Raw genomic sequence first — 72,089 nt, 5'->3', positions numbered from 1 at the left:
GAATCCGCTCCAAAAGGGCCATGTTACCATTGTCGTAAAATGGGCTATTGGAGAAGAAACTATCATATTTATCTTGAGTCCATGAAGAAAAGAAAGACATTTGATGCCCCCATCTCCTTCAGATATCTTCTTTATTGAATGTCATAATATTTCTTCAAACATTTGGGTATTGAATACCGAGCGTGCCTCACATATATGTAATGAAATAAGTGGGCTAAAGAATAGTAGATGATTAGTTAAGGGAGTTTCAAATTTATGAGTTGGCAATGTAACAAAAGTTACAGCAACAATCATAAGAACTTATTTGTTGAAACTCCCTTGGACTAGTCTTAGAAATGCATAATTTTTATTATGTTCATTTTTTAATAAAGAACATTATTTCTATTTCTTACTTAAATAGAAAAGGTTTTTATCTACTCAGGGAGATCATATGTAGAAATTATAGGATCGATGAGCATGTGAGAAGGGGGGGGGGGAGTGAACCACGTGTTTTAAAAGCTTTTTATTTTTAGAAACTTAAAAGAGAGTGTAAAGTGCGTAGCAGAAAAATAGAAATGAAAGAACACAAAGAACAAGGTCGGTTTACTTGGTTCAGAGCCTCAAACGACTCATACTCCAAAACCCACGATCCCTTGGATCGTATCTGATCTGGTGATAAGGATAGGGGGGCCCACATTAGTAAAGGTCAACGACACGTGGGCAGGGAAGTCAAAGTCCAGGGGTTCCGCCAATGGCTCCTACCGATAGGAGACAAGACTTGGCCTAGTAGCCGAGATAGCAGCCGAACCAGTACGCAGCCGAACCGAACCGTAGGTCGGGTTGCCAACGCTCAGAAGAGGAGTTGGTCTACCGAGCGGTTTGTCCGCTCGGCTGAACGCCTAGCCGAACAGTGTTGCTCGTCCGAGTGTTCGATCGAGTGGCCTTCCTGCTCAGCCCAACACGCTCCCTTGATCGGACGCTGGGAGGCCTAAGCGGCCGTCCCGTTCGGCCCAGTGACAGACAAACAACGCAGAAGAGGACAAAAGGGGCAGTGGGTGACATCGACCTCGAGACAGCTGCCGCCGACGGACAGCATGGTCGGCGGTCGGGTCATACAGAGAATCGTACGGTGGAAGTTTCCACTGTCTTGTCAGGGTTTTGCTTAGATAGTTGCGTATGACGTCAGACACGCTTTTCTGACACGACCACTCCAGGTATGCTTTGAGGAGCGTGCACACTTTGGGATGCGTGCACGCATCCCCCTGGGGGCCCTATATAAGGACCCCCAGGCTTTGACAGAGGTATGCATTCAGAATCACTATAGCTACAGTTTTCATTCTCGTCATTCTTTCTTTCCGCCGGAGTTGACTTGAGCGTCGGAGGGTCGTTGCCGGGAACCCCCTCCCGGCTCGATTTTATTCTTGCAGGTTCTCGTCGGAGGTTCACAGCAGTCGAAGGTCTATATGTCATCACCGGGAGTGCCACTACCCAGCATTCATCAACTCAGCACTTGGACAAGATCAAATTGGCGCCGTCTGTGGGAATGCACCTGAATCCAAGCCGAGAAGATGGAAGAAGTTGGACGCCAACTCATGGTGACGCTCTCTCCCGATGAGCTCGACACACTCATCCAAGCGCGAGATGCGAAGATGGTCGAGCAACAACAGAAGGCCCAAGCCGAGCGGATAGCGCAGCATGCCACCTCGGTTTCTGGTGGCCGAGTGGTGATGGAGGACCGACCAGAGCAATACTCTACTTGGGCGCAAAACAAGGGGCAGACTGGCACACCAGGAGACGCGCCGCCCACCCCTATTCCGTTTCATCGGGCACTGTTCCAGACTCCGTCAGATCTGGCCCTAGCCAACCAAGGATCGTCCGATGAAGCGTTCGTACAGGACGCCAGGAAGGAGAAGGCGCCGCGTGCTGAGTCATCCCTCGAGTGGGTAAATCGTTAATTCTCCGAGGTGATCTTACAAGACCCTCTCCCAAAGCATTACGCTCTCATATCGATCGGAGAGTATAACGGTACAACCCATCCGGACGACCACCTCGGTAAGTTTGATAATGCTGCTACTCTCCATCGATACACCGACGGAGTCAAATGTAGAGTCTTCCTCACTACATTGTCCTGTTCGGCACAACGCTGGTTCCAGAGGTTGCCGGACGGATCAATTCAGAGCTTTAGAGACTTCCGAACGACATTCCTTCATCACTTTGCCAGCAGTCGACGCTACTAGAAGACCAGCGTTAGCCTCTTTTCCATGAAGAAAGGGCCAAGAGAAACTCTCCGAGTCTACATCCAACGCTTCAACCAAGCAGCTATGGACATCCCCGCGGTCTCGTCTGAGACAATGATGCATGCTTTCACACAAGGCTTAGTCGACGGGGACTTCTTTCGCTCGCTCATCAGAAAGCTGCCTCGCGACTACGACCACATGCTGAAAAAAGCAAGTGAGTATATTAACGTGGAGGAAGCGCAGGCGACCCGAAAGAAGGAAGCACCAAGCGAGCCTTCGGCCCCGACCGAACGGAGACCACACACCAGCCAACAACCGCCGAGAGGACCACGTGCTGAGGGGATGAGGCCACATCAAGATTCCAGGTCGCCCGCTGTTCAGCACATTGCGGCCGAGCGGCCTAGGAAAAAAGGCAAGGTATGGACGCTCATGTTTTGCAGAATCCATCAATCAGCCACTCACAACACTCGAGACTGCCGGAGTCTCCCACCGGTCAGCCAACCTGAGCCAAAGAACTATCGCCGCTGATCACCTTCACTGGACAGGCGAGCTCATCATCAGAACACCGAACGACGAATGGCCAGGCGTTCACCCGAGCAGCATCACCATTAGCAGCATCATCACCAGCCAAGGGCCAACCCCTGAGCCTCACAGGAGCGAGCGAGACTATCTGCTCGGGAGGAGGAAAATAGAAGTAATGCCACTCAGGGCGAGATCAACATCATCGCCGGTGGACCGATGGGCGGTGACTCGAATCGAGCCAGAAAGTCACACGCCCGGCAACTCAGGATCCACGCGGTTGGCTGCAGTCAAGAACGGTCGTCCGGACCCGAGATCAGCTTTGGTCCCAGGGACCTTGAGGGAGTTGAAGTACCCCACGATGACGCCCTCATCATCCGAACGGTAATAGCTAACTACACTATTCACCGCATATTTATTGATACAGGTAGCTCGGTCAACATTATCTTCAAAAAGACGTTTGACCAGCTTCAAATTGACCGAGCTGAGCGATTGCCAATGACGACCCCGTTATATAGGTTCACTGGCAATGAAGTCCTTCCGATTGGGCAGACCAGGTTGGCTATCTCGCTAGGAGAAGAGCCGCTATGGAGGACGCAGACCACTAACTTCATCGTTGTCGATGCCCCCTCTGCCTACAATGTAATATTGGGACGACCGGCCCTCAATGAGTTCCGGGCAGTCGTCTCAACCTTTTGCCAAAAAATTAAATTCCCCGTAGAAGATCGAGTGGGAGAAGTTCGGGGAGATCAGTTGGCGGCCCGGTGATGCTATGTGGAGATGGTCCAAGCTGAAGCAAAATCCGCTCTGAAAACACCGCGCCTTGAGGTAAACGCTATAACCGAAAAGCCGCCTACTTTGGTTTATGAAGAAAAGGAGGAAGTACAGATTCGGGAAGGCCGACCGGAGGCCACCACATTCATTGCACCCGATCTGGAAGAAGAACGGAAGGAAGAGTTGGTCAGATGCCTCCAGCAGAATCACGACGTCTTCGCGTGGTCAATGCATGAGCTGCCAGGAATCTCGTCAAGCGTCGCGCAGCACGAGCTACACGTCCGGCCGGGTGCTCGTCCCATCAAGCAAAGGAAGTGGGACTATAGTGCCGAGCAGAACGTCATCATACGGGCGGAAGTCGAGAAGCTCCTGGAGGTCGGCCACATACGCAAGGTACAGTTCCCAAGTTGGTTAGTGAATGTGGTACTGGTCTCCAAGCCTTGCAACAAATGGTGGGTCTGCATCGATTTTTGTGATCTAAACAAGGCATGCCCAAAGGACTTCTACCCTCTACCCCGGATTGACCAAATGGTGGGCTCGACCGCTGGATGCGAGCTGATATGCATGCTGGATGCTTATCAGGGGTACCACCAAGTGCCGCTCGCCCAGGAAGACCAAGAGAAAGTAAGCTTCATTACGGCGGACAACACCTATTGCTACAACTTAATGTCGTTCGGACTGAAGAACGTCGGTGCTACGTACCAGCGACTCATGAACAAGGTGTTCCGAAAGCAGATCGAGCGAAACCTAGAGGTATATGTTGATGATATACTTATTAAATCACTCCGAACGGCCGACCTCTGTGCAGATATAGAAGAAACCTTCCCGACATTGCGGACGTACGGGGTCAAGTTGAACCCGCAAAAGTGTTTGTTCGGAGCAAAAGGGGGTCATTTCCTAGGCTACATAGTCACCGAGTGAGGCATTGAAGCCAACCCTAGCAAGGTCAAAGCGCTACAGGATATGTCGCCGCCCAGAAATTTGAAGGAAGTCCAACGCCTTACGGGTTGCATAACAGCACTATCCCGGTTCATCTCTAGGACGACCGATTGGAGCATGCCCTTCTTCAGGATCCTGCGCCGAGCAACCAAATTCAAATGGAATGAGGAATGTGACCGAGCATTCGAAGAATTGAAGGCCTACCTAAACTCATTACCTATATTAGCTAAGTCATTTGTCGGCGAGCCTCTCCGCATTTATTTGTCTTCAACCAAGCACGCAGTTGGTTCGACGCTAGTCCGGCAGAACGGCGAAGAACAGCCAGTGAATTTCCTTAGCCACATTCTAAAGGACATTGAGTCTCATTACACTGGTCTTGAGAAGCTGACCTTCGCACTTGTTCTCATCGCTCGGAGGCTCCGACCCTATTTCCTGGGGCATACGATCATTGTCATGACAAATAGTTCCTGAGGTCGAGTTCTGCTGAACCCTGAGGCGTCCGGACGACTGATCAAATGGACCACGGAACTTAGCGAGTTCGACATACAGTATCATCCCCAGATGGCTATCAAGGCGCAGTCATTGACAGACTTTGTCACTGAGGTACAAAATCCCGAGCCCGAAGCCACCTGGAAGGTGTACGTAGACGGATTGTCCACTCGGCAGGGAAGTGGGGTTGACGTGCTGATGCCCCCCCCCCCCCCCCCACGGAGAATGGATGCAGCTGTCCGTACGGCTGGACTATCGAGCAACCAACAATGAATCAGAGTATGAGGCGCTAATAGCAGGGTTGCAGGCCGCTCGACATGTGGGAGCTAGCAATGTTTTGATTCATTCAGATTCATAGTTGGCTGCTCAGCAACTTTCGGGAGCATTTAAGATAAGCAACGTCAGACTCAAGCTTTATGCGGAAGCCTTCGCAAAACTGAAAGTCGATTTTCGAGAGGTGCTGATACAGAAGATCCCCTAAGCGGAGAATTAGGCTGCAGATGAGCTGGCTAAGCTAGCCAGCTTGAAATCACCGATCGTCATCGAGCAGCCAGTCGAGCAGGTGTCTCTGGTCTCCCACATCAACCGGACGGAGGGACTCATATTTCCAAATGACTGCGGACGACTATAATAGAGTTTCTAAAGTCAAGATCAACGTCGTTCGATTGGTCGGAAGCGCATCTGCTCAGAAGGAGAGTTGGTCGGTTCGTCCTCATTGGCGACCAGCTCTACAAAAAAGGGTTCTCCAGGCCTCTGTTTAAATGCGTTGGCCCGGAGGATGTGGATTATATTCTACAAGAGGTACACCAAGGCTCATGCGGTGGGCACCTGGGCGGTCACTCGTTGGCGAGGAAGATTTTTTTGGCCGGCTACTTTTGGCCAACTTTACAGGAGGATGCCGCCCGGACAGTCGCCAAGTGCTTATCCTGCCAAAGGTACCACAATTTCTCACATCGTCCCGCGGAAGAATTAAAGACATCCACAGTGTCCTGCCCGTTCAATCAATGAGGTATGGACATTGTGGGACCATTTCCAATGGCGATCGGACAGCGGAAGTTCTTACTAGTGACGGTCGACTATTTCTCTAAGTGGATCAAAGCCGAACCAATGGCTAAAATAATCGAGCAGATGGTCAAAAAATTCATCTGACAGCACATCATTTGTCGGTTCGGCATCCCGCGGTGACTCATCTCGGATAACGGAAGACAGTTCTCGGGCTAGCAACTCAAGGAGTGGTGTGAGGGGTACGACATCTAGCAGGCTTTTACCTCCGTGGCGTATCCCCAAAGCAATGGGTAAGCTGAAGTCGCTAATCGGGAGATCTTGCAAGTTCTGCGGGCTCGGCTCGACCATGAAGGTGGGAGTTGGGTAGACGTGCTGCCCGGGGTATTATGAGCACTCCGAACGACGCCCAAGGAAGGAGCAGGAGCGATCCCCTTCCACCTGGTGTATGGGGGAGAGGTCATCGTCCCGGTAGAAGCTGGAGTAGAATCCGATCGAATCCGAGTCTACGACGAGAACAATGCTAAGCGGAGGCATTTGGAGCTGGACCTGGTGGACGAGGCGCGGGCCAAGGCCGCCGTCCGGTTGATGGCGTACCGGCAGAGGATGAAGCAAAACTACAACAGGCGAATAATGCACAGATCTTTTCAGGTCGGCGACCTCGTCTGGAAGAAAGTCAAATCGGTCGGCGATGTGACCAAGCTGGGAGCTCCTTGGGCTGGATCGTTCAAGATTGTAGAAAAGCTCCATTCGGGCGCCTATTACCTAGAAGATGAAGACGAACGGAAGCTAGAGCGACCCTGGAGTGCGAGCCACCTCCAGCCGTACCGAGCTGGATAAAAAGTGTGCCAATGTAATACACGACATATATTTGCCACCCTTTGTCTCTTTCAATCGCAGGAAGTAAAAACAGAAGGGTTTTCGCAAAATCACGGCCGAGCGGCTAGTCTTCCCAAACCGTCGAGTGGCGACGTTAAATCCCAGAGTCGGACCGGCGACTATAAACCCTCCGACCCGAAGACCGTCGAGCGGCGACGTTAAATCCCAGAGTCGGACCGGCGACTATAAACCCTCCGGCCCGAAGACCGTCGAGTGCCGCTCGGAAAGAATTGTAGGTGCAGCGGGGACCGGCAAGAGGGGGGTGAATTGCCTGCAAGTAAAAACTAAACCCTCCTCAACCAATTTAAACTAAAATAGATGCAATAGCTACAAGATTAAACAAAACTAAAGTATGAACAAAAAAGAAAGACTCAGCTATTTTAACCTGGTTACAACCAAGAAAGTTGTTAATCTAGGGCGATGAAAGCGCACTAAGAAACTCCTTCTCTGAAGGCGGAGAAGCCTTTTACACTTTGAAGAGCACAGAACTATTGCTTAACTAGACAGTACAATAGTTGAATTTCGTTCGTATTCGTTGTTACTTAAAGTTGCCCGAGACCCTCCTTTATATAGGGGTTCTAGAGCATATCGGATGACCTGATCTTCGGGATTAGGTTTTGACTCGAGAGGGATCGGTCGACCGATCCCTAGGTTTGGTCGACCGAACCTGCTGTACCTGCCCAGCTTTCCGTCCAGGTGCAGTCTCTGTGGATCGAGCTCAGGTTCGGTCGACCGATCCTTGTGTTCGGTCGACCGATCCTTGTGTTCGGTCGACCGATTGGCCAACGGTCTTCCTCTGCGCTGGCCCGATGAAAACGCTCGACTCAGTCTCTGGATAAACTTGGGTTCGGTCGACCGATCATGAGGTTCGGTCGACCGATCGCTTCACCACTGGCAGATGTGTTGCTGACATGGCATTCGACGTGTCTGCTGTGGTTGGCTTCGGTTGATGAAGGGTTCAGTCGACTGATCAATAGGTTCGGTCGACCGAACCGTTGACAAGTCAACTCCAGTTGACTTGCTCTGGTTCGGCTCCTTGGGTGATTGCGGTCATCCGAAATAGGGCTCACCCGAACCCAGTTCCCAGCCTTCTCCTCGAGCAGGCTTCCATCCGACTTCTCGTCCCTCGAACGCCGCGCACGTTCTTCTCGCTCCACCGGAGTACTCTTCCGTAGCTCTCTCATCCTTCGGACGCACCTAGCCCATCGGCTCCCTTCCCGTGTCGTCCTTCTCGCTAGCTGCGTCTTCCGCTCGACTTCCTGCGTTCCTAAGTTCTTGCACACTCAGACACAAGGTTCAGACACAACGCAGGACCTAACTAACTTGGTTGATCACATCAAAACTACCACAGGGTCCAACAAGAATGTGTTTTGAGAAGTAAAAGAGAACAAAATTGAAAGGTTATATTGACTCGTCGCATGGCCGGTACATAGACAAAAGTCGGATAATATTAACTCGCCAAGCGGCGAGTATACAGATGAAACTTCAAAATTTAAAAGCAGTCCTCACTCCAGAACATCGAAGATTGGCTCGGAGATGGTTTCCAACAGTCCGGCCAGGTCTCTGGGAGGATAGACGCCGTCTCCGGAAGATGGCCCTTGGCCTTCAGATAGGCAGTCGTAGCATGGATGGCTTCCTCAAAGGCTAGGACAAGCTGATCGCTGAGCTTATTGCCAAATTCTTCCGAATGGACATAGTTTTGCCTCATCACCGCGAAGCGACCTGATTCGCTATCTTGGTATTCTTTGAGAGCGGCTCGAGCAGCTTTGAGGGCGTCCTGAAGATCCTTCTTATCTCCTTGAAATTTAGCCTAGTATGCCGATCGGCTTTCCCGCTCGGTGGATAGCAGGCCAGTCAATTCTTGGACATGTTGCTCCAGCGCTCGGGCCTGCGCATTCTTCGCCTCTAGATCAGAAATAGCCCTATTCTTCCTGTTGGTTGCCAGCTTGATCTCCTGGTCGTGAGACTTAACCTGGGCTTCGAGTCCAACTATCCTGGTTTCCAGGCCAGAAGATTTGTGTCGCTAGACCTCCAATAGTTTTTCTATTTTGTTCAGCTCGATCCGAAGCACGGCGTACGAGGGCCCCTGAGCTGGAGCCCCCCTAAAAATCTGAAGTTTCTTCAACTCTTCCTCCAGCGCCGCCAGGTGGTTGCTGACCGCAATGTTCTCAACCCAATTATGCGCGCATATGAAATAGCATCAGGAACCAAGCAAAATAATCATATAGGAGTTTGAGGGGCATACCCCGAAAGCCTGCTGCAAGTGGTTGTCACCGAGCTGACCGAGAGTCATTAGGGCAACACGGGCCCTCGCATCCTCCCATATTTTGTCAAGTGGTTTGCGGATGGTGATCTGATGTTCAGGGGCAGTTGGTCGATCAGTCGCCAGAAGAATTATTTTGTTAGGAGATGTAGGACAGCCTTTATAACTCGACGACCGCTCGGATCAGACTGGGCTGAAGTTGAGCGACCGGACATCTTGCTGAGCAGAGCGGAGATTATGCCCGAGCGCCTAAGCTGACGAGAGGCTCGGGGCGGAGAACTGACGAGTTGCGCTTTGAGGGAAGCCACTGGTAGATCGAGTTGTGAGGGAGTTCGATCCGAGGAAATTGCCTCGACCGAAATGGGGGTTGGGTCAACTGCTGCAGAAGGAGCGCCTACCTGCTCTGACGCTGGTTCCACAGATGTAGCTGAATGGGCAGGAGGATCCGTCCGGCGCCGCTTGTGTGTCACCAGCGGAGCGTCGTCGACCGAGTGCCCAACGTCCTTCGACGTAGGATGTCCAGCAGACGAGGTAGCATCGCCGACCGCTTCGGTTGCAAGCTCCCGAACGGCCGACTCTCCGACGACGGGTGGATCTTCTTCGCTCTCACCCTCGTGTGAGCCGACCGGTGCAATGCCCCGATCGGCCATCTCCTTAGCTGTCGCCGCCTCTATCTCGGCGGCCCTCAACCTCATCCACTCAGTGGCCTTGGCGCGCAACATGATGTCAGCTGCATAAAAGAAGAATAAATCAGTTAGACCAAAAGGAAAGGGGGCGAGAAAAACTCTTACCCATGTTGCTCGGAAGCTTCGTTCGGATCGGACTCAATCCGAATATGTACAACACACCCTCACAAAGCATCTTATGGATGTTGAATTTCTGCCCGGCCAATTGGTTGGCTGCATGGAGGTAGGTCGGCTGGCTCTTGTATTTACCAAGGTCTGGCGGGGTCGGTACGACGGTCTGCCATTTGGTTCGGAAAGCGGGCAGCTCGGCAAGACGAAGGTAAAAGTAGTACTCCTTCCAATGTTTATTCGAGGTCGGCATTTTGTCCAAGAAAACAAGGCCAATCCGCGATTGGAAGAGGAAGGTGCCCCACTCGGACTATTTGAGATAGTAGAAATAATGGAAAATCTTGGGGACTAAGGGAATGTCGTGCAGCCTAAAGAGGACAACTACTCAGCACAACAACCTAAAGGAGTTTGGGACAAGTTGGCCAAGCGGGAGGCGGAAATGGTTACACACTTCAAGGATAAACGGATGTAAAGGAAAACGCAGACCAGCTATAAACTGGTCTCGGAAGAAACAAATAGCGTCGGGCGGCGGATCGTGTGGTCGATCGGATGAGGTAGCTAATATTAATCTATGGGTAGAAGGGAGTTTGAAGTCGCGGACGAAGTTCATCGCGTCATCCTCATCGAACCGGCTCTCCATGGTCGTATACCATAGGCCGGGAGAGGGATTAGACGGTTGTGAGGTGCTCGCCATCGTCGGAATAGTAGAAAAAGCGAAAACCAGAGAAAAACAAAAAGATGGACGAAAGAGAGGGTCGGAATAGTACCGAACGAGCACAGATATTGCTAGAATAATAGAGAAAACACAAAGGAGAAGGAAAAGGGCAGAGAGTCCTTACAGGAAAGGATGGTTGTGAGAGGTGGTGAGAGATTGTCGGGATGCTGAGAAACTGGTTCGCCGGAGCACGAAGCATGAACGAAAGCCTCTGAACGCACGAGCGCAAAAGTGCGGCAGGGGATAGCGATGAAGGCTTTACAAGGATGGGCCCAATACTGCCTAGCCGTCGGATTCAGGTCACAGGACCCAAGGCCTGTATCTGGCCGTTCATTTCAAACAGCCGAGGGTCCCATCGGAAGTGACGCCACCGTTGCGTGATGATGGCAACAGCGCCACGTGGCACCCAGTCATAGGATCGCATTTAATGAGCGCCATCACGTGTTTAGGGACGCATGCTCAGCCTTAATGGTGAGGATTTGCACGAATCCTGAGGGGATTCTAAAAATGTCAGCATGGACCGACTTACAACCGGCCCGGGGGTTAGCAGAAAGAAATGAAACAAGTTCTATCAGGTAATCTGCCGAACGACCGTGGGGCACTTTCGTTAGGCCCGTGCAGAAAAACATTTATATCAGTGGCCGAGCGGCCATCAACCACTGAGCTAATAGTCCAGTCAGTCGGACCTACAGCCTCCTTCGACTAGACTTGAGGGGAAGGCAAGTGATCGGGTGATAAGGATAGGGGGGCCCACATTGGTAGAGGTCAACGACACGTGAGCAGGGAAGTCAAAGTCCAAGGGTCCCGCCAATGGTTCCTGCCGATAGGAGACAAGACTTGGCCTAGTAGCCGAGATAGCAGCCGAACTGGTACGCAACCGAACTGAATAGCAGGTCGGGTTGCCGATGCTCAGAAGAGGAGTTGGTCTGCCAAGCGGTCTGTCCGCCCAGCTGAACGCCTAGTCGAACAGTGTTGCTCGTCCGAGTGTTCGACCGAGCGGCCTTCCCTCTCGGCCTGGCATGCTCCCTTGACCGGACGCTGGGAGGCCTAAGCGGTCGTCCCGTTCAGCCCGGTGACAGACAAACAACGCAGAAGAGGACAAAAGGGGCAGTGGGTGACATCGACCTCGAGACAGCTGCCGCCGATGGGCAGCATGGTCGGCGGTCGGGTCGTACAGAGAATCGTACGGTGGAAGTTTCCACTGTCTTGTCAGGGATTTGCTCTTACAGTTGTGGTATGGCGTCAGGCACGCTTTTCTGACACGACCACTCTAGGTATGATTTGAGGAGTGTGCATGCTTTGGGATGCGTGCACGAATCCCCCTGGGAGCCCTATATAAGGGCCCCTAGGCTTCGACGGAGGTATGCATTCTGCATCACTGTAGCTACAGTTTCCATTCTCGTCATTCTTTCTTTCCGCCGGAGTTGACTTGAGCGTCGGAGGGCCATTGCCGGGAACCCCCTCCCGGCTCGATTTTGTGCTTGTAGGTTCTCGCCGGAGGTTCACAGTAGTCGAAGGTCTATACGTCATCACTGAGAGCGCCACGTACCCAACGTTCATCAACTCAGTACCCGGACAGGATCAGTATCAATGATCAATCCACTATAAATCTCTTCCGAAACTGCTGGAAGAGGGAATTAAATACAAATATGAAAAATGGAAAAGTGTAATAGCCTATACTTTCCATTTACAAGTATAAAAGATATACAAGAATAATAAAGCATTACCAACATGAAGAAGTGTAGATTCTAAATGGGCTAGTGTATCGGTATTGGTCTGCTAATAGTGGTCGGATGTCTCAGAGTAGTAGTGCAACAACGGTAGGGCGTAGTTGAAGCAATAGAAGAGTTATCATAGCTCATATTCAAGTTTTCTTCAAGTTCTAGTCGAATAGCTCTCTTAAAGAGTGTTAGAGGCGTCTCCAAGCTTATTTGAGGTGCCTCTAGCCTCAAAAATGATCCCTAAAGTCTCAGACTTGATCACTTCTACTAACTGCGAGGGCACCTCCAAGTTCTCTAAGGCGCCTCTAATGTACCTCCGAGGTGACTCTAATGTCTCCAAGGCACCGCCGCACCACGAAGTTTTATTCGGCACTCTTATCTCTTTGAGAGCACTCTGACTAGTCCAAGGCACCTTCAAGTGCTGATCCAAGGTGCCTCTGAGCACCTTTGAGTTGCCTTAGTCACCGTTTATTCGAGACTGATTTTTACTACTTCAACCCTACAAAATGTGTTAGTCTAAAATTAAAGTATAACCTAAAAAATAAAGTTAGCACAATATAGAAAAGAATTATTAATTAGATCATGTCTTTCCAAGACCAGGATCTTGTCATGGTCTCAGCTTAAACTTCTAAAATGGATTTAAGCTGGACCAATGCCTAAAGTCCCTAATCAGGCCTCGTTCTCACTAGATCACTCTCCTTTAGTGCTTACCTTTACTTACCTACCAAACATCTGGTTCTGTAGACCTGTTTGAACTTTCTTTGGTTCCACTTAGTGTCTGATCAATCTAATCTACTAAAACTTACTTGCAATACTGAGTTAACACAATAAATATAAAATAGTAAGGTAAAATAATATTAGCAGTATTAAGAATTTGATGGTCTGGTCAATTACGCGCGGTCGATCAGAAACCAGTCGATCACACATGCTTGAACTTTACTCCTCTAAAATTTCTTATTACCTAGGGTTGCCTCCCCCTAAGGTTACCTAACTTTGCTCACTAGGACTTTTATTGCATGACTTCACTCACTAGGACTTCCACCACCTAGCTTTACGTATTAGGGCCTAGCTTCACTCACTAGGACTTCTATTGTCTGGCTTCACTCACTAGAACTTTCACTACCTAGCTTCACTCACTAGGGTCTGACCTGACTCACCAGGACTTTCACCATCTAGCTTCACTTACTAGGGTCTGGTTTCACTCGCTAGGATTTTCACCACCTAACTTCACTCACTAGGGTCTGATTTCACTCACCAGGACTTCAACTTACCTAACCTCCAATCAGGACTAGTCATTTAGTAGACTTCTCACTTGCCTAACCTTCGGTTAGGACTTACCCTTGTTAGTCATCTAGTCCTAACTAGACTTATCTCTTCCAAACATCAAGTCTTATTTGGATTAACTCTTATTCAACCTAACTATACTTGGGTACATTGTCAAACATCAAAACTCTAAGGGTCAATTACACAAATAGAAATGAAATAAAAATTGAGAAAATTTCCACTAAAGGAAACTAGTAGATAATTTGATAAAACCTCTATCTCCAAATAAGTTTGAGAGTCATATAGAGGCCTATGGTATTATATACCATGGAGATTGCCATTAAGCCAAATGGGAGTCTGCTATATTTGAGAGATGTCTTAATGCAATCACCTTAGATAATGTACTATCTATTAGATAAATAAAATCACTATTTTAGTGTACATTCTTTATTAGGGATGGCAATTTCACCCGAACCTGATGGAGGATTCGACATCTTACCCAAATGGAGGAGGGTATGGAGGGACTATCAAAACCCGATACCTGACCCGAATACCCGATTAAATAATATATATACATATATTAAAGAAAATTTTCTTTTTTCAAAATCAACTTACTATTTTTGTTAATATTAGGAGGAGATTATATAGATGTTTAATCTATTTTTTTTAATTATATATATTTTTTAATAGGCTGTTAATTTTAATATATTTTTGTTGAATGATAATAGTTGGATAGAAAGAAGAAAAATTATAACTATAGAAAATATCTGATCATTTAATGGGTATGAGTATACCCATTGGAGGTCCTATACTCGATGGGTATAGGGACGGAGGATATAGAATCTGACCCGAACCCGACCCATTGACATCCCTATTCTTTATGTACTTGATTGAATCTTAAACCCAATTAATGAATTCCAGATTTAATTAATGAAGTCTATAATATAATGCATAGAATTAGAGAAATTATGATTGGATTATAATTAGTGATGTTGGAGCGTAGAAGTCGGTAGGGGGGTGAATAACGATCGAAAATTCGTTATCAAATTAGAGTAAGCAGCGAAAAAAGCACAAAACACAATGATAACACGAACAAATTTTACTTGGTTCGGAGCCTTCGTCGACTCCTACTCTAAGGGTCACACTCATCAAGTGCTTTCGTTGGGCAATTCACTAGCAGTTCGAAAAGTGTTTACAAATGAAAGTACAAGAACCCGTTTAAAAAGAAAAAACATACCGACAACAATTAAAAGTAACTTGAGCCGCAAGTTGTCGGAGAAGCGTCGTCGCGTTACAGAAGCATAGCGTAATAGAGCAGTCATAGGAAGCAGTTGTATCTTCAGCTCTAGAGGTAGGCTCCTTATATAAGAGTGCTTCGGGTGCCTGGATCCCTTCCAGATGCCTGGACCGTGACGTCGGCCAGGCCAATCAGCGCGCTCCACGTTGCGACGAGATAAGTTTTTTGCCTTCCGGGCGCCCGGACCACCATTTTCCAGAAATTCCTTTTCCTGCAAGAAAATATTAGTCCGAGGTAAAATAAAAGTTAAACTATCCTGCAAAACAAAAGTTATCACAAATATAGTAGAACAGAGTAATAATTAGATTCTGACTCACCGAGACCGAAATTTAGTCACGATCTCAACTTAGATTCTCGAAATGGTTCTAAGTTTGATCAACGCCTAAGTTCCCTAACTGGGAATACGTCCTCACTAAGTTATTCCCCTCTAGTGACTTACCTAACTTATCTGCCGGACATCATGTCAGCCCGTCGATCTATTTAGACTTCATACCAGCTATCCGGTCAGCCCGTCGACCTAGTTGGACTTCGTGCCAAACATCCGATTAGCTCGTCAACCTATCTGGGCTTCATGCTAGCTATCCTGTTAGCCCGTTGACCTAGCTGGACTTCATGCCAGCTATCAAGTCGGCCCGTTGACCTACCTGGACTCCGTGCCAGCTATCCGGTCGGTCCGTCAACCTAGCTGGGCTTCTCCTGCACACTTAGTCAAAATGTTAGATCACAATAAAACTAACTTAACCTACTTTGTCATTCATCAAAACCTGAGTTAGACCGTTAGTGCTAACTGCACCAACAATCTCTCCCTTTTGATGCAATGACAATTTAGGTTAAGTTAGTGAAAAAATATGCAAAATGTAAGCAATTATAATCAACGACATGATTTTTAAGTTAGTCTTATTTTATGTTTGGTATTTTGTTGCTAACTAACTTAAACCACATAACCCTCCCCCTTTGACATTCATAAAAAAAAACATAGAATAGATAAGAATAAGCGGTTAAGTAAAAAAAAATGCAATAGAGAATGCTAACTGAAGTCAGAGTTACTTGGTGGAGTTTAATGTAGAAAACAAATTAAAGGAAAATTTTGAAAAAGTCGTTTAAGGAAAAAATATAAGCATTGAGATCAGAAATAATTTTCAACATCCTTTAACTTTTTCAAAATAGTTAAGTTTTTGAAAAATAGTTAACTTTTTATCAGAAATATTAAGACAAAAACCTACTAACTTTGTAAGTTTAAATAAGTTTACAAATTTAAAGTAATTTTCAGAGTACTTTTCAAAAACAAGTTTTGCAAAATTAAACTAATTTTCAAACATAAGCTTGCAAAATTAAGGAAATTTTTTAAAAATAATTTTCAAACCTAAGTTTATAAAAGCCAATTTTCAAAAATAAGTTTATGAAAGCCAATTTTCAAAAATAAGTTTATGAAAGCCATTTTCAAAAATAAGTTTGTGAAAACCAATTTTCAAAAATAAGTTTGTGACAACCAATTTTCAAAAATAAAATTAAAGCAGATTTAAAGTACTTTTAAGGAAATGACAAACACTTTTTAAAAATATTTTCAAAAGAGAAAATAATTTTGTTACAAATAGTTTTACTAAGTATAAAAATAATTTGAATTAATCCTCCCCCTGAACCTAACATTAAAAAAAACTCAACTGTCTAACCATTAGTTACTTACTAACTATCAGATGATAACAACTTTTACTTGGTTAGTTAGGTTAAGTTAATTGTATTCAGTTAGTGTTTGATTAAGCTGAAATACTTAACCTGATTAATATTTGTTTAGTTTTTAACGCCCAGACTTATGTCGATGCACTGATATAAGCATCTTAAGTCTAGACAATCTGCCTATACATCTCACCCCTTTCTAAGTTTAGCAATTCACAAACAAGGTAGTCCAAGCGTGTTGGTGAGATGCTCAAGTTTTAGACCTATAGGAGCATGCTTTCTAAGGAATTGAGCTAGTCTAAGGCTAAAACTGATTTTAGAATTCTAAAAATAGGGAATTTTGAGAAATATAAAAAATTTTACCATAGAATTTTAAAGATAATTTTTGAAAATAATTTTGCAATTTAAGAATCCTAGTCTATTCATGACAAGACAATATATGAAGTAAAAGTCAATAACTTAAGATATACTACAGTCAGTATACTATAGTCATGATGAAAATACAATAACGCCTAGTCTACTAGGATGATGAAGGAGGTGGTCCGGAGCCCAAGGAGCGTAACAACGCTATCAACTCAGAGTAACGAGTTCGGTCATCCTCTCGAGAGCTGGATAGGTCACGTCAAAGGTCAGAGATATCCTATCGCATATCCCATCGCAAGTCGGAGACCTCCTGTCGCATATCCTGTCGTAAGTCGAAGACCTCTTGACGCATACCTCGGTGAAAATTGGAGACCTCCTGGCGGAGACTCGTCATAGATCGCTCTAGTCTGGCAACTCAGTCGCCTAGAGTGCAAGGAGCGAGACATGGTGCTCGAACTAGAGGCGGAGCAAGGGCTGGATGGCCTCACCGAATAGTGTGATCATAAACTCATCCTGCCCTGCCTCCTCCTCCTGGGCATCTGGGTCAGGCTGGTGTTGTGCCCCCCTCCGCCAGGACAGGACACCCTCATCATCGATATAGATACTACCTAAAGAGAAGTTCCTAGATCCTACAACGTCAAACTTAGTCAGAACTCGGATATCACATCTAGTGACGTCAATATCTAAGGAGGCAATATATGCTGTCAACAGTTACATCTACTTCCTTTATAATCCTACTATCATCGCTGAAGCATGTACTATTAGAAGTTTGCAGTAAGAACAATAGTAATATTGGTTGAAGATGTATCAATGATCCTATCAGTGTTTGGAGTATCATCAAATACATTATCACCATGCAAAGTAGTAGAGGAGTCCTGTAGAGCTGCAACATCATGATCGTAGTCATCTTTGTTGGAAGATCGGTGGCCGACTTGAAAGGGGGGGGGGAGTTGGATAGCTAGGCCACCCCCAAATCGATTTCTTCTCTACAAAAGGTTAGTGCGTAGCGGAAATACAAAAACTAAAGCAATTAGAAACAAATAAGAATACAAACGCTAACACTCTCGATGTAACGTGGTTCGGATATGATGCTCCTACTCCACAACGTGTCCTTGAGGTGGACGAGCCCTTGATCCTTTGGTGGATCAGTCCCCGACAATCTCCGACTAGAGCTTCTCCTTTTCGGTGGAGCAAACCTCTCACAAAGGTTCTCTTCCTCTTTACAAGACGGAGTTTAGATTGGGAGGAAGAGAATTGACTTAGGAGCTTTGGGCACAGAATAGGAGTTAATCTATAAGCATCAGTAACCTCCTTAATGCCCCAAAGCTCCCCTTAAATAAGAGGAGAGAGTTGATCACAAATTAACTCAAACCCCGACACCAGTCGACTGGTCCAAGCACCAGTCGACTGGTGTGCCATTGGACCCAGCCAATGGCTCTCTGCAAAAAGTCAATTTCTGCCAATGGCTATGTACCAGTCGACTGGTCTCAGGACCAGTCGACTGGTCCCCGTAGCCGACAAGCACAGAATGCTTCTATGCATTTTGTGAAGCTGGATCAGTCGACTGGTCCCATTACCAGTCGACTGGTCCCAGTACATTCACTTCTCTCATCCTTTCCGGAGTCGCCTTTGAAGTCCTCTTCCTCGGCCTTCGTCCCTCAGATGCACCCGAGCCCACGACTCCTCTCCGTGCCATCCTTCACGCTGCCTTGAAGTCCACTTCCCTCGGCTCCACTCTATTGCTCCTCGTCCAGCGGTCCCTCGGATGTCTTTCTACACCATCCTTCACCGACTCAAGGATCCGAGCCCTTGGATGAGTTTCCCACACTTGGCCGCACCAAGTTCTCATGTGTTTCACAAAGTCCTGCAAGACTCAAACACATATCAAATACATATGAAAGTGTAACTTAAACTCTTTGATACACACATCAAAACCTAGGTCGATTGTACCAACAATCTTCAACTTTACATTCCATCCCCTCCAAATCATCCTTCAACCGAGGCTCCGAATTTGGACTTGACATATCATCTTGTTGTAGGGATCAGAGAAACAAAACCCCCTCTTGCATCAAGAGCTCTTCTAATTCTTGTATTTTGGTCTTCATTTAACTAGGAGCAGGAATATCTGAGTCTTGGGAGTCCTCCCAGTCAGTCAGCTCATAATGTTGCAATTGTTATGGTTCATCTAATAGTGAATCATCTTAAAATTCTGATGGATTCTGATTTGCTTGAGAATACTGCTTAACATTTTGAAGATTGTTGTACTCAAAATTCTAATAATCCATCCCATCTTGATTATGGTGTTGAGGTGAGTCATGGATATGCTGCTGTAATAGTAACTGCTCATCCTCCTTAGAAGTGTACTGGGGTTGAAAGTTTTGAATTTGTTGATCTCTCTAGTCATAGCTAGAAGTAACCAAATCATACAGTCTTGATGTATAGGTTGGAATAGATTTTGAAGTTCCGGGGAGGAAGTAACATCATTTTGGAAGAAGTGACATATAGTAGCTGGATGGGATGAACTGCGACAAACCGTGCAGATATCATTAGTTGGTTTTGTAGAAAGGCTAGATTCATTTTGGAAGAGGTGGCATATGGCAGACAAATGGATTAGACTACCACTTGTTGTACAGATGCTCACATTTTGCTCGTCATTTGAATTATATGTTGCATTGAATCCTCCAGGTTATCAAAAATATCAATCCATAACTAAAGAAAATTTCTAGTCTCACCTGAAACATTAGCACAAAACTCATAAGACACAGTGAATAATTATCACATAGCACATAAATATAGGAGATATAAAATAACCAAGGCACTCAACCAATTTTTATTTTATTTTATTTTTAAAAATAAATACAAAATTTAAAGACAAGAAATAAGATGCATACGAAACAAGAAAGAGAATGTAAAAAGGAAAAGAACAATGTCTAGAGTAATTCATATGCTAATCAACTAATGTTAATTGAAACCAGTCCCTGACAACAACGCCAAAAATTTGTTACAGAGTTGCAAGTGCACAGTTACGTCATTAGTAATAAAATATTAATCTCACAGAGACTGCTGATTAAGCATTAGTTAACTTCGCACGGTGAATTATCTAGACAATCAAAGGTCGGTTCACGAATGCTAGAAGAAAGGTTGAGAAGAGAGATGAGAAGTTTTAGAAAAAGAGGAGGAAAGAGAGAATAGAGAGAGGGAGCGTAAGTGAACGATGTGTGATAGATTCTAGGATTTCGGTTTTATTATGATGTTAGTTAATGTCCGTATGCATTGTTCATCTACCTAACTCTATGCTTACATTCATGTAGAGATCTAACTAAAGCCTAATACAATCCCGCATAGGTTGCACCAGAGAGTCTCCCAAGTTTTAATGCCATTAAGTAGAGAGGTAACTTAGGAAGTCCGGTTAAGAAGAAATTCTTGCCACTCGGATCCCCCGGTCATACATTCCTAGAGTTATCTGATTTACTTCTTAACGGTAGATTAATGCAACTAAGTAGAAGAAGTAACCTAGAAAGTTTGGTTAAGAGGGAATCCTTGTAATTAGGATCCCCCGGTTGTACGTTCTTAGATTACACAAATCACTTCCTAACATTAATTTGGGAGAATCTTCTAAACTCTAATTGATTTTCCTAATAAAGAATTGATCCCTGTTTCAAGGGAACACCATAGAAAGTAAGGGATATCTTTTGTCACAAGGTCCCATGTCTTATAATCCAAGGCTATTCCTCTACATGGTGATCAAAATCCTACATCTATATGAATTGACCTCACACACATTTTCTCAAACACATATAAGACACAACACACATAGAATATGATATAAACACTTCATAGCACAAGAAAATATTCAAATATATAGTTCATATATCACAATACATCACAACTACTTCCTACATCCTAGATCTAGAGATCTACTTCATTATAAGGGAGATACAACCAAGAGACGATAAATATAACATCTACAACTCAAAATATGGATTGAGAGAGAAAAGAATACTTATCCTTGATGTGTGGCATCCTTGGAGGTGTTCCCTTGCTCCGGAGGTGGACGGATCCGTGAAGATCAGCGATTATGAAGCTCAGGGCTCCCCCAAGGGATGGGGGTAAGCCCCAAGCCAAAGATTAGTGAAGGGGGGGATCCCCTTTTATAGCTCTAGACACGACCTTGCTTGGGTCGTGTGAATTCACACGGCCATGTGCTACCTTGGCTCTAGTTCGGTGGCACGACTGTATGGATTCTACACGGCCAAAGTTTTTTTCTTCTCTAGAAATTCCACACAGCCGTGTGGATTGACACGACCATATGTCAAGGTTGTGTTGACCTTATAAACCATTTTAGCATATCTTAACATAGTGTTCTCGAGCTGAAGTCTTCAGCAAAGTTGTAGATCATAAAGTTAGCTATAATTTGGTATAAACAACAACTCAAAACGCCAACCAAGAAAAAAGTTATGATTATTTTACTTTTAATTTACAGTGCTGAAAATAACACGACCGTGTGGAATTGGTACGACCGTGTGGAATTGACACGACCATGCCTAAAAGGCACAACTAGGCTGTGTAGGTATTGGTTTGTACCATATTTTCATACGTTCATGCCTCATAAGTACGACTTGGGCATTTTGGGAAACTCTAGACTCCATTTAACCTCCATTTTGCTCCTAATCATGTTTTATCAAATAAAATAAGTAAAGAATAGATCTTCGAACAAAAGAATTGGAAACATGATATTATAATAAAATAAGGTGCAATAAATATAGATTATGCTAATAAAATATAAGTAGATGTGCGTCAAAATATGCATAAAAATGTATATAATTTATGTACATCACCCAGTTGAATAACAATGGATCATTCGCATATGTCAAATATGCTAAGCTGAGGCGCCCATATTGAGGATGGAATTTGATATCCGATCGTCCATACACTGCTATATCTATCACCCAAGAATCTCTACATAGATACCAAATAGATACAGGGAGTGGATCCCTTTATCGTAGTCCTCTAGCCCCACGAAAGAATCCAAATGGTCCCCCGTTAATGGCTAATAAGAATGATGTGGTGGTTACACATTCCATTATCTAAGATATAAACAACATAGGAAAATGTAATTTAATAAGTGTCTCCCGTAGAAACTCTCAATGCACTGAGTCAAAAGCCCCGTGAAGGTCAACCTTTATAATGCATCTAGGAGAGATGTGCTCCCTATAATATATACGAAATGGCTTTTGTGCCAGATGAATATTATCAATAATGAGTTGTCCTTGCACAAAAGTTGTCTGAGACTGATGATGTAGATTTCCAATGACCTCAGATAGTCATGAAGTTAATATGTTTGGGATGACTTTGTAGAATACCCTGCAGTAGAAAATTAGCCTATAATTTGTCACCTTACTAGCATGGGTCAACTTTGGAATAAAGGCAATTAAGGTATGGTTCCATCTCCTAAATAATCTTTTGTTGATGAAAAATTTCATGATTGCTATAGTGAATCCGACCATACAATGTCCCAAGAGCACTTTAAGAACTTTGAGTGTTATCTAGGGTTGCATATGAATTGAGCCGACTTGCAAGCTTTTCGAGCCGACTCAAAAAATGTTTGATTTGTATTTGAAATTATTGAATTTAAGGCGAACTTAAATATGTTCGATAATTTTTTTGAGCCGAATTCGAACCTATAATATTTTGTTCGATTATTCACGAGCCGAACACAAATTGAGTTTTAATTATTTTTATATAATTTTAACTTAAATATATTCAAATTAAAGTTTGAATAATTTGAATCTAAGTTTTTTTGAATTATAGTTTGAATATGCTCGAATCAAGGTTTGAATAATTCAAATCAAATTTGAGCTTGAATTTTATTTCGAATTGAGCTCAAGCCAAAATTATTTATAATTTCAAGCTTCTAATCTAGCTTCAAATATCATATATATTTTTTAAATCAAAATTCAAATATTAATATTTCCATATTATTCAACTCAATTTGATTCATTTGCACCCCTAGTTATATCTATATGAACCATGCGCCTTTTGATCTACAATGTCAAATAATGTTTGTTTAATTTCCTTTATTGTAGGAAGGCGCTCCAAAGCACCATGATGATTTGAGATAATCTACTAGCCAAAACTCATACAAGATTGAGGAAAGGGGGTGATTATCTTTGGATCTGAAACTAGTTTGTGTTTGAAGTGATTAGTGAATGCCTTTACCACTTCTTCAAATGATTCCGAAAGATTATCATCTGGTTTTTCCATAGTAATGATCTCATTATGCTTGTTGTTACAGTTCACTAGTGAATGAAATAATGAGGTATTTTGATCCACCTGTTTAAAGTATCCAATCTTCGCACGCTGCATGATAAATGAATGTTCAACAACACTCAAGTGTGCTGTGGTGTTCTATAACTTCTTGTAATCCTCCACCATGTAGTCATGTGTTAACCATTCATCTTGTACCTCTTCTAACCGCCCCCTCATAGTCGCTACTCGTGTAAATAACATGTTGGTAGTGCTCATCATTTAGCTTCCTTAGATTCCCTTTCAGTGAATTTAAGATATTCCCAAGACAATATTACTTATTACTTCAAACTGCTTGTTGTTTGTACTTCATCCATTTTGTCTCTGCTAACTGGGAAAATGAATCATGTTGAGTCCACATATTGAAGAATTTAAATGACTTGTATGCAGACTCCTACATCATGACTGATACCAAGTAAGCTGTGTAATCCAACAAACATTCTGGTAGGGTGAAATCCATGAAACTCTATAAATCAGCTTCCAACCATTTCTATTGACTAGAGCTCTGTCCAATTTGCAATATATATTGTCATTTGTCCATGTGTATCTACGCCTATATATGTTTGGTCCTCTAGTCCTGCAAATGTTACACATTGGTGAAAATTCGATATGTAATGAGATGTGACCAGTAGCCCTCCATTCTTGTCCTCCGCTGTTAAGTAAGAGTTGAAATCCCCTAAGACCAACCATGAGGTCTCCATATCAATTGAAATCAGTTATAGTCTCTCCCAAAACACCTTTCTCCCTATAATAGTAAGTTGGTCATAGACAAATGTGATCGCAAAGAGTCTCCGTGACATTGTGCATCTGACCTAACAGTGTATAAATTGGTCATGTCATTCCAACACCTCTAGATCAACCTTTTGGTCATCATAGATCAATGGTATCCAACTCCTACTTCTTTTATTATCTTGTTGTTCCACCTGAAGTTGATGGAATCTATGAGTTTTAATTTTTGAAAACCCTAATAGCTTTGTCTTTAATATACCCAAAACACTTAGCTTCACAGTATGGAAGAGGGACCCCACCCTCTTCTGTTTGAGACATTTATTCAAGCTTCTAATATTCTAAGAACCTATTTTCATTCACCTTATGATGGTTTATGCTGTCCCAATGGATGAGGATAATGTCCTACAAATAGCTCTAATCTTTATAGTTCACTAGACCTACTCAAAAGTCCAGCCATCATTCTTAGTCAATCCTCCTCCTTCTGCTCCTCCACTATAGCTAGGGATTTGCCTTTTCGTCAAGTAACTAAAAGGTAAGTTTTGTGTGTCATTGACTAAGCCGGTAGTTCCAGTATGATCTCTAGTGACCAACCCTGATGTGATGTATTTTGGTTATGTCTATGATTCCATCGTCAGGCCTACACCTTCCAATTCCTAGTGGTTTCTTGCATAGTTTGTACATAGCTTGTAGTGTCCTGGAGAGCTTCCTTGCCCCTCCTACAATATGCTTCTTAGTTGTCCCAAGATTTTCAATAGGTTCTATTTGTTGAGAAACTTTAACAATTAGTGCTTGTGGTGAGCTCACAATAGCAACCATTGCCAGAACATCTTGATATGCTCTATTCTCTTAGCATGCCCCATCTATTCAGATCAATCTATATCCTTTAGTGAATCATCCCCTCCTACGTTAATGATGTTCTTTGCGCCAAAGCAAGGGCTTGAGGGTGTTGCACCTTTGGCATCCTTGTATACGAATGTTGTTGAATTAGGTCAGTGGATGCCACCATGTCCAAGAGTTGTGATGTTGATTGTTTATCACCCAAAATTTCACAATGATCTTGGCAATGCCCCATATGTTGACATTTTAAGCAAAACTTGACTTTAGATTCAAAGAATTGGGGAAGATCTACCTCCATGACTCCAAGGAAGATCGTTGGGATGGTTATTGGCGGCTCCTGCGTTATATCCACCTTCACTAGCACCCACGTATAATTGTTTCGATTCCGTTGATGAGTCATCTGATCAGTAAATAATGGTCAACTAATGTTGGAAGCCAACTTGCTCAAGACATAAATAATCTAACACTCATGTGGCAAGTTGAGTATTTGCACTCGTATTGGTAGTCATTGTAATTCTCCCCTTTGAAAAAAGAATCTCGTTGGAAGTGACTTCAAGTATAATGGATAATCCATTACCATATAAGATCCTCCATACATGACCCTCTCACAGTCTCCGCAAAATGGAATTTAAAGATAGGTCACATATTTTGTGGATATTTATATCATACCTAACGTTCCATCACTTAACCATGGCTTTGATTACAACCCAAACCGGAAACTACTTAACGAAGCATCCTACTAAATAATCATCCATAGCCATTTGGATTGTATCAACATCATCAGTCTCTAATGTAACTCGTTCATTATTAGACGATATATATTGGAGGGCATTCTCCTACGCAAACAATGGATTGTAGGATTGGAGGAGAACAAGTCAACCCACCTTTTGTTATTCTTATGCTTTAAGGGGACTAGAGTTGAGGGGTGCCCCCCCCTCCCTTTACTACCACTAATTGCTCTCTTACTGCTAGAGTTATTAGTGTAGGAACCATCAGATGATCAAACCTAAATTTTGATTATGGTAAAGGGTTCAAAGTTAAGATTTCTTATTGTCTAACAAGTTGAACTGAGTGTGCAGGAAAATCCTAAGTGACTTTAGGTAAAGAAAAAGTCCTAGTTGAGGCTAGACAAGTGGAAAATCTTAGCTGTAATTAAACAATGAAGTCCTGGTCTGGGGGATTGAGCAAAGTATTGGCGGTAGTTAGAGCCCTAGAGCCAATCATTTGATGATTGTATTATGGACTTGTTGTATCATATTCTTATATATATAAATAAAGGTATTTGTTTTGGTTATTATACTTACTTGTATTGGTGCCAAATAAACTAAGTATAATAGCGTCCTTGAGTAGAAGGTTCTCACCTATATCAATCGGTTAGTTGAACCGATAGTGAGATGATATAGGGAACACTACTCTTAATCATTCCTAGTCGAGTGTTAACATTCAGGGACAATGTTAATGCAATAAGACTAGCATGTAGGTCAACTCGATGACTTGATCTCACAAGTCATGGATATAGAGATATCTAGTTAACACATGGGTATGCATTAGAGAATGTATACTGAATGACCCGCCATGAGAAAGTATCATGGATTGTTATATGAGTGTCATATACTTTCTCATGTGACTATTAGTATGACTACTAGTCCTTGGACCTGAAGTCACCATGGATCCCTACATAAGGAGTTATGTACTTTGGTTTCGTCAAACGTCACCCGTAACTGGGTGGACTATAAAGGCGATTACTGGGTATGTAACGAATTATACAGAGGGATGTGAGTGATGTAGATGGGATCTATCCCTCCTATATGATGGGAGAGGCATCGATATTCTTGATAGAGTGAGACCACGAAGTGCATGGCCATGCCCAAATGAGTCAATATGAGATATTGAGCTCATTTGATTTAGTGAGTCTACTTGGAGATCAAGATTTAGATTGGTCAGAGGATGACACGGTCTATGCCTCACATTGATCAATCTAGATGTCTAGGATAGAAGGACACTTGTCATAAATTGTGAGGAGTCACAATTAGTAGTCACAAGGTGATGTTGGATCTCAACATTTTTGTAACTTGGGTAGTAATGATGTGTTGCTAGATACCGCTCATTACTTATGCACCTAAATGGGTTTAGGGGCATTGCCAACGTTACAAGAACCTATAGGGTCACACACTAAGGACAATTAGATGGAGATTATGTTCATATGATGAACCAAGAGGATTAGATTCATTTGATGAATCAAATTGGATTAAGAGTAATCCTAATTGGGCTAATTGAGTTGGACTCAAGTTGATTCATGTGTTCAATGAGTCTAATTTAGATTATGACTCATTGAATCAATTTAATTAAATGAATTAGATTCATTATATTAAATTGGCTTGAATTAAATGGTTGGATTAGATCAACCATGAGAGAGATTAAGTCAAGTTTGACTTGACTTGAGAGGAAGAGGAAGAGTCAAGTTTGACTTGACTTTATGCCACATCATTTGTGACTTGGCATTAAGTGGCCAATGATGAGGTGCCACATCACCATGTTTAGCACATGTGTGTACCATCTCATGGAGGTTACAAATCTCTTTAATGGCCACACTTAATGAAAAATGGGAGTTACAACTCCATGAATGTGGCCGGCCACTTTTGATGGGTGAGAATGAATTTTTCATTCAAGTGAATTCATTCACATCTTCTTCCTCCTAGTGCTCTCTTTTCTTGCTCTTCCTCTCCTCATCTTGCCGAACCCTACTAAGGTGCTAGCACACTTTAGTTTGGTAATCTCCTTCTTGTGTTCGTGTGGATACTTCTAGAGGGTTGTCTACTTTGACAATCTCGAGATCCGGTAAACCGTTGGACTAGCGGGATATCGAAGGGCATCGCATCGAGGGTAACGCTCTTATCTAGTGTAGATCTAGTTTTGTAAACTTGTACTCATATGTTTTCGAAAGTCTTTACTTCGCATGGATCCGTGGCTGGGGGTTTCGGGGTTTCCGCGATGCGAAAAGCGATTTTTGCGGCCCGAAAAACCCAACAGTGGTATCAGAGCCACGTGCGAAGCTTGTACGAGTTTAGTTTTTGTTTTTATGACAAAAATTTAGTACTGTAACATTCTGTAAATTTCTGATTTTTAGAGTTTTTATGGGTATTTTTATCGTAGAAGCGAAGCACAAGTGTTACGACACTTGTAGTCTTCGACTACCGAGAAGATTTTTCCGAAACGGCAAGGTTTCGCCCCAAAACTTTTTGGGACAGCGGACTAAGACACTGTAGGATCGCTAAGGAACCCTCGTGATGGTTAGATCGCGGGTAGGGGCGCTGCCCCTGGCCCCGCAAGGGGATTCGTTCCGCGATTGTGCCCGAAAACCGCTAAATGGGACCGCTGGGAAATTTTACTCGTAAAAATTGTAAAAATTAGTATTAAAATTATAGAAAATTATGGAAATAACATAATTTAGAATTATGTATAATTTGTGATAGTCATGGCCCAAAAAGACTCAATCTGATTGGATTTGTGTTGTAATTCATATTATGGCCTGCGCGCCGTCATTTGTGTTGTGCGTGTTGTACATTTGATTCGCGACCTGCGCGTCGTGCCTTTTTCTATTATTTATTCTTGTTGTAAATTAGTTTAGACTCGAATGTAACTCGAGTTTCAAAATTGTAATGTATAAAATTGGAGCCATGGAAGGTCCACTCGAGACGGAGTTACGAGGAGGGCACGAGCAACACAAGGTGGTCAAGGGAAGGAGCTTGAGAAGCTGTTGACACTAGGTTGACCATCCGATCTTCTCATTGGCTTGAGAAGATCGTAGTAGGGCCATGACTAATCACAAATTAATTTAATTAATTGCTTGTGTATATGTGATGCATGATTAACTAATTAATTAGTGCCTAACGATTAGATTAGATCTAAGTCGTGCACATGATGCACCCTTTCGATTAGATTAGATCTATCGAGTATATGATACGCATCATCATTTAGATTAGATCTAAATCACGTCAACTCTAATGCCTACCGTGCCGTGATACCTATCACTACCTCGATCACATGTGTTGTTAAATCTGTCAAAACATATCAACACACATTATCTTGGTAGGGTACGGAGGGACAATCTTGGTCCCGCTTATCAACGCATGGGAGAATACAAACTCAATTAGATTGAGTATTCCTAGTTAACTCGGTTGGATCGAGTACAACCATAGACATTCTTCCAATAGTTGGAAAGATAGGACATAAATCACATTTATATTAATTCTTGGGCGTATTAGCCAAAGCTAACTCAAGTTTTAATATAACTGCGGATAATGATCCTATAAACAAGAGTTGCATAGAGATGTAATTGGCAAATCGTTACCTACCGATCATACTAAATCTTGGGCGTATTAGCCAAAGCTAACTCAAGGGTTAGTATGATGTGGATCTTGTCCCACATGAATTATAGAATTCAGTGGGAGCATCATTTAGTTAAAGGCCTAATTAAATGATTTAAAAGAATATGATATTTATTTTCTGCATTTTTCTGTTGTAGATAACCATGACGTCGAATACGAACTCCTCCCTGCGTTCAGTTCTTGAGAAGGACAAGCTCAACGGAGCAAATTTCCTGGACTGGTACAGGAGCTTGAGAATAGTTCTCACCCAAGAACGTAAACTGTACGTTCTGGAGTAGCCCATTCCGGAGGCTCCTCCTGCCAATGTCACGCAAGCAGATAAAGATGCTTACAAGAAGCATCAAGATGACGTATTAGATGTGTCCTGTCTAATGCTCGCGACCATGAACTCTGAGTTTCAGAAGCAACACGAGTTAATGGGCGCTTACGATATGGTTGAACATCTTCGTCAACTGTATCAAGGACAAGCGAGGCATGAGAGATTTGAGATCTCAAGAGCACTATTTCAGTGCAAGATGTCAGATGGGGCTCCTGTAGGCCCATATGTAGTCAAAATGATTAGTACATAAAAAACCTACAGAGGTTGGGATTCCCGCTTGGCCAAGAGCTGGCCACTGACCTGATCTTGCAATCCTTGCCGGATAGCTATAGTCAGTTCGTTCTAAACTACAATATGAACGAAATTGACAAGCCACTGCCCGAGCTGCTAAGCATGTTAAGAACTGCTGAGCTGAACCTTAAGAAGGCAAAGCCCCACTCTGTTCTGATGGTTCAGAAACACAAGGGCAAGGGCAAGCCCAAAGGCAAAGGAAAGTCTCAAGCCAAAGGCAAAGGCAAGACACTGAAGCCTAAAGGAGGGGTCACTAAGGATGCTACCTGCTTCCACTGCGGTCAGACCGGGCACTGGAAGAGGAACTGCAAGGTGTACCTGGAAGATCTTAAGAAGAAGCGAAGTGAGACTTCCACTTCAGGTATATATGTTATAGAAGTCAATCTATCTATTTCTTCATCATGGGTATTAGATACCGGATGTGTATCTCACATTTGTACTAATGTGCAGGCGCTGAGAAATAGCAGGGCATTGGCAAAGGGCGAGGTGGACCTACGCGTAGGCAATGGAGCACGGGTTACTGTTGTTGCTATAGGGACTTATTTTCTATCTCTACTCTCTGGGCTTGTATTAGAATTGGATGATTGTTGTTATGTGTCTGCATTAACTAAGAACATAATTTCAGTTTCTTGTTTGGACAAAAAAGGTTTCTCTTTTATAATTAAGGACAAATGTTGTTCTGTTTATTTAAAAGATATGTTCTATTGTAGTGCACCTCTGATGAACGGACTCTACATTCTAGACCTTGAAAGCCCTATCTATAACATAAATACCAAGAGGTTCAAGTCAAATGACCTGAACCAAACCTATCTCTGGTACTGTCGCTTAGGTCATATAAATGACAAGCGCTTATCCCAGCTCCATAAGGATGGTTTGCTGGACTCATTTGATTTTGAATCTTATGAGACGTGCGAGTCATGCCTACCAGGCAAGATGACCAAGACTCCCTTTAGTGGGCACAGTGAGAGAGCGACTGACTTGTTAGGTCTTATACATAGTGATGTATGTGGCCCTTTCAATGTCGCTGCTAGAGGCGGTTATAGGTACTTCATCACATTTACTGATGACTTCAGTAGATATGGTTATGTGTACTTAATGACACATAAGTCAGAATCTTTTGAAAAGTTCAAAGAATTCAAGAATGAAGTACAGAACCAACTTGGCAAGAGTGTTAAGATACTTCGATCAGATCGAGGTGGAGAATACCTTAGCCATGAGTTTCGTGACTACCTAGTTGAGTGTGGGATTCTATCCCAACTCACTCCTCCTGGAACACCACAGTGGAATGGTGTATCCGAAAGGAGGAATCGTACCCTATTAGATATGGCACGATCTATGATGAGTCACATAGATCTTCCGACATACCTTTGTGGCTATGCTCTAGACACGACAGCTTTTATACTCGACCGAGTTCCATCCAAGGCCGTGATAAAGACACCATATAGGATATGGCCTGGGAGAGATGTCCAAGTGTCTTTCATGAGGATTTGGGGTTGTGAGACTTACGTTCGACGTCAAGTCTCAGACAAGTTAGGATCCAAATCCGACAAGTGCTATTTCATTGGATATCCCAAGGAAACGAAGGGATATTACTTCTACATTCCCAGTCAGCACAAGGTAGTTGTGGCAAAGACTAGAGTCTTTCTAGAAAGGGATTTTGTTTCTAGAAAGATTAGTGGGAGTACGTTCGATCTTGAAGAAATTCAAAATGCGAACAATAGCACTGAAGCCTCGATGGAAGTAGAACTGGAACCACAAAGTGTTGTGGATAATGTTGTTCCAAAAGGAGTTGAGGAACAACAACCAGTTCAAGTAGACCTACCTCTTTGCAGGTCTGATAGGGTACGTCGTCAGCCTGAGAGATACTCATTTCTCTTGTTTGACCATGATGACGTTATGCTCATAGAGGATGAGCCTACCACCTATCAGGAAGCTGTGATGAGACCAGCATCGAGGGTAACGCTCTTATCTAGTGTAGATCTAGTTTTGTAAACTCATACTCGTATGCTTTCGAAAGTCTTTACTTCGCACGGATCCGTGGCTGGGGGTTTTGGGATTTCCGCGACGCGAAAAGCGGTTTTCGCGGCCCGAAAAACCCAACAGTCTTGGCGGGTCAAGGGAATTGGACAAAATCCTAGAAACGATGATGCTAGGTGAAAATCTTAGGGGTGGCAAACACCGGATAGAAGACTGGCCGGGTCGGGGATGGGATGTCCAGCATGAAGTCCTGAGGTTACGTACGGTAAGCAAAAGTCCAGACGGTCTAGAAGATCGGTCTAGAAAAAGGTAATCTCGCTTAAGAGAAGTAAGTGAGAAAACATTCCCCGAAGAGGAAACAGTAGACGTTGGTCAGACCTAGAGTTTCAACGAAACTCAAAGTAAGGACTTGACAGTCTGAAGGTTGCCAAAACTTATCATTCTTTATATATTACTTGGCCTAACCCTATTTTGCAAAAAAAGGACTTGACAAAAAATGGTGGTTCGAGCGCTCATATAGGGTTCATCGCAGAGGCGGCCCCGAGAGGGTGCCTGGCCTGGCACCCTATGGTTCGGGCCCCCGAAGTTGCTCCAGGTGCTTGGACGAGTGGCCGAACCACGTTAGTGGTCCATGGGCTCGGAGAGGGTCCTGTTGGTTGCTACTCGGAAAACCTAGAGGTTCCACTGTACAAAAATTTTGTACAAAGGTCTGAACCTTTTCCTAGCTACCATGTGTTCTTTTAAATTAAATTTTGGATCGCCTGCGGAACTTAACACGTTTGATCCAAAACTTAATCTATTTGTTCTTTTAGGTTTAGACTTGGATCTCCTGCAGAACTTAACACGTTCGATCCAAATCACCTTAAGTTATTAATTCCATTAAATATTAATTTCCATAATTGGTTCCCAGTACTGACGTGGCGAGGCACATGACCTTCTTGGATATGGGAGCAACCACCACCGACTAGACAAAACCTTTTATGGAAAGCTAATATTTAATTTCCTAAAATAACTTTAGGTTAACCGAAAAGAACAATCAAATCACAAGGAAAAATAAATCAAAAAAACACAACATCGAAAAACATATTCGAAATACTAGAATCGTAAGCCTCTTGTATTTGGTATTATTTCCAAAAATAACTAGTATGATGCGGAAAGAAAAATTACTAGTTATACCTTTTAGAAAGACCTCTTGATCTTCTACTGTATTCCTCTTCTAACCTCGGACGTTGTGTGGGCAACGATCTTCCGAGATGAGAAACCACCAAACACCTTCTTCTCCTCCTAGCTAGGTTCGTCCAAAACAAGAAAGCTTCACCAAGGAAGAAGAGAAAAAAACACCAACCAAGCTCCAAGGGATGCAAACTTTCTCTCCTTCTTCTTCTTCTTCTCCAAGTAGTATCCGGCCACCACAAGAGCTCCAAGCCAAGAGAAAGGTTCGGCCACCACAAAGAAGAAGAGGGGAAGAGAGGTTGGCCGGCCACACCAAGGAATAAGAGAGGGAGAAAAATAATAGAGGTTGTACTCATGAAGGCACCCCAACCCCCTCTTTTATATTCCTTAGTCTTGGTAAATTAGGAAATTTAATTACAATAAAATTTCCTTAATTTCCTTGACATGATTTAATTGAGAAAAATAAAATAAAATTTCCCAATTAAACTCTTAATGGTCGGCCACACCAAGAGAGACAAATTAGACAAGTTTCAATCAACAAATTAAAACTTCCTAATTTGTTTCCGGAAATTTTAAAAAATAAAATTTCTCTTCAAAAATCCCTTCATGGTTGATAAAAAGAAATTTCTATAATTTTAATTTTTCAACATGTGAATAATTTTTAAAGAGAAAATAAAATATCTTTCCAATCTACAAATAAGGAAAGAGATCTAATCTCTTTCTTTAATCTTTTGTAGATCATTTTAAGAGAGATATTTTAATTTTAATTCTCTTTAATAAATTATATCTTCCACATAATAAAAATCAAAATTAAAATTCTTTTTTAATTTAATTATGGTCGGCCCCCTCTAGCTTGGGTTCAAGCTAGGGTCGGCCACCCTAAACCATGCTTAGGCCGGCCCTAGCTTGATTCCAAGCTAGCTTGGTCGGCCCCCTTTAGGTGGGTATAGAAGGTGGGTATAGGTGGGTATAATACTCTATAAATAAGAGGCTACGATAGGGACCGAGAGGAGGAATTGGTTTTGGTCTCCCGATAAAATTAAGCATCCCGTGTTCGCCCCGAACACACAACTTAATTTTATCAATAATAATTCATTCCACTAGAGAACTATTATTGAACTACCGCACCAATCCCAAATTACATTTTGGGCTCCTTCTTATTATGAGTGTGTTAGTCTCCCTGTGTTTAAGATATCGAATGTCCACTAATTAAGTGAGTTACTGACAACTCATTTAATTAATATCTTAGTCCAAGAGTAGTACCACTCAACCTTATCGTCATGTCGGACTAAGTCCACCTGCAGAGTTTAACATGACAATCCTTATGAGCTCCTCTTGGGGACATTATCAACCTAGTATCTCTAGGACACAGTTTCCTTCTATAATCAACAACACACACTATAAGTGATATCATTTCCCAACTTATCGGGCTTATTGATTCATCGAACTAAATCTCACCCATTGATAAATTAAAGAAATAAATATCAAATATATGTGCTTGTTATTATATTAGGATTAAGAGCACACACTTCCATAATAACTGAGGTCTTTGTTCCTTTATAAAGTCAGTATAAAAGAAATGACCTCAAATGGTCCTACTCAATACACTCTGAGTGTACTAGTGTAATTATATAGTCAAGATAAACTAATACCTAATTACACTACGACCTTCTAATGATTTGTTCCTTTCCATTTTGGTCGTGAGCAACTGTTTATAATTTATAAGGTACTGATAACATTATCTTCTGCATATGACACCACATACTATGTTATCTACTATATAAATTAATTGAACAACTACAAACAAATGTAGATTATTTGACCAAATGTGATTCTTTATTCAAAACAAATGTTTACAAAAGCTTAGGCTTTCAGTATACACTCCAACAATCTCCCACTTATACTAATGACTAAGCTGCCATTTCTTCTACCATACATCTGATTCTCATTCCCTCCACATGTCGATCAAAAGCTTTCGCTGGAAGGGCCTTAGTGAAAGGATCTGCCAAGTTATCCACTGATGCAATCTTGGCGATGACAACTTCTCCTCGCTTCACGATATCTCGTATGAGGTGGTACTTGCGCTCTATATGTTTACTTGCCTTATGAGCTCGTGATTCCTTTGAGTTTGCAACTGCACCGCTATTATCACAATAAATTGTGATGATTTTGGGCAAACCAGGAATCACATCTAAGTCCATTAGAAAGTTCTTGAGCCATACTGCTTCTTTAGCTGCCTCAGAGGCTGCTACATACTCAGCTTCCATGGTTGAGTCTGAAACGCATTTCTGCTTAACACTCCTCCATGAAATAGCTCCACCTCCTAAAGTAAACACATAGTCTGATGTAGACTTACTGTTGTCCCTATCTGATTGGAAATCTGAATCCGTGTAACCCACAGGGAGCAAATCGTCTGCTTGGTAAACTAGCATATAATCTCTAGTCCTTCTCAGGTACTTTAATATATGCTTTACCGCAGTCCAATGTCCTTGTCCAGGGTTACTCTGATATCTGCTGACCAAGCCCACGGCAAAACAAATATCAGGTCTCCTACATAGCATTGCATACATAAGGCTTCCTATAGCCGAAGCATAAGGAACTGTTTTCATGTCTTCTATCTCCTTTGATGTCTTTGGAGACATCTCTTTAGATAGAGCTATTCCATGCCTAAAAGGTAAGAAACCTTTCTTGGAATCCTGCATGCTAAAACGAGCAAGGATTGTATCTATATATGAAGCTTGGGACAGACATAACATTCTTTTCTTGCGATCCCTTATTACTTTGATCCCAAGAATGTGTGCACACTCTCCTAAGTCCTTCATATCAAATTGTTTAGACAACCATACCCTTACGTCTGATAATACCTTGACATTGTTGCCAATTAACAAAATATCATCTACGTATAGTACAAGAAATACCACCACGTTTCCGTTACACTTCTTATATACACAAGACTCATCCGGACTTTGAATAAATCCATATGACTGGATTACTTCATTAAACCGGATGTTCCAAGATCTTGAAGCTTGCTTCAGTCCATAAATGGACCGATTGAGCTTGCACACTAGATGTTGTTTGCCTTTTTCAATGAACCCTTCTGGTTGCTTCATATGGATGTTCTCTTCAAGACTTCCATTAAGGAAAGCTATCTTGACATCCATTTTCCAAATCTCATAATCCATATGAGCAGCAATGGATAAGAGTATCCGGATAGACTTAAGCATGGCTATCGGTGAAAAGGTTTCCTCATAATCGATTCCCTCTTTCTGAGTGTACCCTTTCGCAACAAGCCTAGCTTTGAAGGTTTCTACCTTCCCGTCTGTCCTTCTTTTCCTTTTGTAGATCCACTTGCATCCAACGGCTTTTACACCATCAGGTGGTTCTACAAGCTCCCAGACCTTATTAGAGTACATAGACTCTATTTCAGAATTCATCGCCTTTTGCCAAGATGCTGCATCTATATCTTGGAGTGCTTCGTCATATGTCCGGGGATCAGGTTCATGTTTACCCGGGATCAAGTCCGAAGACTCTCCCAAAAATATGAATATCTCAGGCTGCCTTACAACCCTCCCACTACGACGAGGCACTATCTGTGGTTGTGTATCATGTGTGACACGTGTTGCAGTTTCTTGTGGTACTTCATCTTGTACTGTTGGTACTAAAGTAGACGTGTCCTCTCTTAGTTCCTCTAAAACAACTTTACTACTGGGCTTGTGATCCATTATATAGTCTTCTTCTAAAAACTGGGCATTGGTGCTAACAATGACCTTCTGGTCTTTAGGACTATAAAATAAACCTCCTTTCGTTCCTTTGGGATATCCCACAAACACTCGAATTTCTGTATGAGATTCTAACTTATCAGCATCTGGTTTCAGCACATGTGCTAGACTACCCCAAATCCGAATATATCTTAGGCTGGGTTTTCGCCCATTCCACAATTCTGTGGGAGTAGAAGAAATTGATTTAGAAGGTACTAAGTTCAGAACGTATACTGCTGTTTCCAGAGCATATTCCCAAAACGAATTTGGTAATTCTGAATAACTCATCATTGATCTAACCATCTCCATAAGAGTCCTATTCCTTCGTTCTGCTACACCATTCTGTTGGGGTGTTCCAGGTGCAGACAATTGGGATTGAATCCCGGCCTTTGATAAGTAATTCCTAAACTCTCCTAAGAGGTATTCGCCACCACGATCAGATCGTAGTGTCTTGATACTTTTATCTAGTCGTTTCTCCACATCAGCCTTGTATTCTTTGAACTTATCAAAGCACTCGGACTTGTGGCGCATTAGGTAAATGTATCCGTATCTTGAATAATCATCTATAAAAGAGACAAAATATTCAAAACCACCTCTTGCCTGGGCAGACATAGGACCACACAAATCAGAATGAACCAATTCTAACACTTCTTTGGCTCTATACCCCTTGGCCTTGAACGACCTCTTGGTCATTTTACCTTCCAAGCAAGATTCATAAGTTGAAAAATTTTCCAACTCTAATGAACCCAAAAGTCCATCGGCTATTAGCCTCTGAATCCTACTTAAGTTAATATGACCAAGCCTTAGATGCCAAAGATATGCTTGGTTCATTTCCGAAGGTTCTTTTCTCTTATTTGAGTTAGAAGATGAGTTGTAAATTTTCATGTTTTGCTTTGTGGGAGAAATTGGATTTAAAATATATAAATTGCCAACTAATGTACCAGAACAGATAATCACTTTATTTCTCTTAATAACTACATCGTTACTAAAGGAAACTGAATATCCATCTAAAAACAGTTTAGAAACTGAAATTAAATTCTTTCTAAAACTGGGTACATAAAGACAATTTCTTAAAACCAAATTTTTATTTCTACTAAAAGATAAGTAGATGTCTCCCACTGCAACAGCTGCCACCTTAGTAGCATTGCCCATGTAGATGGTAATCTCTCCTTCAGATAGTTGTCGGGTTTCCTGGAACCCCTGCAAGGAATTGCAGACATGATCAGTGGCTCCCGTATCTACACACCAGGTGCTGGTAGATAACACCGCTAAACATGTTTCAACAACTAGAGCATGAGATATACCTTTGTTGTTCTGATTCCTACGAGGACAGTCCGCCTTCCAATGCCCTAACTGCTTGCAGATGAAGCACTTGCCCTTCGGCTTCTTCATTGCAGCTTTAGGTCTTGTACTCTGAGATTTATTCACTTTCTTTGCTGAACCAACTTGTTTCTTCTTCTTCTTTCCTTTCGGCTTAGAAGTAGAACCATTTTCAACATAGTGAATATGAGAGTTGTGACGAAACAATCCTTCTGCTGCATGAAGTTCTGTCAGTAGTTCCACCAATGAATATACCCTTTTCTTCATATTGTAATTCAGGCGGAATTGCTCAAAACTTCTAGGTAGTGTTTGGAGGATCATATCGATCTGTGTTTCCCCATCAATTTCTCCTCCAAGGATCTGTATCTCGTTCAGATAAGCCATCATTTTTAGGATATGATCCCTCACAAGAGTACCCTCTTGCATGGTGGCTATCATTATTTTTCTCATGGCTTCTTGTCTAGAAGCCTTATCCTGATGACCAAAGAGTTCCTTGAGATTGTTCATAATATCATAGGCTGTTGGTAAATCTTAATGCTGATGTTGCAATACATTTGACATTGAAGCCAAAATGTAACACCGCGCCATCTCATCTGCTTTTACCCATTTCCTATGATATTCAATCTCCTCTTGGGTAGATTCACCAGTAGGTGCTTCAGGACAAGGCTTAGTCAGTACAAATTTATAGCTTTCAGCAGTAAGGACAATGTCTAGGTTCCTTTTCCAATCTATGTAATTAGGTCCAGTAAGTCTATTTTGTTGAAGTATGATGGACAGTGGGTTGAAAGTCATCCTAAGAATCACAAATAACTTTTGGTCAGAACTCTAAATTTAGAATAATATTGATTCCTCAAACAATACTATTTTAAATTAACCAACACCTCAAACCACCGTGAATTTTGTATGCCACGATAGTGTGGACGTATACAAATTCAACATTTGTAAAAGGAGGGTTTTAACCCATTAATTTTATTATCTTGTCAACCTAACTTTTTGACAAATAAAATTAATAGTTGGTATCCTTTGGTCACACAAATAATAGCAGTGACTCCGATGGGGAGGATACTATTAGTTGTGCCTAAGTGTATACCATTACTTGACACTAAGTCCATTAATAAGATTGTGCCCCTTCCGATGGGGAAGATCACACGCTCTTAATTAACTTCCTATAGTCATCCCAAATGGAAATTTGTTCCAGTGATCCACAAACAAGCTCATCCGATATAGAGGAAGGCACTCAGAGCCAACGCGCAAGCTTATTTGCATCACTTACAAACCAGTAATGGAGACCATGGGTTTTACTTAAAAATCCCTCTCCCACTTAGTTATTTATAAATGAGAAATTTTAACTATGCTAGCCTACTAAACATGTATACTAACATACACACACAGCACAATATAAAAGCAATAAATAGAAAATCTAATTTTCAACTATTATGGCTTTTATCTATGGTTGTTCTCCGTGTGTTGTCATCCCAAGCTGCTGCCATATTTGGCCACCGCCACCGGGTCTAGCTGTCGCATCCATCTTGCTCCTTGTTCCGCTGCGCCTCTGGTCCTCAGAAGGTTCCACGCTTTGCAAGATTCGATCCGCGACATAAATAGAATTTTACAATTTTGATCCTATATTCCATAAAAGGAATGTACATGTATCTAGATCAAAAATAAAATCCTAATAAAACTAAATACAGCTCCTGCTGTATTTTATAATACAATCATGCACACACATATAAATGCCCTTGACATGTCCAAGGGTCCAATCACACACATAAAACTATAAGCCATAATAGTTGGATCCGGCATCCACAACGTTAGCACATCCTACTATTATCCTGCCTAAATTATGTATGACATGTGCATAATTAAACTAATACCAAATACACAGAGGCAAAACCCTAGCTCTGATACCAATTGTTGGTTGCTACTCGGAAAACCTAGAGGTTCCACTGTATAAAAATTTTGTACAAAGGTCTGAACCTTTTCCTAGCTACCATGTGTTCTTTTAAATTAAATTTTGGATCGCCTGCGGAACTTAACACGTTTAATCCAAAACTTAATCTATTTGTTCTTTTAGGTTTAGACTTGGATCTCCTGCGGAACTTAACACGTTCGATCCAAATCACCTTAAGTTATTAATTCCATTAAATATTAATTTCCATAATTGGTTCCCAGTATTGACGTGGCGAGGCACATGGCCTTCTTGGATATGGGAGCAACCACCACCGACTAGACAAAACCTTTTATGGAAAGCTAATATTTAATTTCCTAAAATAACTTTAGGTTAACCGAAAAGAACAATCAAATCACAAGGAAAAATAAATCAAAAAAACACAACATCGAAAAACATATTCGAAATACTAGAATCGTAAGCCTCTTGTATTTGGTATTATTTCCAAAAATAACTAGTATGATGCGGAAAGAAAAATTACTAGTTATACCTTTTAGAAAGACCTCTTGATCTTCTATCGTATTCCTCTTCTAACCTCGGACGTTGTGTGGGCAACGATCTTCCAAGATGAGAAACCACCAAACACCTTCTTCTCCTCCTAGCTAGGTTCGGCCAAAACAAGAAAGCTTCACCAAGGAAGAAGAAAAAAAAACACCAACCAAACTCCAAGGGATACAAACTTTCTCTCCTTCTTCTTCTTCTTCTCCAAGTAGTATCCGGCCACCATAAGAGCTCCAAGCCAAGAAAAAGGTTCGGCCACCACAAAGAAGAAGAGGGGAAGAGAGGTTGGCCGGCCACACCAAGGAATAAGAGAGGGAGAAAAATAATAGAGGTTGTACTCATGAAGGCACCCCAACCCCCTCTTTTATATTCCTTAGTCTTGGTAAATTAGGAAATTTAATTACAATAAAATTTTCTTAATTTCCTTGACATGATTTAATTGAGAAAAATAAAATAAAATTTCCCAATTAAACTCTTAATGGTCGGCCACACCAAGAGAGACAAATTAGACAAGTTTCAATCAACAAATTAAAACTTCCTAATTTATTTCCGGAAATTTTAAAAAATAAAATTTCTCTTCAAAAATCCCTTCATGGTTGATAAAAAGAAATTTCTATAATTTTAATTTTTCAACATGTGAATAATTTTTAAAGAGAAAATAAAATATCTTTCCAATCTACAAATAAGGAAAGGGATCTAATCTTTTTCTTTAATCTTTTGTAGATCCTTTTAAGAGAGATATTTTAATTTTAATTCTCTTTAATAAATTATATCTTCCACATAATAAAAATCAAAATTAAAATTCTTTTTTAATTTAATTATGGCCGGCCCCCTCTAGCTTGGGTTCAAGCTAGGGTCGGCCACCCTAAACCATGCTTAGGCCGGCCCTAGCTTGATTCCAAGCTAGCTTGGCCGGCCCCCTTTAGGTGGGTATAGAAGGTGGGTATAAGTGGGTATAGTACTCTATAAATAAGAGGCTACGATAGGGACCGAGAGGAGGAATTGGTTTTGGTCTCCCGATAAAATTAAGCATCCCGTGTTCGCCCCGAACACACAACTTAACTTTATCAATAATAATTCATTCCACTAGAGAACTATTATTGAACTACCGCACCAATCCTAAATTACATTTTTGGGCTCCTTCTTATTATGAGTGTGTTAGTCTCCCTGTGTTTAAGATATCGAATGTCCACTAATTAAGTGAGTTACTGACAACTCATTTAATTAATATCTTAGTCCAAGAGTAGTACCACTCAACCTTATCGTCATGTCGGACTAAGTCCACCTGCAGGGTTTAACAAGACAATCCCTATGAGCTCCTCTTGGGGACATTATCAACCTAGTATCTCTAGGACACAGTTTCCTTCTATAATCAACAACACACACTATAAGTGATATCATTTCCCAACTTATCGGGCTTATTGATTTATCGAACTAAATCTCACCCATTGATAAATTAAAGAAATAAATATCAAATATATGTGCTTGTTATTATATTAGGATTAAGAACACACACTTCCATAATAACTGAGGTCTTTGTTCCTTTATAAAGTCAGTATAAAAGAAACGACCTCAAATGGTCATACTCAATACACTCTGAGTGTACTAGTCAATTATATAGTCAAGATAAACTAATACCTAATTACACTACGACCTTCTAATGGTTTGTTCCTTTCCATTTTGGTCGTGAGCAACTGTTTATAATTTATAAGGTACTGATAACATTATCTTTTGCATGTGACACCACATACTATTTATCTACTATATAAATTAATTGAACAACTACAAACAAATGTAGATTATTTGACCAAATGTGATTCTTTATTCAAAACAAATGTTTACAAAAGCTTAGGCTTTCAGTATACACTCCAACAGGTCCGGGTGCCAGGACTGGATAAACTTCAGGGATAAAGTTTCAATGAGAGTTCATCACGTCAGTACAGTCCAGACATCCGGGAGGGGATCCAAGCGCCGGATGGGGCTATAAAAGAATGCTTTGACCAATAGCTTCAATACAACATTCCAATCATCTTCCGCTCCTGTGCGCTGCTCAGAAAACACTTCTACGTCACCCAAATGTCACTCTAACAACAGAAGACTTAATTCTTCAATTCTATAGATTATCAGTACATTTAATTTATTTTAGTTCTTCAAAAGTTGTAAATCTCTATTTGTATTATTTCAAATTGACAGTGATTATCCCATAGAAAGCACTCAACGAGTACTGACCTTGGAGTAGGAGTTGTTATAGGCTCCAAACAAAATAAATCTTGGCCTTGTTAGCATTGTCTCTTTTCGTCTCTTTATTTATTTCGTTGCGATTACTTTTTACGGGAACATTTTTCTAAAAACGTAAAACCTACGAGTGCTATTCACCCTTCCTCCCCTCCAACACAATGATCCTATAGGAGCAATCTAACCTATGTAATCCCACTAATTTGTGTTGCCTCCTGTCATTAGAAATCAACTATAAAGGATCCTTGCTTATATTATAGTAGTTAGGAGTAGCGAGGGGTGGAGTCAACTCAAGCCCAATTAGGGCTATAAACGAGCCGAGTCGAGCCGAACTTTAGGGTGTTCAAGCTTGTTTGATAAGGTAACCGAGCTAAGCCAAGCCAAACTTAAAATGAACCAAGCTTTTGAAATGATTGTTCAAGCTTGACTTGGTTTATTTTTTATAAGCTTGAGCTTGTTTGAAGTTTGGCTTGAGCTTGATTTGTTTAGATATTATCGAGCTCTCAATTCAAGCTTGGCTTGAGTTTGGTTCGAGTTTGGTTCAAGCTTGGTTTGTTTAGATGTTATCGAGCTCTCAATTCAAGCTTGTTTGAAAACTTTAGTTATTTAATTAGTTATCGAACTTGATAATTTAAATTTATTTATTTATTTTATTTTATTATTTATTTAGCATATTGAAAAGAGTTTTATTAATGAATATGGTTCGTGAACGTCGTTCACGAATGTTAACGAGCTGAATACATATGTGTTCAAGCTTATTTGTTTAGTTTAACGAGCTGTTCAAATTTGTTTATTTAATTAATCTTGTGTATATTGAACGAACATAAACAAGCTCTTACCAAGTCGAATACCAAGTTTGTTCACGAACGTTTAATTCATTTACAACCTTAAGCCCAATGTATGTAGCTACATATATTAGGTTCGAAAAAAAACAAACTTACTACAAGTCAGATAAAAAAAATTACTATTACACAACCATAAAAATAAATAAATAAATTATTATACAAATATTTGAATCACAACCGTTTGATATTAATATATTGATACTACACCAACATCTGACTCAAATAGCTAAATCTATGCTTGACTTGTGACTTTGTTGTAATTTGTGAGTTGGAGTCAGTCGCTATCCCGTCATTCAACGACGCCGCGACTTGTGAAGCAGAGAGCTTCAACAACGACACTATTATCAAGTCTGTTGTTGGAATTAAACCGAGAGAGATGTTCTTCGTAACGTATCCGTCAATAGTAATCACAATTTACTTATACTAAATCAATATCTTAACTCAGGTCATAGCTATTATAATAATATTGAAAATACATATATTTTTGAAATAAAATATTTAATCAGATATCTTTTTATTTTTTTTAAAAAAGGAATGCCCTTATGATTTACTTAATTTAGGTGTCTTTTGATTTTTTGCCATTTTATCGACCATGCTCACGCACGGCACGCCTCATTCCCTCCTGCCCTGGCATCCGATCGCTATCACCACGATCACCTCGCTATTATTCAGCACTAACGAACGGTCATTAAGTTCACCGCACATTTTTCACGGTACGGCGCGTCGCACGAAATACCCACCGACCCCATCACGATGATGGCCAGGAAGGATAATAAAAGGTAGCCAAATAATAAATAGTATTTAATATTTTGTTTATTTATCAGGAGGAAACCAATAAAACATGGAGACATATTTGTCATCGATTTAAGTTTCAGCAAAAGCGAATCCTTCGGCGATCTACTCACCTCGTTAGGGTTAGGGAATCGCCGATCCGCCGAGGTCCTACTCGTCCATGGCAGCCGATGGAGAGTCCGGCGGAGCGGTCCCTGCCTCCGCCACCATCCACATCCGGTGCTCCAACGGCTCCAAGTTCTCCGTGCAGGCGGCGCTCGACGAGATGGTGGGCGCGTTCAAGGCCGTCGTCGCCAGCAGCTGTGACGTGCCGGCGGAACAGCAGCGGCTGATTTACAAGGGAAGGATCTTGAAGGACGACCATACTCTCGCGAGCTACGGTGCGTCCTCAAGTTAGGTCTAGGTTTTAGTTGCCCGTGGAATACATATTTTCCCCCCGATCTGAATGGATCTTGCTTCAGGTCTTTAGTAGATCTATCTATCACACGATGTACAAATCTTTGGCATCGTTCTGGCGACCAAAGATACATTTCCCTGCTGTCAATTTTGCCGTCTGCTTTTTTTCCCCACTGCTTTGAATGGTGTTTTAAAATATATTTGAGCGAGATTGTCTATCTCTTATTGTTTATGGATTGTTATGGCACATATTATGATTGTCTGTAATGTGGCTGTGAAATTTAGCTAAATGGCTATTGGTCCTAGCAGAATTAACTATATTTATTTGTTTCATGTTATTCAGTCAAATTAGATTTTGATTGAATATGGCATTATTTGGGCATCTTCCCTGAATTTCATGCACCATTTTTTTTCACATGATATTTTTGTACTTTTAACTATGGTACTTGATGGTACTTTTAACTAGAGACTGAGCTACATCCGAGGGGCTATTTGCCAATGGATATGCGGATATGCAGATATGCCTTCTTTTTCTTAATACAGACTGACATACTGACATGCTATTGTTCGATCTTACTTTTTTGTCAGACCTTAAGTTGTATACTTGTCTGAATATTTTGGTTTCATGTTATGAAATGACTATAAGTCGCTTGAGTTGTAACTTATTATTGTTTCTAGTTAAAACATGTAGTACATTTTGGCATTTGTTTTGGTTCATTGATGTGCTTGCAGACTCTGCACAATTAACCATGATACTACCAAATATAAAATTACATAGAGTTCAATGAGAGATAGATCTATGCAGCCGATCCCAAATAATTGGAACCATAGCTTGGTGTTAATGTATAGTTTCATCTGGTTCTTGATACAATGAATAATTTGCATCACTAGCTGATCATCATACCTTTCTGAATAGGTGTTGAATCAGATCATACCATTCACATGGTTCGTGGTGGTGCTCCTTCTGCTGTGCCAACTAACAAAGTTGTGAATAACCAAGGTGTTTCAAGAGCAACAGACACTAATCCATCATCTACTTTTGGAGGTTCCCTTTCTCCGGGCTTGAGTGTTAATGGGTTATCTGGTAGTGGGACAGCTGGTTTATTGGGAGCTGGATTTCCAGAGCTTGATCAGATGCAGCAGCAGCTTAGTCAGAACCCTAATATTATGAGGGAAATTATGAATATGCCTGCCATGCAGAATCTCATTAGCAATCCAGATATAATCCGCAATCTTTTTATGAACAATCCCCAAATGCGTGAAATTATTGACCGTAATCCTGAGCTTGCGCATGTCCTCAATGATCCAAATACTCTGAGGCAGACACTTGAGGCAGCAAGGAATCCTGAACTCATGAGGGAGATGATGCGTAACACTGATAGGGCAATGAGCAATATCGAATCATCTCCTGAAGGATTCAACATGCTACGACGCATGTATGAAACTGTTCAGGAGCCATTTCTTAATGCAACCACTATGGGAGGCGACTCAGGGGTTGACATAGGATCCAACCCATTTGCTGCTCTTCTCAGAAATCAGGGTGCTGGACGTGGCAGTGGCAGAGAGACGTCAGCAGATTCCACTCTTAGTTCAGAGCCAACAACTGGGACTGTACCTAATGCCAATCCTCTTCCTAACCCTTGGGGTGCCAACTGTAAGTTTTCTTCCTTGCGTTATGTGATAATTTTTCTGCTAATATTTTATTCTTGCCTTTTTTACTGGTTTATTTGATTGGTAGCTGGAGGGTCACAGCCAGTCAATACACAATCAACTGCTGCAACTGCACCAACAACTCGTGGGTTAACTGGTCTTGGTTCACTGGATTTAGAAAACATGGTTGGCAGGATGCAAGATCCATCCATGTTAAGTCAGATTTTGCAAAATCCTGCTATGACGCAGATGATGCAAAATCTCCTTTCTGATCCTCAGTATGTGAACCAGGTAGAGTCTCAAGAACCATGGCTGATTTGCTGGACGTGGCTGGTGTCTTACTTTTGTTTGATAATTGATGCAGATGCTTAATTCGAACTCCAATGTGCGAAGTTTATTGGAATCAAATACTCAGTTAAGAGAGATGATGCAAAACCCAGATTTTATACGCCAGCTTATGTCACCTGAAACAATGCAGGTGAGTAGTATGTGTTGAAAAAAAAATCATTTTCTTTAAAATCTGCAATTTGAATAATTCTGTCCTGCAGCAACTTTTATCTTTTCAACAATCTCTGTTCTCCCACATTGGTCGGCAGCAGTCAACCACGTGAGTATCAATCGTCTTTTTATTAACTTGTATGATATTTTCTCTTTTTAGATGTGGTATGTACGTTATCCATTGGGCTTTCTATTTGTAAACTTACCTGTGTAGTTTATGTCACTTTGCATGACTCATTGTCTCTTCCCTCTACCATGTGCATGCACATATAGATAGGCAATCATTGAATCAAATATATTCTACATGTTACATTCTGTAGATTTTTTAATGCATCTATTTTTGAAATTGAGGTAAACTTTTTATGGACTTTTAGTTATGTTATTTTTTTCATATTGGAAATAGATCATTTAGGTGTCTAAATCTTATCTTCTATTTTGCAGGGAGCAAGAGCAGACAGGTCGAGGCACTGGTAACAATAAATTTCAACTCTCAATTGTTATACCATTATCTGTTATGGTTTCAATGTGCTAGTAATTGCTTGTTCTAGAGAACTGCTACTATAGGTGTCTTGTGATCAGTATTGATGATTTGCTGGGCAGTAATTGCAATTTGCAAACTTAATCCTGTATTAACTGCTTCTAACTTTTAAGTTCTGTTTCTCAAAATTGTAACAATACTGTTGCATTGAATATTAACTAGCACTGTAAACCATGTGGCAAAAAGGCGATTCGCTCGCCCCCAGCGCTCCCGCCAACCCGTCCCTAAGCCAACACGGAGGAAGTAAATCACGGGTGGCTACTAGCCATTAGTGCAAATGGCCAAGACATGGGGGAGGTTATGCTCGGTCACGCTGAGTTTCGACCCCAAGACCTCATGTGGCAACACCCCATGTCTTAACCATCGCATCGCTCCGAGGGGACACTAGCACTGTAAACCATGGATCAAGCTAATGTTGTTAAATTATACGGGCCAAAGTTTTCACATGATCCTGGGGTCTATATCACTTTTCCAAGTCAATGTGTGAGTTCATTCTGATTCATCTGATCTCAGGTTCAACTAACATGTTAAACTTGGTCAACCTGTATGAATGTGCTCAAGTCACCAACCCGTAGGAGAAACAGCAGTAGCATGAGAAGAAGAGGGAAAATTTCCTAAATGCCCATATTCAATCCATGCTCAGTTCCTACAACTAAACATTTTATGTTGAAACATGGTCACGCACAGCAAATTAATTGTCTTTGAGCAGACGCTTGCTACTCTTCTAATTTTAGCATTTCAAATCTAATTTCTTGAACCACATCTGGACTTAAATTTCTAATAAATAAGGAATTAGTTTTTCTAGTAGTTCCCTAGTAAAAAACCTTGTATTTTATATGTCTATTTAATGTATCCCATTAATCTTACACTTGATATAACTGTTTTATATACTAACTTAGCAATTATGCATAAGGAAGTAATTCACTAATCACTACCATTTCCATTCCCTTCAACACTAGCAACAGAGCTTACCATTTGACTGGGGTTAGGTATTGCACTGTTGTTGGTCAGAATCCAATCTCAAAATTTTCGTTTTTAATTTAAATCTTCAGTTCTACTGAGACTGCTTGCCTTATACTAGAATGCTATATAATTTACCGATTGAATAGAATAAACTGAGAATGCAACATGTTCATTTTCTTGAAATTCTATCATTATTTAATATTTATATAATTTTTTTTTTCTATTTATGAGCTTATTAAATCTACAATCAAAGTTCATAAACCCCATTCTATACAAGTTAGGAAGTGTCTCATGATCTTGGGACATGTATTCTGCTAAAAGCATGCATTTTAAAAATTGGGTTGGTGTTTGTACAACTTTTTTAGTTATATCTGTGATGCTATGCCTGCAGGATTTCAGCAATTGTTCTAGAGTTGTATTGGAATTCTTGTTAGATTATTATTCTGTGTGTTTGATCTCTCATATCATGATTTAATGCTGCTACTCAATATTTGATAGGCACACAAAACAACACAGGGATGGAGTTCCTGATGAACATGTTTGGTGGGCTTGGCACAGGAGGTCTTGGCATCCCCAACCCTTCAAATGGTCAATTTTCTCCTCTCTAATGGTGCTGATTTATGAATTCTTATCAGCGCTCAAGTCTATCTTGTTAAATTATTGGAAAGATCTACCAAAATTGGGCACTTGCTAATGAATAATTTTGAGCTTGGGCCTATACATACTTAATCTCAGCCCCCTCTCAGCCTATTGTATAAAAATACAGCCCTCGTATATAAAAACTTGCTATATATTAAATTAGTTACAGCCCTCGTATATAAAAACTTGCTATATATTAAATTAGTTAGTGAAACAGCTTGATGAACTGAGAATTTGTGAATTTTATGCTCTTGATAGCTCGTATTATGCAATAATTCTGTAATATGTTTTGAGTGGATTGGTAACATCTAAGGCTAATATCGGCATACTATTGATACAAAATATTGTTTTGAGCTTGGCGGACTGAAACTTTGTCAATGTCACACACCCTTGGCAAATTTGTATTGATCATTAAGTTCTTTAATGTAACCATTTGGTGGAATCACTCTTCACAGCTTGTTCTTATTTTGTCTAGGTTAGTACGCTTGAGTGCATTTCCATTAGTTGTATTTTTGTATAAATTACAAACGAAATATCTTTTATTCGGCTCTTTGGTTTGACAACTTGATGGGCTTAAAACTTGCCATTTTCATAACCTTGACTGTTTGCCTTTTGGTTGAGTGTGTATCATATAGGGTCATTTTGATGCAAATCTGATGCAAGATGTGTATCATGCTCCTTTGGTGAAATAGTGTGATAGGCAAAGGAGGGTATTTTGATACAAAGTGAGAAGAGGGACTGTTTGAGTATTTTCCCTAAACTACCTTAATGTGCATTTGAACTTTAGTTTATTTTAGGGGCCCTAAATGGGAAAATTTTCATTAACATGGACACGATTTGGGTATTTTCCTTGGTTATATTACTTGATATAAGAATCTGAACTTTATTTCCTTGTCATATTTGCAGTCCCTCCAGAAGAACTTTATGCGACTCAGTTATCTCAGCTTCAAGAAATGGGATTTTACGATACACAAGAGAACATCCGAGCGCTAACTGCCACTGCAGGGAACGTCCATGCTGCTGTCGAGCGACTGCTTGGGAATCCCAGGCAGTAACTCCACTTGGAATATCAGTACTCAGCTTGTGTCCTTCAATGAGTCTGTAAGGCTTACCACTTTTAAGATCTTGTCTGTAAGATTCAACAGTTTTCAGATTCTCCAATAGCTTGTTCCATCGGTTTTTAATTGTCAGCAAAAATGATTCGAGATAACGGCTTCTTTTTAACATTACCATATTTATTTAATGTTTATGTGCACATACAAGGATGTACCTTTGTTGATATCATATACTGTGAATAATTAAGAGTATCGAAGCAATAGTGTCATTAAGTCACCTTACTTTTTTTCCATTATTCTTTTCCGTCTCTTACCACATGTAGCAAGATTCATGCTGGCATAATTTTGAAAGGGCAATTTATATGCATTTTATTCCGATGGATATGATTTGGGTCTGAGGCCTTGAGCTTTGATGCGGTACCACGATGTTAGTGGCCGCATGATCGTCCTACATCATTAAGAGAAAGTTTAATAGAAATTCAAATTGACAAGTGTATGAGTGGGGTCTATGGAGATGATGGAATTTTCTGTTAATTTTATAGTTATTATCTCATAGACTTACCGACTTGAGCTTTGACTTTTCACAATCATGTGAGATGGAAGTCATTCTTGTAAATTTGCGACCCCTTTTTCGAGTAAAGTGATATTAAATTTGCAATCCCAATTGATGCATTTTAAAATTAAGTCCGCAAAACATATCAAATTTGCTACAAAAATTCTATCTTTGGCTTCACTTTAGAATGGAAAGGAATGATATCTACAATATACATCAATTTTAGCAACTAGGCTCTAGGGCTATAATGTGATGATAAATGGTGGGACTCCTTAGGCAATGAAATTAGTTGTGACGTTGTTTTATCTATACTTCTCAATTTATTTTGATGGTTGATGAAAATTTTCTATAGGACTATATCGGTAACTTCTAGAATTAGTCGAATGATAAGAGTTGATGATAAATTTTTGTTGGACTAGATCGGCTACCTCTAAGATTAGTCTAATGATAAAAACGAAATACCTAAATTATGAAAATAAATTTTAAAAAATAACAATTTGAGTTTAATAAACATTAATAAATCAAGATGGCCAATCATTATAAAAATTATGATCATAATTATAAGTAACTATAATAAAATTATTTTGATCTTTTTTGTAAGTGGCAAAAGATGATTACGTTTATTATCAATAAAATCAAGATAACTAAACAACAAGCGGAAGAGAGGGGGATGAGACCTTACGTGGCAAATCAATAATCATTTATGGAACTTAACTAAGTGATGTTATATATATATATATATATATAACATTATTGTTAAAAAGAGAAGTCAAATAATATTAAATTTCAAGTTGTAACCAGTTAGAATTGTTAGAACTTTCAACTCCATGAACAAGTACGAGTGTACCACCTCGCTCGGCATGGGCCATGACTTGAAGATTTTATTGGTCCAAATGCAAAATTCCAAGCAATAGCCTCGTTGTTTCCCTGTGGATCTCCCGTCTCTTTCTCGTTTGTCTTCGCTCCTCTTTCCTTCCCTCCTTCCGGCCACTTCTCGATCCCGCTTCCTCTCGTCCTGCAGCTCTAATACGCCCCAAAGCTCATCGGATCTCTCGCTCTCGGAGGCCACAGCGGATGCCACCGCGCTCGAGGCGAGCCACGGCCGATACCCCCACGGTGGCGGAAAATTAGGGCTTGGCCACGCTGGAAAAGTCATCATAAAGTGTGACACCGAGCGGTAAGGTTTCCTTGACTTGATTTCTTTCACTTGCTTCGCTTTCAAGGGCGATTCATGTAGCTTTTAATGATTCTGAGAAACACGCACACACACACACACACACTAATAGGTCAATGGACGAAATGTAGAGGCAGTGTAGTTTGAATGATTTATATAATAAATCAAAATGGCCGCCATAGGTTCAAGTTTCACTTTATGAATTACAAGTATTGCTGTTCATGTATTTCGCAAATTTCACTGTGCGCAATTAATCAAAACAACTGCTATGCTCAATAAATTGAAGGCTATTGATTTGTCCAATGAGAAATGGAACAAAAAGACTTTTTCTGCTTTCTATACACAAACTTGCGTTGAATTTGCACTTTGAGCAAGTTGAACATGGATTCCAATAAGTATAATGCAATCATGCAAGGCCACCTTTGGGAGAAAATATAGGTGTTATGCATTCAGGTCAGTAAGTGATTAAATATATCTATCATTTTTTATTTTTAATGCAGACAATTTCAAAATCCACGATGGCTAATTTTTTTTTAAAAAAAACTATCATGTGTAGTATTAGTCAGAATGTGAGGCTTTGTGCTCTCTTCTTCAGAGATGGCTTTGTTGAGCTGAAGTATAGGGGAGGGGAAAAAAACTCTTGTTCTATGCCACTGATATGAACTTGATTAGTTATTTCTGGAATTCATAATCATAGAAAAGAATCTTGCACTGATCTGAGCTTAGTTAGTTATGTATGGAATTCGTAATGCTTTCATATTGCCTTATTATATATAATTGCTGTGGAAGCTTAAATGCATGCATTCCTGTCATGTTAGGTTTCTCTACAAAGATGAGAAAAAGCTGGGATGGGATCTTTGATTCTGGTAGCCTATCTGATGATAGCTATCGTGACAATGTACGCATTGAGCCCATTTTCCAAGCATTTCTTTGTCCACTTACGAAGCAGGTTATGAAGGATCCTGTTACAATTGAGAATGGACAGACCTTTGAGCGAGAAGCAATCGAGAATTGGTTCAGGGATTGCACAGATAGTGGAAGGAGGCCAACTTGTCCATTGACACAGAAAGAATTGAAGAGCACTGACGTAAACCCCAGCATAGCTTTGAGGAATGCGATTAAAGAATGGATTAAAAGGAACGAAGTTGCTCAGCTTGAAAAAGCATATAGGACACTTACTTCAGAGAGTCCAGAGATTGAGATTTTACAGACACTCAGTTACATCACACAGATTTGCGAGAATGGCAGGTCAAACATGCATATTGGGTACATTTCTGAATTGATACCAATGATCGTTGACATGCTGAAGAGTGGTAGCAGGAAAATGCGAGTTCAGGCACTTGAAACCCTCTGTGCCATAGCCAAAGAGAGTGATGCTAATAAGGTTATTTAGGATTTGCATACACTGATGAATTTGAACATATTATTTCTTTCTCTTTTGGTGATATATGTTTTGTTTTTTGTTACAGGAAGCCATAGCTGCAGGGGAGACTATTCAGACAATTGTGAAAATTTTGTCACATGAACATTCTGAAGAGACAAAGGAAGCAGTGTCTTTGTTGTGTGAACTTTCAAAATCTAGATCTTTGTGTGAAAAGATAGGAGTAGTTAGTGGAGCAATTCTTTTATTGGTTGGAATGGCAAGTACTAAATTGGAAAACAATATAACACTAGAGAAAACACTAAAGACATTGCAAAATCTTGACAAGTGTGAAGAAAATGTGAGGCAAATGGCTGAAAATGGAAGACTGCAGCCACTGCTTACCCGCCTACTGGAAGGTGCTATTCACTTAGTGCTCTCTCTATTAGGCTTCTTTTTTCTTTTCAAACAAATGAATCAGGCTGCTTTTATGTGCTCATATGTTCTCTTTTTGTCAATTTCTGTTGCTTTTTTTTTTTTTTTTTATTATGTTCATTGTCTTCTGGATAGTGTCCTCTATCTCGTACAAGAATATCTTTTTATTTTACCTATGGTGCTAGTGGTTACTTTTCACGAACAAACAAGTTAATTTCTGGTTGTTCTCTGAGGTGGTGATTTTGGATCGATTAAGTCTCTTATTAAATGTGCATCATTGGTGTTTTTCAGGCAAATTTATTTAAATTCTAGATGCAACTTTTCAGGTTCACCGGAGATACAACTTACTATGGTTTCCTACCTTGGAGATCTTGTCTTGAGCAATGATGTGAAAGTCTCTGTAGCTGAGACAGCCGGTTCAACATTAGTTGATCTAATGAAGAGTGAGAGCAACCCAGCAAGAGCAGCAGCCCTCATGGCTTTCAATCAGATTTCCTCTAATGAAACTAGTGCAAAGATACTTATTCAAGCTGGCATCCTTCCTCCACTTGTCAAAGACCTCTTCGCTGTAGGCATCAACCAGCTTCCTACGAGGCTGAAAGAGGTGTCTGCAACAGTTTTGTCAAATCTTGTATCTTCAGGCGTTGGTTGTGATTCCATCCTGCTTGATCAAGATCATCGTACATTGGTTTCCGAAGACATTGTTCACAATCTTCTCCATTTGATCAGTAACACTGGTCCTGCTATTGAGTGCAAGCTTCTTCAGGTTCTTGTTGGGCTTACAAGTTCATCTACTACCATCAAGAATATAGTTGCTGCCATTAAAAGCTCAGGTGCTACCATTAGCCTCATTCAATTTCTTGAAGCTCCCCAGAGAGAGGTTCGAATGGCTTCTGTAAAACTTCTGGGTAACATATCTCCTCACATGGGTACAGAGCTGGCCAATGCTCTTTGTAGTACTTCTGGCCAGCTAGGTTGCTTGATTAGTATCATTGCTGAGAACAATGGTATCACCGAGGAACAAGCAGATGCTGTTGGTCTGTTGTCCAACCTTCTTGAGGACTACTACGTAACCAGGCAGCTTCTTGATGAAGGGGCCTTCAAAGTAATGGTCTCCAATGTGGTCAGTATCAGGCAAGGCAGTACTCGTGGGGGTCGTTTCGTGAATCCTTTTCTCGAAGGGCTAGTCAGGGCTCTGTCAAGATTCACTTATATTCTAGATGACAATTCTGATGCCATTGCTCTAACTCGTGAATATAACCTTGCTGCCCTTTTTGCTGATCTGCTTCAGATCAATGGTCTTGACAATGTACTGGTTGCCTCCGCCCTTGCGCTACGAAATCTCTCCAAACAGTCACAACATCTCACAAGGATGCCAGTTGTTCTAGAACCAAGATCTTGTTTCCCTATCTTTTCCTGTTGTCTAAGCAAGCAACCTGTTGTTAGCGGGCTGTGCAGAGTTCATCATGGTTCCTGTTCAGTGAAGGATAGCTTCTGTTTGTTGGAAGGGAGGGCAGTAGAACAACTGGTTGCTTGTCTTGATCATACAAATGTGAAGGTGGTGGAAGCTGCCCTGGTAGCTTTGTGCACTCTATTGGACGATGAGGTGGACATTGAGCAAGGAGTGACAGTCTTGGACGAGGCCGAAGGGATCAAACCAATCCTAGAGATATTGTGGGAGAACCACACTGAGATACTCAGGCAACAAGCTTTGTGGGCCATTGAGAGGATCTTGCGGAAAGAGGTGATAGCTCATGAAGTCTCTGGGGATCGAAATGTTGGGACTGCCTTGGTTGAAGCATTTCGTCACGGAGACAGTAGGACAAGGCAGATTGCTGAGCGAGCACTGAAGCATATAGACAAATTGCCAAAATTCTCTGGAGTTTCCACCGAGAAAGAGGGATGAGAAGTGTAAAAGATGGCAAGGTTTGTATTTTGTTCCTTCGTTCGCTTTTAGGCAACATTAGAAGTTTCTGAGTGAAGAGCCAAGACAAAGATTAAGATTGTCGTGTTAAATCTCGTTCCTTTACTACCATCCACAAATATCTGTTGTTTCAGAGCAACTCCACTGATGTGATGAACTGCTAATTGCTGGACGAGGGATAAAGCACTGTGTAATTGCTGGACGAGGGATAAAGCACTGTGTATGGATTTTGTATGTATTCTTCTTGTTCATTTTGTCCAGTATTCTGTTTGATTCCAATTTGTTTGGGGTTTGTAAATGTTAACACATTTTGGATGAATGAATGAATTATATTTCGAATTACAATTGCGATTCTTGAGGTATTTTAGATAGATAAGATTCATATGGTTGAGAAAACAGGCTGATGAGTCTGATGATTAACTTGTTCATCTCAGGCAGTTTATTCTTGGAAAAAAATCAAAATAGCACTTTTTTTATTATTCAAAAAAAGATATTTTATTCTAATTTTCATTCAAAAATATTCTTTTTTACTAGATTGTTTAAGGATACAGGGAAATCCATTTATAACTTGACATTCTGGCCTGAAAGCTTGGAATTTAATTTCTGACTGAATGGTCGAAGAATACGGAGAAATCTGCTTATAACTCCGTGATAAAGTTCGAAAGTCTGAAATTTAACCTCCGACTGGATGGTCGAAGGGCACGGGGAAGTCCGCTTATAATTCGACACCCTGGTCCGAGACTTCGGAATTTAACCTTCGATCGGATGGTTGAAGGACACGGGTAAACCTGCTTATAACTCGACACCCTGACCCGAGAGTTTGGAATTTAATCTCCGACCGGATGGTCGAAGGGCACGGAGAAATCCACTTATAGCTCGACGCTAAAGCTCAAGAGTCTGAAATTTAACTTTCGACAGGATGATCGAAGGGTACGGGGAAATCTACTTATAACTCGGTGCTAAGGCTCGAGAGTCTAGAATTTAACCTTCGATCGGATGGTTGAAGGGCACAGGGAAACCAGCTTATAACTCGACACCTTGGCCTGAGAGTCCGAAATTTAACCTCCAACCGGATGGTCGAAGGGCATGGGGAAATCTGCTTATAACTCGACACTCTGGTTTGAGAGCTTGGAATTTAACCTTTGATCGGATGGTTGAAGGGTACGAGAAAACTCACTTATAACTTGGCGCTAAGGCTTGAAAGTATGAAATTTAACCTCCGACTAGATGGTCGAAAGGTACGGGGAAACTCGCTTATAACTCGACACCCTGACCAAAGAGTTCAGAATTTAACCTCCGATCGGATGATCGAAGGGCAAAGGGAAACTCGCTTATAACTCGGCACCTTCGCCCAAAAGTCTAGAATTTAACCTTCAATCGGATGGTCGAAGGGCACGGGGAAATCCGCTTATAACTCGGCGCTAAGACTTGAAAGTTTGGAATTTAACCTCCGATCGGATGGTCGAAGGGCATGGGGAAAATCGCTTATAACTCGGTACCCTAGCCTGAGAGTTTAGAATTTAACCTTCGACTGGATGGTCAAAGGGAACGGGGAAACCCTCTTATAACTCGGCACCCTAGCCTTAGAGTCTAGAATTTAACCTCTGACCGGATGGTCGAAGGGAATGGGGAAACCCGCTTATAACTCAACGTTAAGACTTGAGAGTCTGGAATTTAACCTCCGATCGGGTGGTTGAAGGGCACGTGTAAACCCATTTATACTTGACTCTAAGGCTCGAGAGTTTGGAATTTAACTTCTGACTGGATGGTCGAGGGGCACAGGGAAATCCGTATTAGTATTAGCCCTAGTACCAATTATGAGATGATTAATAGGGCATTTTTGTATAATATTTTATTAATTAATAAAAAGGTAAAATTGGTTATTATATTTACTTCAGTTCAGTGTCGAATGAATAAGTATAATAATATCCTAGGGTAGTAGGTTCTAGTCTATAATATCCTAGGGTAGTAGGTTCTAGTCTATAATATATCAATTGGTTGAATTGATAGTGAGACATTGTAGATATATAGAATGTTACTCTTAACTATTCCTAGTCAAGCATTAATATATAATGATAATATTAATGCGTTGATACTAGTATGTAGGTTAACAGATAACTTAATCTCATAAGTCATGAATATGATATATTAGGTTGACTTATGGGTATATATTAGAGAATATATACTGAATGATCTACCATGAGAATGTTTCATGGATCGTTATATAATATGAATAGTCTTTACACTTGAAGTCACTACGGTTCCCTATATAAGAAGTTGTGTACTTTGGTATTGGTAAACGTCACCTGTAACAAGGTGAATTATAAAGTTGATTACTAGGTATGTAATAAGTTATGCAGAGTGATGTGAGTGATGTAAATGTGATCTATCACTTCCATATGACAGAAGTGATATATGTAGCCCCCTTGATTAATAGGACACAAGAATACATAACCATGCTCAAATGAGTCAATATACGATATTGAGCTTATTTGATTGTGCCTACTTAGAGATCAAGAAACACAAATATTGGATGACACGTTCTATGCCTTATTAATCAATCTAGATATTAAGGATAGAATGCTTGAGTTATACAAGATAATAGACATGGAAAGGTTAGTCGGATCTCGACATTCTTGTCATTTGGGTAGCAATGATGTCTTGCTATATGCCACTCATTGTTTATATATCTAAAATAGTTTTAGAGTCATTTCCAATGTTACGAAAACCTATTGGGTCACACACAAAAAACAAGTTGATTGGGAGATAGGTTCATATGATGGATCATTGGATTAAATCTAATTCAAATTGGACTCATTGAGTTAGACTCAATTGGATCTAACTATTGGATTAAGTCTAATTTGAATTAGACTCATTGAGTCAATTTGGATTGATGATTAATGAGTTAGACTCGTTGAGTGATTTGATAAATTTGAATTCATGAAGGAAGAGGAGTGTTCAATTTAGAATTGATCATGCATTGGATGAAGAGTGACCAATCTTGAATTGCTCTTGCATTGGATGTATTGGATGAAGACAAATATTAATGTCAATTAGGACAATTGGCATTAAGACAATTTTATGAATGAGTACAAAAGGATTTTGATTTATTTTCATGATGTGATAGTGTTCTTGCTCTTTTTCTTCCTTCTTCCACTCTTGGCCAAAACTCAACAAAGTGGTTTCTAGCACAACCTTTGGTTGAATTTCTTTTGCACTTCTTGAGTTCGTGAAGTCAGATGGAAGACTTGTTCATGTGGATACCGAAAGAGGCGCGAACACTTGCTCATGCTGAGATCTAAGCTGTTGGGAGTTCGTGTTTACGCAACAAAGGTAACTCCTATTGGAACTCCGTGGTGGTTTTGATGTGATCAACTAGGTTAAGTGATGTGCGTAGGTTATATACACTTTTATGCATGTCTTGACGCACATCTACTTGTATTTCATTAGCATAATCTATGTTTATTGCACCTTATTTCATTGTAATGTCATACTTCCATTATATTTTGTTCAGAGATCTGCTCTTTGCTGGTTTTGATTGACAGAACGCTATTTGGAGCGAAAATGGAACTAAAACGCACATAGGAGCAATGGGTCGTGTAGGCCACACGGTTGTGTGACCATTAGCTTGTTTTGGCCGTGTCAAATGGCACGACCGTGCTCCACCATAGCAGCAAATCAAGCCACGGCCGTGTATGCCACACGGCCGTGCCAACATCCCGTGGCCAAGCAACACACGGCTGTGCCAAATGGCACGACCGTGCCAACTATCCAGAGGGGAGGAAGGCCACGACCGTGTGGCCTCGGCAGAGAAGAAAAGGGACATGGTCGTGTGAGCCACACGACGGTATGACTCAACCAGAGAAGGAGTCGTGTGAAGCCATGTGGATCTCACACGGCCGTGTGACGAAGAACACGGGCCGTGCTACGCCAAAACAGAGCTGTGCTGAATTCTGGGAAGATTGCAGACTGATTGTAAAATGGCCATAACTTTGCGCTCGGTTGGAGTTTTTGTATGATCTTTATACCGAAACATAGAAGACTTCAAGATCTATAACTTTTCTTCAGGCCCAACAGAGAGGAAGACTTGTCTGCCTGTTCTAAATGGCACGGCCGTGCCTCCCAACCACGGGTTCAACTGGACCTCCGCCCAGACTGCAGACCAAACTTTGAACCATCATAACTTTCGGCTCGGTTGGAGCCAGGGCTCGATCCAAGTATCAGATTGAAGATGATTTCAAGAGCTACAACTTTGGTTCAGGATGAATCACAAGAAAACCTGGTTTAATAGGTGAAAAATCCGGTTTACCGGACCCCTGTTTTCCTGATTTTCCTGGGCAGTTTGGATGAGGTATATAAGAGTCAAGATCTCCATTCTTTGACTCATCTTGGGAGATCTTGGATCTTGGATCTGGGACTTCGTCCCTCTCCTTGGGGGAAGGGTTCTCCCCTTAGGGGGAAACCCTAGAGCTCCATTCTCCTCCATCCCTTGGCGATCCATCCATCTCCGGAGCAAGGAGGCATCCCCAAGACAACGGAATCATCGGCAAGCATCTCTTCTTCCCCTTCTTCTCAAATCTAGGGTTGTAAGTATGCTTTTCGTTATGTTTTCGGGTTGTTCTTCCTTAACAATAGAGTAGATCTCTAGATCTAGGATATAGGAAGTACTTGTGATGTGATAGTGATGTAAAACTATGTAGATTTGCCATGTTTTCTATTCAATGACTTGTTGATGTCTTGTTCATGTTTGATGTAATGTGTGTGAATCTTGTTTATATCTTTTGTATGTTTTATCAAATGGTTGTGTAGAATTGTTAATCCCGTAGGGGGGATACCCTAGATTGATTATCCGAGGGACGTACGTGACAGACATGCCTGTGTAAGGACAATTTAGGGTATCACCTTGAAAGGAGAAGCAAATCTCCACAAGGAAGTAGGAGATCGGGCATAATCACTATTTCTATTTCTATGTTATTATGTGTTAGTGTGTTTCTATGTTGATTATTCGAGGGACGCACGTGACAGGCAAGCCCGTGTAAGGATAACATAGGAATCATTCCCATTTAATAGCATAGGACATGGTGTAGAGGATCATGTCGGCTTGACCACTGCAGGGGAGAGTCGGTAATAAATCTAACTTCCTACAAGAGCATGAACATAGAGAATAGGAACTAAGCAATCTATGTAACATCACCTAGCATTACAAGGAAACCGAAATCCTAGAATCTATCATCCACTATCCTCTTGCTCAACCCCTCTCAAGATCTATTCTCTCTCTTTCCTCTTTCTTTCTCTTAATTTCTTTCTAATCAATCTTGTGTTTGTCTAGATAATTCGCCGTGCAAAGTTAACTAATGCTTAATCAACAGTCCCTGTGGATACGATATCTTTCTTTATTACTGATGACGTAACCGTACACTTGCGTTCGTAACATTAAGTTAGTTTCTGTTGTGTTTGATCCTCATGTCTAAATGTGAAGGAGCTTAGGAACACAAGAAGTTGAGTAGAAGATGCAGCTAGCGAGAAGGATGACACAGGAAGGGAGCCGACGGGCTCGATGCATCCGAGGTATGAGGTGCTACGGAAGAGCACACCGGTGGACGAGAAGGACGTGCGCGACATTCCGAGGGACGAGAAGTCGAAGTGGAAGCATGCTCAAGGAGAAGGCTGGCAAATGGGTTCGGGTGAGCCCTATCCCGGATGGTCGCGATCACCCAAGCAATCGGAGCAGCATAAGAGAAAAAAGAAGGCTAGAAATACTGTTAGAGGTGCCTTCAAAGGGAGTTGAAGGTGCCTCCGCGCACCTTTGCACCTTCACTGTGGAATTGTTGGAACCCCAAGGATGTTTTTGGTGTGATCAACCAAGTTAGGTTAGGTCCTGTTATGTTCTGATCCCTGTGTCTAAGTGTACAGGAGCTTAGGAGCACAAAAAGTCAAGCGAAAAATGCGACTAGCGAGAAGGACGGCACGAGAGAGAATCGACGGGCTCTGTGCGTCCGAGGGACGAGACGCCGCGGAAGAGTACACCGGTGGATGAGAAGGACGTGTGCGACGTTCAAGGGATGAGAAGCTGAAGCGGAAGCCTGCTCGAGGAGAAGGCTGAAATTAGGCCCGGGTGAGCCTTATTTTGGTTGGGCGAAATCACCCAGGCGATCAGAGCAGCGGAAGAGCTAGAGAGGAGCTATGGAGATGCTAGAGGTGCCTTCAACAGGAGTTGAAGGTGTCTCCGCGACCTTCAGGCAGAAGGCGCCTTCAATGGCTGAAGGCGCCCTTAACTAGTTATGGAAGGCACTTTCGACCAGTCAATCTGGCGGTTGTAGGAAAGGATAGAGTTTTATCCTTTGCCTTGCTGGAGGCGCCTTCTAGCCCTATGGAAGGCTCCTTCAGCCTGAGGATAAGTTTTTCCAGGGGTTATAAAAAGACCTCTGGACCTAGGAAAGATGTAATAACTTTTGTATTGATTTCCTAGCAATAGTCTGAGCTGTTAACGAGTGTAAGAGGATTCTTCACCTTCACTGAAGGAGATTCTTAAGAGCTTTCATTTGGCTTGAATTAACAACCACCCAGGTTGTAACCAAGTAAATTCTGGTGCCTCTTTTCTTTAGTTTCTTATTGGTTCTATTTTATTTGCTATTGCTGCTAACCTGAGTTGAAAGATCGAGAAGGTATTTAGTTTTTGTGTTTCAGGCAACTCAACCCTCTGTAGCCGGCTGACCCGGTCCAATAAGTGGTATCAGAGTCAAGTTGCTTCAGGAGAACTAACCGCCGAACGAAGCACACAAGATGGCCGATTCAAGCATCCACCTACCAAAGTTCGAGGGGGACTTCGCCAACTGGAAAAAGAAGTTGGAGGTATTTTTCAAGACTGATTTTGATTTATTTTTAATAATAGAGTTTGGTTTTGTAGCACCCGAAGATAAAGATAAATACCACTGGACCAAAAAGGAGCAAGCTGATTTCGTGGCAAACGACAAAGTAGAGTTCCATCTGCTAAGCGTTCTACCGCTACAAGAAGTCAATCGGATCGGAGGCTACGAGTCTGCGAAGGAGCTCTGGGAGAAGTTCCCAGAACTACACGAAGGAACCTCGGAGTTGAAACTTGTTGGGGATCGGTGGCCGGCTAGAAGGGGGGTTGGATAGCTAGGTCACCCCCAACTTCTTTTCCTTCTACACTATTGTTAGTATACGCAGCGGAAATCTAATACTAACTACAAATATGAATACAAAGAAAGCTTAAGACAAGAATAAGAAATGCAAACCAAGCTAACACGTTGTTTAACGTGGTTCGGAGATTAGGGCTCCTACTCCACGGCTGTCCGTAAGGTGGACGATCCCGATCCTTCGGTGGATTACTCCCCGGAAAACTTCCGGCTAGCTCAAACCTCCTTGTGGGTGGACAAACCTCATCACAACCCTCACAAGAGCTCCTTTGACGCTAGGGCACAGGTAGACTACTAATAGAGATTAACCACCTCTATTTCGTCAACTCAAACCAAGCTCCCAAGCTTTGGTTTTATAGGCCACGTGTTGGAAAACCCCGCCTACCAGTCGACTGTCAAAACATGCAGTCGACTGCCCTCAGTGGAAATTCGACCGTTACATCCCAACGGCTCGATTCCATACGAACAGAGACATTCTGTTCGCTGCCAGTCGACTGCCCGAGTCGACTGCACCAGTCGACTGCTAAAACATGCAGTCGACTGCTACAGTACTGCTACAGTAGCGCTACAGTACTGCTACAGTAAAACCCTAAAAACTAAGATTTTACTCCGAGTACAATCTCTCGTGCACTCGTACCCTCACCCTTATGACTCACTTGATGCTTCCTTTGCAGCTTTGACCTTTTACCTTCAAGCCTACTTCCTTTGGCTCTCGTCCCTCGGATGCATTCAAGCCCGCGGCTCGTCCCCAATGCCATCCTTCGCGTATGCCTCGAAGTCGCTTCCCTCGGCCCTTGTCCTCCCTGCCTTGTCCATGGTCCCTCAGATGCTCCATCCTTCACCAGACCCGAAGCCATCAACCTGAGTCACATGTGTATCCTGCAAACCTGCACAACTCAAATACACATATCAAATACAAGGGTGAACCTAACTTAAACCCTTTGCCCAAACACCAAAACACATGGTCGCACGGACCATTGGGATTGCTCCAACAATCTCCCCCTTTTTGGTGTTTGGCAATATGTTTAAGTTAGGGAAAACAAATAGCAAATAAACATGCTAATACATACAATGGACTTACGATGCCAAGGCTACACACTTGGACTTACTCCGCCGAATGGTCTTATGATGCCAAGGCTACACACTTGGACTTACAACGCCGAATGGACTTACGTTGCCAAGGTTACACACTTGGCAACCGCCGAATGGTCTTACGATGCCAAGGCTACACACTTGGACTTACAACGCCGAATGGACTTACGTTGCCAAGGTTACACACTTAGCAACCGCCGTATCAATGCATCATGCATTTGAACCTATCCCAAGGCTCTCCCTACACCTACGCTCCCCATGAGCTAGGATTTTTACAACGGGCTTTTTAATAACCTATCCCAAGGCTCCCCCTACGCAAAGGCACTTTCAGGTTTTCCCAACTAAACCTTACTTCTCCCCCTTTGCCTAACATCCAAAAGGTCCTCCAACAATATCCCAATTGTTGAAAACTTGTCATTCCAATTGACCCTAAACTCGTGTGTTTATCCCCCATGGATTTCATACACTTGTATGAGTTGACTTGGTCAAAATCCAGTGCTGAAAACAATTTCAGACTAGTATCAGTCGACTGCAAGAAGTGCCAGTCGACTGGTCGCTACTGGTTGAGCGAACAGAATGCTTCTGTTTCCAGCCAGTCGACTGCAACTTTTAGCAGTCGACTGGTGCAGTCGACTGCTAAAACTAGCAGTCGACTGGCACAGTTTTTCAGCCTTTTTCATCATTTCTGACCCAATTTCAGAAATGCACCAATAATTCCACAGACCTCCAAAAATCCCCAAATTTTGTGGAGAGGTCTGTTTTACCCATGTCTACTTGGGAAAAATACATTCAAAAATGTATCTATCACCAATCCCATGATTGACATAAAACTCAAAACTAGTTAAAAAGTTCAATTGAACCTTGACCTAAAGTCCTAGTTTTAGCTTCCTCTTGATGTATTTGTCCATATTAACCCACAATGCATCCCTAGCATTGGTTTATATGACATTTATACATCCAAAACCAATTTTCATGCTATATGACCCCAATTGTCATATTTCTTGCATGAAACATAAACTAATTGTGCCAAAACCCTAGGTTTGAGACTCAAGTCCGTCTCCAAACCACTTGGCACATTCCATGGCTTGTCTAGACTCCCAAGTAAAACCCCCTTGAGATCCATTGGCCATGGGCCCCAAATTGACTCTTTGAGCTCCCCCTAGAGCTCTTAACCTTAGTCACCTCCCTAGGTGACTCATCCACAATGGCTAGGCCACATCGGTCCACCCCCGGTGAAACTTGGCCTACAAATCTAACTTTCTTAACCTTGGACACTTTGTCCTTGGTTAATTTCTCCTTACCATTAAATGGTTTTCCCTTGCCATTTATTGGCTTCTCCTTGCTATAGTCATATGCAACCCTAGCATAAGACTTTCCCTTAGCTTTGGAGGACTCTCTCTTGCCATGATCATGTGCCACCCTAGCACATGGTCTCCTTTTGACCTTGGAGGGACTAGATTGGTATCCCAAACCCGATCTATCATTATTGGGTCTTTGACTACCCAACACCATATTTAATCCTTTAGATCCAATAGTGAATCTCTTAAGGAATTTCTCCAAATTATCAAGCTTTAACTTCAAAGCTTGATTCTCCCTCTCTAGGTTCCTAACCCTAGAGTCAACATGTCCACCATGGACATTCCTAGACCTACCCTTTCTAGGCATGTGTCTCTCCTTCTTGGGATTAATGCCTTGGGTCTCCTTAGGTCTATCATTTCTAAATTTATCATGCATAGATTTCCTAGGGTTATGATCCACATTTACCCTACTCCTATCATGATATCTAAATCCAAAATTTTCATTGCTACATAATGATAATCATTATTTCTCCTAGCATGCATGGGAAGATAAGAATTTGAATTTGAATTACACTTCAAATTAGGGTATACCTCCCTTACCCTTGAAGCTCCCCCTTGACTTGAGCTCCTCTTCTTCTTCTCCCACTTCTTTAGATGCTCCAACTTCTTGAACTCTCCCTTCCTTGAGCATCTTGTGTGGTAGTATCCAAGTTCTCCACACGTGAAGCATCTAATGTGCTTCTTCTCCTTCTTCTTCCTACAACTCAAATTAGATTCTAAAGGAATTGAATTGAGTTTAGGAGATACCTTCTTCTTACTCATTGGACACCTACTCTTGTAGTGTCCCTTCTCATTACATCCGAAGCAAACTATGTTGTTCTTTGACTTCACTTCGATGGAGGTGCTTGCTATGTTTACTTCCAAGACTTCATCTTCTTCACTTGTCTTGGAATCTTCTTCAATTCTTGAGGATGTAGATGATACCTCATCTTCCTTTTCCTCCTCGGATATTGAGCGTGACTCAACTTCCGTTTGCTCCACTGATAACCATGATTTTACTGCATTATTTTGATTCATATATGCATGATTTGATGTTGATTTCATAGGTTAAAATCATGGTTACATCACATTTTGTGCATTGTGTGTATTTTTGGACTTAATTACAAATTACTTTATTTTTATATTATTTGATGCTAATGTTTGATTCTTATTTTGTAGGCATCAAAGGATCTTAGATTTGGATCTATTTGGACCGAAATTGGGCTCGAATCGGAATTTAAACGAGAAGATCAAGGTTTGGGTTGATTTGGGCCGTTCATCAAGAATATGAGAGATCTGAACCATCTGTTGAAGATCTGGCCGATCCAACCTACTGGGGAGTAGATCTGAGCCATTGATGAAGATCCAGAAGTTTTGATCCAGATCAGAGTTCATCTAGCCATTGATCCAGCCCGACTTAATCTGGGCCGTTCAATGAAGACTGGGCCGATCTGGGCCATCCAGTGATTATCTGATCGATCCGACCTACAGGAGGGTAGATCCAGACCCTAGATCAACATCAGTACCTTCGGATCAGATTTTGGATGACTTTTCACCGTTGATTTAGCCCAGAATCATCTCAACCGTCCGTTCAGATCCAGATCTGATTCAAAACAGAAGCTACAGTACCCAGCTTCCTTCGTCGATCTCCTCCGCTGTTCTTGGCGTCGCGCGTTCTTCTTCCGGTGGATTTCGATCCCGATTCCTTCTCCAATCAACCTCTCGAGCTTCAACTTCATTGTAGAGCTTCACGGCAACACATCCCGATCATCTGGAGCCATCAGAGGGTGTTCCCTCCGGCGCAATCTCTACTTCTACGATTCTCTGTTCCAGCGCCGATTTGGAGGTGGTCTTCCAATCGGCAACTCCGATTCCCATCATCAGCATTTGGAGGTGGTCTTCCGGTGTTCCTGAGCTCCATCCGACATCAAACTATCATCCGCAACTCCATCCAGATCCAGAGGACCAGATTTGTAGATTTCCAGCATTTTCGGCCATTTTTGGGTTCCGGGTTGTTCTTAGCTCACCGGGGGTGGTCCGTCGGCGTTCTTGAACAATCCTGGAACTGATACGCCACTGAGATGCTCCACTGAGGTCCAAAGTTGGGTGGTCTCGACTTTGACACTCTTGTGTGACGGCTTGAGTGTGAAGCTTGTATAGATTGGTTGTGAGTTGGATTGGTTTACATTTTAATTCATTTTGTTATTGTTTTTATAGCTTAGCACAAATTACTTTTATGTTTTGTTATATTTTTATGCAAGTAGTTAGCATTTCTTTCCTTGTTGAAGCTTAGTTTAAATTTTAGTTGTTGCTTGGTTAAGTGTTTAGAGTTTAAATTCAAGCTAGGGTTTTAATTGGTGTTGTAGATAAGATTTATTTGCATCTTGTATTTCATTCCTTAGTTTAAGAGTGTGTCAATGGTTTAATCTCAATGTAGGAGTGACAATGCGTTAAGGTTTGATTGTTGGCACATACATAGGGTTTTAGTTATGCTTTAGATTAATTTCTTTACTGTTGTGTTTTCCTTTATAGATTTATATTCAAAGCTTTAAAACCCCCAACTCCATTTTTATATCGAAAACCCCAAAAATAGGAATAAAAAGACAATCCTAAATTACATTCTACCGTTGGTTCCTCGGATCGATCCTGGGCTCGTTACTACAACGTTATTGTGAAATTAAGGGGTTCAGTGGAAAATACATTTATCAATTTGATTAGCGGATGTGACAGATTCGTATACCCAACACCATATTTAATCCTTTAGATCCAATAGTGAATCTCTTAAGGAATTTCTCCAAATTATCAAGCTTTAACTTCAAAGCTTGATTCTCCCTCTCTAGGTTCCTAACCCTAGAGTCAACATGTCCACCATGGACATTCCTAGACCTACCCTTTCTAGGCATGTGTCTCTCCTTCTTGGGATTAATGCCTTGGGTCTCCTTAGGTCTATCATTTCTAAATTTATCATGCATAGATTTCCTAGGGTTATGATCCACATTTACCCTACTCCTATCATGATATCTAAATCCAAAATTTTTCATTGCTACATAATGATAATCATTATTTCTCCTAGCATGCATGGGAAGATACGAATTTGAATTTGAATTACACTTCAAATTAGGGTATAGCTCCCTTACCCTTGAAGCTCCCCCTTGACTTGAGCTCCTCCTCTTCTTCTCCCACTTCTTTAGATGCTCCAACTTCTTGAACTCTCCCTTCCTTGAGCATCTTGTGTGGTAGTGTCCAAGTTCTCCACACGTGAAGCATCTAATGTGCTTCTTCTCCTTCTTCTTCCTACAACTCAAATTAGATTCTAAAGGAATTGAATTGAGTTTAGGAGATACCTTCTTCTTACTCATTGGACACCTACTCTTGTAGTGTCCCTTCTCATTACATCCGAAGCAAACTATGTTGTTCTTTGACTTCACTTCGATGGAGGTGCTTGCTATGTTTACTTCCAAGACTTCATCTTCTTCACTTGTCTTGGAATCTTCTTCAATTCTTGAGGATGTAGATGATACCTCATCTTCCTTTTCCTCCTCAGATATTGAGCGTGACTCAACTTCCGTTTGCTCCACCTCCTCTTCTTGAGCTACTAAACCCAACTCCTTGGGCTCCACATCCGATTGGTCCTTCTTCTCCTCTTGGACCACTTCATCACTTTCTTCGGATTTTTCTTCTTCTTCTTGTGTAGGCAAAAATTCCTCCCATGGAAATTTCTTCACTTTACTCCACAATTCATGGGCGTTCTCATATTTACCTACACCACTTATCACATTAGGAGGCAATAAATCAATTAAAATTGCTATTACCTTTGAGTTTGCCTCCGATCGTGAGGTTTGCTCCTCCGTCCAATGTCGTGTTCGGAGCTTCTTCCCTTTCTTGTCTTTAGGGACTTCAAATGGCTCTTCCACCACCATCATATTTCCCAATCCGTCTCGAAGAAGTTCTTCATCTTCACCATCCAAAAGGTGATATCCCATAAGCTTCCTCCTTCGAACTTTGGCGGATCTATCAAGCCGGTCATCTTTGCTTCCTCGGCGGTTAGTCCGACGGAGAGCGGCCTTGCTCTGATACCACTTGTTGGGGATCGGTGGCCGGCTAGAAGGGGGTTGGATAGCTAGGTCACCCCCAACTTCTTTTCCTTCTACACTATTGTTAGTATACGCAGCGGAAATCTAATACTAACTACAAATATGAATACAAAGAAAGCTTAAGACAAGAATAAGAAATGCAAACCAAGCTAACACGTTGTTTAACGTGGTTCGGAGATTAGGGCTCCTACTCCACGGCTGTCCGTAAGGTGGACGATCCCGATCCTTCGGTGGATTACTCCCCGGAAAACTTCCGGCTAGCTCAAACCTCCTTGTGGGTGGACAAACCTCATCACAACCCTCACAAGAGCTCCTTTGACGCTAGGGCACAGGTAGACTACTAATAGAGATTAACCACCTCTATTTCGTCAACTCAAACCAAGCTCCCAAGCTTTGGTTTTATAGGCCACGGGTTGGAAAACCCCGCCTACCAGTCGACATGCCCTCGATGGAAATTCAATCCACACTATCCCATCGAGCAGAGACATTCTGTTCGCTGCCAATCGACTGCCTCAGTCGAATGCACCAGTCGACTGCTAAAACATGCAGTCGACTGCTACAGTACTGCTACAGTAGCGCTACAATAACGCTACAGTGAAACCCTAAAACTAAGATTTTACTCCGAGTACAATCTCTCGTGCACTCGCACCCTCACCCTTATGACTCACTTGATGCTTCCTTTGCACCTTCAAGCCTACTTCCTTTGGCTCTCGTCCCTCGGATGCATTCAAGCCCGCGGCTCGTCCCCAATGCCATCCTTCGCGTATGCCTCGAAGTCGCTTCCCTCGGCCCTTGTCCTCCCTGCCTTGTCCATGGTCCCTCAGATGCTCCATCCTTCACCAGACCCAAAGCCATCAACCTGAGTCACATGTGTATCCTGCAAACCTGCACAACTCAAATACACATATCAAATACAAGGGTGAACCTAACTTAAACACTTTGCCCAAACACCAAAACACATGGTCGCACGGACCATTGGGATTGCTCCAACAAAACTCACAAGACGAGATCTGCTTAGAAACCAGATTAGCAACATCAAACTGGAACAAGGTGAAACAATTGCACACTTTCATTCTAGGATCAAGGAGCTCATCACTAGACTCACGAATCTAGGAGAAAAGGTAAGTAACCGAGATTCGCAAAGGTACACACTTAACGCATTTCCTAGAAGTACTGAATGGACATCATTAGTAGATGCCTATTACATATCTAAGGATTTAGATTCAACTACGTTAGAAGAATTATTTTCTACCTTTGAAGTCCACAAAACAAGATGTGAAGATTCGAAGGAGCCGAAGCACAATATTGCCCTTAAGGTAAAGATGGACGAACAAACTTTAGAATCTTCTCTCGACGACAACGAAACGGTAATGATGGTAAGACAGTTTAAGAAATTATTTAAAACTCGAAAATCTAACCATCTGTAGGGTAGAAAGAAAAGGACAATCAAATGTTACCACTGTAATGAAGAAGGACACGTTAAAGACAACTGCCCTAAGTTAAAGATCAACGACAATGGAAAGAACAAGAAGCCCATTCAAAAGAATAAATACAAGACCCTAAAGGCGACGTGGGCCGAAACGTCGTCTGAATCAGAGGTTGAAGCCTTTTCTGGACTTATGTTGATGGCAAGTCATCAAGAAGACGAACACGAAGAAATCTCTTCCGAAATGAGCATCGAGAGCATCGATAAAGGGAAAACTACATCAGAAGAAAACAACAGTTCAGGGGGAGCTACGGATGATGGAATCGACAAGGAAAGTCAGGTACAATCTCTTCCACCTGATAAACTATTCAAATTTGTTAACTTCTTATCAAAAAATTGTTGCAAGTTAGAAAAAGAAAACATAGACTTGAAAATACAATTGTCTAAAGCATGTCCACTATATTTATATGATAATTTAAAAATAGAAAATGAAACATTGAAAACAGAAATAGAATATATGCAAAATCATGCATGCTCATATAATAAAAATATTAGGAAATATAAAAATCTGAATTGGTATCTTAGATTTCATAGGGATCAAATCAAAAAAATACCTAAAAGTTACGTTCCCCCAAAATTTTTAATTAACTCAGTTGGAAGGAACCTATATTGGGTTCCAAAGACTTGTCTAAATTAAAATTTAGACTTAGGGCTTTCAGAAAGTACATTAAATATTTGATTTCATTATGAGGCTTTGTTTAGAAGTGGTTGATGATCCAATAACCAAGAAAACATAGTGCCTTGCCACAGCCTAGAAGCCGATTAACGAAATAAAATATTTAATTGACTAACTGATAAATTATTAAATAATTAGATAATGTTTTCATAGTTGTCAGCATTTCTCAAATTTGTTTGGTAAACTTAAACTTTCTAAATTATTTACGTTGATATCAATTTTTTTTTTCAATTTTCAAAACACTTTATTAGTTTTTTTAAATAATTACCCTTATATTTTTTTATATACCCCATTTTTTATGTGATCAAAGGGAAAGAAGGAAAAAAATAAGTCTAGGGGGAGGTACTAGTTAAAATTTAAATTTAATTTGATTTTTTTTTTTTTTGCACTTTATTGCATACTTGTATTTTTATTGCTTTAACTTTATATTTGTTTACCCTAACTTAATTTGGGTTGCTCACATCAAAAAATGGGGAGATTATTGGAACCCCAAGGTTGTTTTTGGTGTGATCAACCAAGTTAGGTTAGGTCCTGTTATGTTATGATCCCTATATCTAAGTGTACAAGAGCTTAGGAGTACAGGAAGTCGAATGGAAGATGCGACTAACGAGAATGACGGCATGGGAGAGAGCCGACTGGCTCGATGCATCCAAGGGACGAGACGCTGCGGAAGAGCACGCCGGTGGACGAGAAGGACGTGTGCGATGTTCGAGGTATGAGAAGCCGGAGCGG

General features: G+C 41.5%; 2 protein-coding genes across 2 annotated transcripts; both read left to right on the top strand.

Annotated features, from left to right (window-relative positions):
* The first annotated feature begins 44,340 nt into the window (after positions 1 to 44,340).
* On the top strand, positions 44,341 to 50,318 carry LOC121980726 (ubiquitin domain-containing protein DSK2a-like). The gene is made up of 8 exons (XM_042532904.1): positions 44,341 to 44,707; positions 45,640 to 46,377; positions 46,462 to 46,664; positions 46,738 to 46,851; positions 46,922 to 46,980; positions 47,313 to 47,341; positions 48,871 to 48,960; positions 49,918 to 50,318. Exons 1-8 carry the CDS (start codon positions 44,488 to 44,490, stop codon positions 50,064 to 50,066), a joined length of 1,602 nt encoding a protein of 533 aa, XP_042388838.1. The 5' UTR covers positions 44,341 to 44,487; the 3' UTR covers positions 50,067 to 50,318.
* Positions 50,319 to 51,516: 1,198 nt separating this feature from the next.
* LOC121980725 (U-box domain-containing protein 44-like) lies at positions 51,517 to 55,854 on the top strand. Its single transcript, XM_042532903.1, has 5 exons — positions 51,517 to 51,796; positions 52,612 to 53,177; positions 53,263 to 53,572; positions 53,915 to 55,514; positions 55,647 to 55,854. Exons 2-4 carry the CDS (start codon positions 52,626 to 52,628, stop codon positions 55,492 to 55,494), a joined length of 2,442 nt encoding a protein of 813 aa, XP_042388837.1. The 5' UTR covers positions 51,517 to 51,796; positions 52,612 to 52,625; the 3' UTR covers positions 55,495 to 55,514; positions 55,647 to 55,854.
* The last annotated feature ends 16,235 nt before the right edge of the window (positions 55,855 to 72,089 follow it).

Source organism: Zingiber officinale, chromosome 5A, assembly GCF_018446385.1.
Source record: "Zingiber officinale cultivar Zhangliang chromosome 5A, Zo_v1.1, whole genome shotgun sequence".
Taxonomy (NCBI): domain Eukaryota; kingdom Viridiplantae; phylum Streptophyta; class Magnoliopsida; order Zingiberales; family Zingiberaceae; genus Zingiber; species Zingiber officinale.
The sequence above is the reverse complement of the archived record's forward strand: the minus strand, read 5'-3'. Positions and strand labels throughout refer to the sequence as shown.

Coding starts and splice junctions, on each gene's coding strand:
- LOC121980726 (XM_042532904.1), top strand. CDS start 44,488: ATGGCAGCCGATGGAGAGTCCGGCGGAGCGGTCCCTGCCTCCGCCACC. Junction 44,708..45,639: donor CCATACTCTCGCGAGCTACG/GTGCGTCCTCAA, acceptor CTTTCTGAATAG/GTGTTGAATCAGATCATACC. Junction 46,665..46,737: donor ATCCTCAGTATGTGAACCAG/GTAGAGTCTCAA, acceptor TAATTGATGCAG/ATGCTTAATTCGAACTCCAA.
- LOC121980725 (XM_042532903.1), top strand. CDS start 52,626: ATGAGAAAAAGCTGGGATGGGATCTTTGATTCTGGTAGCCTATCTGAT. Junction 53,178..53,262: donor AAGAGAGTGATGCTAATAAG/GTTATTTAGGAT, acceptor TTTTTGTTACAG/GAAGCCATAGCTGCAGGGGA. Junction 53,573..53,914: donor GCTTACCCGCCTACTGGAAG/GTGCTATTCACT, acceptor GCAACTTTTCAG/GTTCACCGGAGATACAACTT.